The 72,089-nt window shown below is 45.7% G+C and overlaps 2 protein-coding genes, 1 long non-coding RNA gene and 1 pseudogene across 11 annotated transcripts; 3 read left to right on the top strand and 1 right to left on the bottom strand.

Moving 5' to 3' along the window:
* Window positions 1-8,999: 8,999 nt before the first annotated feature.
* LOC136461612 (uncharacterized) lies at window positions 9,000-17,304 on the bottom strand. Of its 2 annotated transcripts, XM_066460894.1 has the most exons (13): window positions 16,819-17,302; window positions 15,089-15,263; window positions 14,790-14,873; window positions 13,633-13,874; window positions 13,304-13,547; window positions 13,046-13,125; window positions 12,854-12,938; window positions 11,176-11,307; window positions 10,968-11,081; window positions 10,501-10,545; window positions 9,979-10,060; window positions 9,725-9,775; window positions 9,000-9,633 (listed from the first exon to the last, which is right to left on the bottom strand). In XM_066460894.1, the coding sequence occupies exons 1-13, from the start codon at window positions 17,034-17,036 to the stop codon at window positions 9,545-9,547; spliced, it is 1,641 nt and encodes a 546-aa protein (XP_066316991.1). In that variant the 5' UTR covers window positions 17,037-17,302; the 3' UTR covers window positions 9,000-9,544. The 2 variants fall into 2 exon arrangements, with proteins under 2 accessions (XP_066316991.1, XP_066316992.1); XM_066460895.1 differs by lacking the exon at window positions 14,790-14,873 and having other exon boundaries at window positions 16,819-17,304.
* A 3,608-nt stretch (window positions 17,305-20,912) lies between these two features.
* Window positions 20,913-58,447, top strand: LOC136460174 (putative disease resistance protein RGA4; annotated as a pseudogene).
* Window positions 58,448-62,499: 4,052 nt separating this feature from the next.
* Window positions 62,500-62,901, top strand: LOC136460173 (uncharacterized mitochondrial protein AtMg00810-like). Its single transcript, XM_066459984.1, has one exon. The coding sequence runs from the start codon at window positions 62,500-62,502 to the stop codon at window positions 62,899-62,901; it is 402 nt and encodes a 133-aa protein (XP_066316081.1).
* A 943-nt stretch (window positions 62,902-63,844) lies between these two features.
* Window positions 63,845-70,783, top strand: LOC136461611 (uncharacterized). 8 transcript variants are annotated; one of them, XR_010760401.1, is made up of 6 exons: window positions 63,845-64,749; window positions 65,553-66,976; window positions 67,094-67,233; window positions 67,454-67,655; window positions 67,753-67,953; window positions 70,306-70,783. It is a non-coding gene; the product is annotated as an uncharacterized lncRNA (long non-coding RNA). The 8 variants fall into 8 exon arrangements; XR_010760398.1 differs by having other exon boundaries at window positions 63,847-65,747; window positions 66,265-66,976; XR_010760400.1 differs by having other exon boundaries at window positions 63,849-66,976; window positions 67,099-67,233.
* Window positions 70,784-72,089: the final 1,306 nt, after the last annotated feature.

The following is a 72,089-nucleotide window of genomic DNA, read 5'->3' as shown; positions in this document are numbered from 1 at the left end:
CAAAAAAAATAAATGAAGCTACTGCGCTCTCTTTCTCGTCAGTTCATGCTTAACAAAATATACCCATGAGTTTATATATATGTATCGTTCTATTTATTAATGGATTTTATTTTATTTATAAAAGTTGATTTTCATGTTTAATCTAACCAAACAAACCGTTAGCTAGAATCGTCGTCGGACATTCCTAAATATTTCTACGCACTGAGTAATTTAACTTGGGCGTTTATTCGAGTGCACAAAACTGGGTCACCGGATTCGCTTATCGCCTCAAGTACATTTTAAACTAAAAACACGAGAAACTCGTTTTAGAAATTTTTCTTAGACCTAAATCGTGGTGCTAAATGAACTCGTAACACCAGGGGTGTTATAGTACATATGCTGTCGAGCCTTGTTGCCCACGCCTACCGAGCCTTGTTGCCCACACCGGTGGGTACAAGATAGTGGTAGGCGCCTACAACACTGCTGCTGTCGCTGTAGAATGTCAGATGCACACGGGAGGTCATGCTGCCTTTTTCTAGGATGGTGGACGTCGGTACCTGCAAATACTATTTGATACCTAGAGGCATGTGAGGAGTCTCGCTATGTTCACCCGGTATGGTAAATCCTGGTGCCCATACTGCTATCGATGCCCAGAGACATGTGGGGGGCCTTACCGTATGGGAGTTTTAGCGGCCCCTACAATACTGTAGAGGGAGATGTCGGCACCTACAATACTGTTTGTGTCAGGGTGGCTGCAGAGTACTATTCTATGCAGGGTATGGTCTCTGGTACAGTGGTTTTGACTTGTGAGCCTTGCCTTGCCTTTCTCTGCACGTCTTCTAGTTCCTACCGAATGGGCGTCCTCGGTCAGATGGCTCCAGTCGGCTCTGAGTGCGCCAGTCGGAGAAGAGCGGTGAGCAGGGTTCCTACGAGCCCCGGTCGGAGGGATGCGGGGTCGAAGTCGGAAGTAGCGCTTTGGGCCAGGCCTTCTGATCGGAGAGGGCGTCCGGAGGTGGCTGGAGGCTGAAGCGAGTGCCCCGATCGGAGTGTTGGGCCCAAGGGGTCGACGAGTGGGCGCCGCTCCTTTCAGTCTAGACCTTTCGGTCGACGACTGGGCCATCCTTCCAGCCTTGGTGCGGAAGCTGATCCCTAAGGGACCCCGGGTTTATGAACCTGATAATTTCTATCTCTAAACAAATTTATTAAAAACTAGATTCAAATATCTATCCCATGATACTAATTATGTATCATAAATATTAATATTTTTTAATATATATTTAGTTAAAGTTATTTCTCGAAAAATGAAAACGACAGACACGTAGGGACGAAGGAAGTATATATATACTGTAGCTAGCTCCAAGTACTAAAAGCGAGGGGAAACCACTTGATTAACGGATGCGAAAGGTGTTAGACATTTAGGCATTTTAATTATCAGTTTAATCCACAAAATTAACATCAGTAGGTTCGTGACGTCATATATGTGCATATGTAAATCTCTAATGAACGTTACAGCATGCAGAGATGATATACAGGTGATTATACTAAAAGCGCAGATAACAGTAATCAGATAGGTTAGACTATACCCAGCAGAGGGTCTCATGCCAAGGGCATCAGAGGCTCCATTCGCACTAGTCGACATAGTGCGTTACTCAAAGTCGCGGACCACAATTGATGTAGGACGATGTTCGCAGTGTAGTCCCACGAACGGATCACCAGGAAGAAGATGCCTTGATGTTCCACAAGCAATCACCAGGAAGAGGACGGGATCCAAGAGCGATCACCACCAGGAAGAAGGCGTACATAGATGAGCAGTCGCAGATCGCTCCCCAAAAACCTAATCGCTGCACACCCCGTGCAAGGCTCTCAAGCGGGCGAGGGTTTCGGAGGCACCTGCTCTCCCGCTGCTCCATGCACGCAGAGGTACGGGACGGGGAAGTCAGAAGGTTGCTGAGATGTGGTTTTTCTCAGGAGCGGTTGCGGAAGATGAAGATCTAGACTGACGGAGGACTCGGATATATGGGTGCGACGGGAAGGGAGAGAAGCAGCGGAGAATCCCAAGAGACAAAGAATCGAAAGCGGAAAGGATGATAACTGACGCAATCAGTTCGCCTCCACCATAAAAAGTAATAACTTTTGTGATTATGTGGATTAAGTGGCAAAAGACTGGCCACGCTCACCTGCCTGCCTCGCCACGCCACGACCTCGGCCCGCACCCACGCCCACGGCCACGTCCTGGCCTGGCCGGTGGCGGCGGCGGTGCACGTGCGTGTGGCACGCCTTTATCCTTTTCTCAGCTTCTCAATTTAGATGAATAATTTCCAACCATATAAGCTGAGTCAACGTTCAGTCAAAATCCCATATGGTATTAAACCATACAACGCTTAATGTTACATACCATAGAGTTTTATTTGATTTATTAAATATTATATGGGCCAAGCCCATATTATATCCAACAATCCCCACCAAACTCTAAGGTTTATAATAAAAATAGTCTCAGGACCACATTTCTCTTATATACCAGTGTTTTGACGGAGACTGTTAAGTTGAATATCCATCTAGAGCAATAGTTTCACTCAGTCACAACTGAACAATGGACTAAGCCTTGAATTGCCAGTTTTGTGTGAGGTGAATGTCACTAAAGTCCTTAGCTGATACTTGGCTATAAAAGGCGTCCCCTCTATTTGAAGCATGTAAGTTATACTCCAGTGCCTTTCATGAGTATTTAAAGATCACCCAAATCTCATAGACTATGACCAGCAACCTTACTCATATAGGTGTGCTCCTCAAAAGATGTCCTGTAGGACAACATCTTTGCTTTAGCAAGCCGCTTGAAATACATTAAGATAAAAACCAACCTGCCTTACAGATAGAAAAGATGTGCATCAGAAATGAGTCTTGCTAAGGATCTTTCCTCATAATTTACTAATAGCTTGTTTCACCATTCTACTTCACGGGATCTCCGATCACATAGAACAGGTTACCACTATAGTAAATTTCAAGTGGGTCTCAAACTCATCTCTCTCGATGCACTTTCTATCACATTGCGTGACAGACCCTTAGTGAATTAATCTGCCAGATTGTTAGACGTGTGAACATAGTCCAATGCTATTACTCTAGAGTTTCTTAATTTTCTGATAGATTTCAGTCGTCTCTTAACATGCCTTGTGGACTTTATGTTATCCTTAGAACTGTTAACCTTCGTAATCACAGTGTGGTTATCATAGTTCATAGAAATAGTTGTATGGGTTTTTCAACAACTGATAAATCCATAAGGAGATCACGAAGCCATTCGGCCTCAGAGCAAGTAGTGTCTAATGCTGTGAGTTCTGCTTCTATTATAGACTTTGTTAAGATAGTCTGCTTGTAAGACTTCTAGGAAACAGCGCCACCTCCAAGCAAAAACACATATCCACTTGTGGCATAAAGCTCATCAGCATCAGAGATCCAGTTGGCATCACAATAGCCTTCCAACACTTTTGGATGTCCGATATAACGAATACCATATCTCATGGTGCCTTTTAGATAGCGCATTACTCTCTCAAGAGCATGCTAGTGATCATATCCCGGGTTTGACACAAACCAACTTAGCTTGCACACAGCAAATGAGATGTTAGGCCTTATTGCACTAGCAAGATACATGAGTGAACCAATGATCTAGGAATATTTTAACTGATCCCTTGCTATTCTCTAATTTTTCCTCAATAGCACACTAGGGTCATAAGGTGTAGAAGCAGGTGCACAGTCACTAAACCCAAAGCGACTCAGCACCTTTTCCACATAGTGGGATTGTAACAGAGTTACCCCACCATCACCTTCTCTTAGAAGCTTGATATTAAGAATAACATCAGCCTCTCCCAAATCTTTTATCTCAAAATTATTAGTTAAAAATTTCTTCACCTCCTCGATCACTTTGAGGATGGACCCAAAGATCAGTATGTCATCAACATATAAGCACAAAATGACTCCTTCACCCCCACCATACCGATAGTACATACATTTGTCAGCTTCATTCACAACAAAGCCAGCAGATGTCAAAGTTCTATCGAACTTCTCATGCCACTGCTTAGGAGTTTGTTTCAGGCCATATAATGATTTTAATAACTTACACACCTTGCATTCTTGACCATTTGCTACAAACCCATCCGGCTGATCCATATAGATCTCCTCCTCTAACTCTTTATTTAGGAAAGCTGTCTTAACGTCCATTTGATGAACGATAAGACCATAAGAGGCTGTCAGGGAAAGCAAAACTCGAATTGTGGTCAATCAGGCAACCGGTGAATAAGTATCAAAGAAATCCTCACCTTCCTTTTGAGCATAGCCCTTGGCCACAAGCCTTGCCTTATACCTCGCGATAGTACCATCAGGCCTAAGCTTTTTCTTGAACACCCATTTGCACCCTATAGGCTTGCACCCATAGGGACGATCAATAATTTTCCAAGTTCCATTAGACATAACAGAATACATCTCACTCCGTACTACTTCCGTCCATAAGTTAGCTTCAGGAGAGGAATATGCCTCCTCAATGGTCGTTGGTGTGTCATCCACAAGGTACATAATATAGTCATCATCAAAAGACTTTGTAGTCCTCTGTCTCTTACTTTTTCTTGTGACTATAGTGTCATCCTCCTCAGGATTTTGTATATAGGGTTCTTCAGTTTGTTCTATCAGAATAAAATTTTTATGCTCATGGGAAATTATAAATTCATGACTAGTCGTGCTAGGGGCATTTTTCATGGGAAACTCATTCTCAAAAAATGTAGCGTCTCTAGATTCCATGATTGTATCAACAGCCATCTCAGGAACACTAGAGTTTATGATTAAAAATCTATAACACACGCTGTGAATAGCATAACCAAGAAAGACACAATCAACAGTCTTTGGTCCAAGCTTTCGCTTTTTGTTTATTGGCACATTTACCTTTGCCAAACAACCCTAAGTTCGTAGGTAAGAGAGATTTAATCTCTTCTTCTCCCATTCCTCGAATGGTGTAATTTCTTTGTTCTTTGTGGGCACTCTATTCAGGATATGACATGCTGTCAATATAGTCTCACCCCACCATTCATTAGATAGTTCCGCAGTCTCTAATATGGCATTTACCAAATCAGTTAGAGTGCGGTTCTTTCTCTCTGCAATCCCATTGGACTATAGTGAGTATGATGGCGTCCTCTCATGAATAATTCCATGCACCGCGCAAAACTCAGAAAATTCATTTGAGAAATATTATCCTCCGTGATCAGACTGCAAACGCTTGATTTTCTTCTCAAGTTGATTTTCTACCTCAGCTTTATAGACTTTAAAATAATACAACGCTTCATCTTTAGTTTTTAATAAATACACATAGCAAAATCTAGTACAATCATCTATAAATGTCATGAAGTATCGTCTACCATCTTTAGTCAATTCGCCATTCATTTCACATAAATCAGAATGAACGAGTTCTAATGGTGCCAAGTTTCTTGCCTCAGCAGCCTTGTGAGGCTTGCGCGGTTGCTTCAATTGCACACACACCTGACACTTAGAATCTTTAACTAAGTTAAATTTCAGGATTCAATTCAGATTTGCATGCCACGCGAGACAGCCAAAATTAATGTGACAAAGTCGTGAATGCCATATATTCGACTCATCCGAAATATTAATATTGTTCACCACTTTATTACACACATCATCAAGCAAAGATAAGCGGAACAAGCATCCGCAATCATAACCTTTTCCAATAAATGTTTATGTCTCGACACAACACATTTATTGGACTCAAGCATAATTTTAAAGCCATCGCAACACATCTGAGAAGCGCTAACAAGATTCTTCTTGATGGAGAGAACATGTTGCACGTTCTTTAATAGCACCGTCTTTCCCAAAGTAAACTTTAGAACAACCGTACCAGCACCAAGAACACGCACATGTGAACCATTTCCCATCAGCAAGGCTCCAGTCCTGCCGGCCTAATAGAAAGTAAACAAAAAAACATCAACACACGCATGAATATTAGCACCGCTGTCCATCCACCACTTAGGTGAAAGACAAACCGAGAGAACAAAAGGTCTGGGCTAATTACCATATCCAGATGTTCCTCCTCTAGTCTCGCTAATTACCATGTTTGTTGGTTTCTTTTCTTGCTTATATTTGCGGTCTAGGCACGCACTTGCCCAATGCTCATCACTCCCGCAAACAAAGCAACCTCCACCTTTTTTGTTGTTTTTCTTCTTAAACTTTGTAGTTTGCTTAGACTTTGCATTGTTGTTCTCTGGCATGTTCTTCTTTTTATTACAAGATGCAAATGAGTTTTTCTTCTGCACCATATTGGCAGCGGAAGACTCAACTCCTTTTCCACGGTTGTCTTTTGCTCTCGCCCTCTCCTCAACATCAAGAGATCCAATAAGCTCAGCCACGCTAAACTCTTGTCTCTTGTATTTTAGAGAAGTAGCAAAATCCCTCCAAGAAGGTGGCAACTTAGCGATTATACCGCCGGCCACAAACTTATCGGGCAACAAACATGAAAAATATTCTAGTTCCTTTGCTAGCGCCTGTATCTCATGAGCATGTTCGACCACAGAACGGTTTTCAACCATTTTGTAGGCATACAGCTGCTTCATAAGGTATAGCTCACTGCCAGCATCAGAAACTCCAAACTTTGCCTTACGGGTATCCTATAACTCTTTGCCTGATGTGCAAGATATGTAGTTTTTCTCATACTTAGGATGAAGTGCACTGATCACGACGCCTCGAAACATGTTATCGACAGCCAAGAACTTTTTCTCCTCCTCAGGAGTAAACTGTTCAGGCTTCCCCTATGCAGCGTGATAGCAGTTCATCGCAGTCAACCACAATACCATCTTGGCACGCCATATCATGAAGTTCTTGTCATCAAAATTATTTGGCTTCAAAGCAGCAGCAAAACCACTGACAAAAAATTTTCTAAGATTAGGTTTTTGGATTGTTAGATATTTAGACATTTTTATTATCAGTTTAATCCAGAAAATTAACATCAGCATGTTCGTGACGGCATATATGTGTATGTGTAAATCTCTAACGAACGCTACAGCATGCAGAGATGACATACAGGTGATTACAGTAAAAGCGTAGATAACAGTAATCAGATAGGTTAGACTGTACCCAGCAAAGGGTCCCATGCCGAGGGTATCGGAGGCTCCATTCGCACTAGTCGACATAGTGCGTTGCTCAAAGTCACGGACCACAGTCGATGCAGGACGATGTTCGCAGTGCAGTCCCCACGAATGGATCACTAGGAAGAAGACGCCTTGATGTTCCACAGGCAATCACCAGGAAGCGGATGGGATCCAAGAGCGATCACCACCAGAAAGAAGGCGTACGTAGATGAGCAGTCACGGATCGCTTCTCAAAAACCTAATCGCCGCACACCCCGTGCAAGGTTCTCAAGCGGGCGAGGGTTCTAGAGGCACCTGCTCTCCCGCTGCTCCGTGCGCGCAGAGGTACTGAACGGGAAAGCCAGAAAGCTGCTGAGATGTGGTTTTTCTCAGGAGCGGTTGCAGAAGACGGAGATTTGGACTAACGGAGGACTCGGATATATGGGTGCGACAGGAAGGGAGAGAGGCAGCGGCGAATCCCAGAAGACGGAGAATCGGAAGCGGAAAGGACGATAACTGACGCAATCAGTTCGTCTCCACCATCAAAAGGAGTAACTTTCGTGATTATATGGATTAAGTGGCAAAAGACTGGCCACGCCCGCCCGCTCGCTCGCGGCCCGGCCGGCGGCGGTGGCGGCGCGCGACCATATAAGCTGAGTCAACGTTCAGTCAAAATTTCGTATGGTATTAAATCATACAACGCTTAATATTACATACCATAGAATTTTATTTGATTTATTAAATATTATATGGGTCTAAGCCCATATTATATGCAACCAAAGGAGTAAAAATATCATCGGCCAGAGTGCAAGGACGACTAGCTAATTAGCTATAGTCCAGGCAGCGATAGATGCTTGCATGGCTCTGCCTTGACATCCCTTTTGTCTAAGAGCGCACAATGCACGTGGCTGACGTCTATCAGAACCAGACTATCACCTTCTCCAAACAAATCGACTAACCAAGAATCAGTGCTCGGTTACAAGCTCAAATTTCCAATTTGCTACAGTGTCACACTCAGTCTCAAACCACGGCCGGAAGCAAGAGCAGGGCTTGCTTTGACGGCGTGCGCGGTGGGCTCAGAACCGATAAGCTGGCCATCCTGTCATGTCGATGGTTGGCGGCTGACACCCTGTTTCGTTTAGTCGTATCAGCCGTGCTTATCCGTTATGATATAGATTTTTTTCTCATAATAAAATAGCATCAGCCGGTTTATAAGCCACGTAAACGAGCGAACAGGGTGTGGCGCGTGAGAGGTCGTGTGCCTCCATGGAACGAAGAGCAGGGTAGACATGCACACAGCACGACAACCACTTCAGAGCTGTCCGCCAGTCTGCTGCAGACGTACGCCGACGCCGACCATTTCATCGTCACCGATCAGTTTAGTAACCCATCCCCGTCGTACGTGCTCGGTGCTCCTAATTTGATTTTGGAGGCTAAAAGTAGGGGCCTGTTAAAGTTGCTTTGATAACCTTAAAACACCTTTTGAGTTTTATTAGTTGTCGAAGATATGTGGTGGAATCTATCTGCCGATGAAACCAGTCAGAAAAAAAAAATCTATCCATCCAATTTTAGATGAATTGGCTAGCACATATATTTATATTGCATATAGATTATATATTGAAAAAGAAAAGGAACAGGTAACGGTGAAAAGAAGAACGAGCTGCTGGTCTTCAACTAAAGATTATGGCCCAGCAAAAAGCAATGCGCAGCAGGTGGATGTCCCGCCGCGCCCATCTCTAAACCGGCGTTGATGCTTGACCATGGTATTGGACACGTCGCCGCCAAATTTCGCGGCGGATGCACAGAGGCGCAGCGCAGCCCACTGCCTGCCTCCCTCTTTCCCTCGTCGCCGATCTGAATATATCGGATGAATCATATTTGATGTAATCTGGATCAGATATGCAGCATAGAAGTTCGATCGAACTTCGATCTCCAAAATATGTCGTTTTCCATACATCAATGAGAAATAGCAACTCTGTAAAAGTATGTTCCTTGTAAATAGCTACAACTCTGCTAACAGAAACGCTACTTCAAATGGGAAAAATTCCTGATACATATCAAACACCACCAACAACACTAACACCCATGAGAATTCCTGCCACAATAACATCATCTTATTTCCCTCCCATGATCAAATGTTAGCGGACCGGGAACTGCCACAAGAGAAGGCCGCAATTTGCTCCGCCAACCTGGGCAGCCAGCCGCAAGGTGCAATTTCTCCAAAAAAACCTGCCCCCATGTCTGAAGAGCCCTTAGTACATGGGACCTTTGTTAAAGTCTGGCATTACTATTTTACAACTAGAAACTTTGGTGGATCTCTACAAACCCCTTGCCCACGATTTAGAAAGCAGAAACCTGGCTAAAAATGAGCAGGTTGTCCAGCTGGAGCCACGTCATTCAGGCATTTGCATGCTGATTTAGTTCGGAAAGTTGCTGAGGACAAACAGCACTGCAGGTTAGGGAATCATTGGATCACCAGATGAAACTGTGTGCATATGTGTGTCCCTCCCGTTAGGTTCCATGGGAGAATCCATGCCTGGTGGACCTGAGATTGATAATTTATCAAATATAAGATAAGAGCAGATGCAGGATGTGATCAAAATAGAGGTTACATGCCACTGGCAGAAGTATGTTACCGAATATCGAACCAATGGAAGGCCTTGTTAGAGATGAATTCCTTTGCAGATCTGCATGCATTTATAGTTTCAGTCTTTCAGTTCAGAAGTAACATTAGAGCATAATGTCCATTTAGATGCCACTGACAACTAGCCATGTAAATACTGGTAATTCAATGGAACATTACTAAGGTTCCTGAAACAATGACTGCTTGCAGAATTCAACACACAACTTCTTGATGAGTACCGATGTCATAAGGATTAAGGAGACAAACCTGAAATTTTTATTGCTTTCACTGCATCAAAGTTTTTGTATGTATACCCCACAAAGCTCAGATCTTTGGAGTTTAGCATCATCTGTAGATTTGTTACATAATAGACACATAAGGTTGAGAATACAAAGGGAAAAAAAAATAGATGTAGATATCTAAGACAAAATTAACATAAATTCTACTAAGACAGGCAGGTGATTTTAAATTTGAGGTAACTGGAGCAAAAAACATTTCTAAATAGCAGCTTATATAACCATTGTTAGGCAACGGATTAATCCTATACCTTACAGCAGTAATACTAGTATGAATATGGATAGTCCAGTGTAAACACTATCCACCTAATTTTCTCATGACAGCTTGTATCAACATGAATAGAGGGTGTGAGACAATCATAATCTGATGAAAAATAAACTCAGGAAAACAGTTACATGGCACACTAGCAAGCTGGAATGAAAAAAAAATGATGAACTTTAGAGCTTCAGTGTTTTTTTACGCTAGTTTCTGAATCTGAATGTACATGCATACCTTTCTTGAAGGCCCAGAGCCAGTTTTGGCTGGAGGATTTTCCAACTGCCACAGAGAATAATGAAGTAAGTTGGAGAAACACGATTCATGAGCTAGCAACAAAAATATACAAGAAAGTAAAAAATAGTGCCAAGCTCAGAAAGCAGAAACTTAGGCATCCATATAGTCAAGCAAATATGAACAAAAACATAGTTACAAACATAGCCTCATTCATGTAAATATTTAAATGTTCCTTGAAGGTGGAATAAAATGCAAGAAAATCAATCAAAGAATACCAGCGGCCTCTTTCAATTAATTACATGCCATATTCTGAAGGCAATAGTTTGTTGATTGACAAAGTTTACAGTTTGAAGAATCCAAAGCAGGAACAAGAGTAAACCTATCACTGTAGATTCAGATGGACTTAAGTGTACAATTTAAAGAATTGTAGAGCAGTAAAAAAATAAAGTGCAAAGTGATTCACTTACTTCCTCAAATTTCATGAAATTTTGTGTATCCAGTTCATCATTTACTTGAGGCTTAAATGCTGCTTCCATTTCATAAAGTTTATCCCATGCAACTCCTCGGAACCAAGGATGTGCCTAATTGTAAAGGAGAACATATAGTAAACATAGCAAGAAACACAGTAAACAAGACAAGAACTATAGGGGTTTTTTTTTCTGTGACAGGCGCTACCTTTATTTGATCTGCTCCTGCACTGCCAATCCTGTGGTCAACATCACATAATAACCGGCAAATGAGATCTCTTGCTTCATTTGACAACTTTGCATCCTCAGGAAATTTCAAATGGTTTCTCCAGTGCACAATCTATAAAAATGGGGAAATAGATATCAGTGTAACACTCTAAGAAAAGGCAGGATAAGCTTGCAATTATTCATGAGGCTGATGTGCAAGAATGGTAAACATGTTGTATATATCCCTAAAATGGAAGACAACAAAGAAAAACACCACTCAGATTTCTTTATCTTTTTATGAATCATATCTGATTATGAGATCAAAAGAACCATGTCTCTTCTATCATTGGCTATTGGATCTATGCATAAATTTTCAGTTTAGTAGAATGATACAGTGCTGTTTAGTAGTATGCATCAAAATCGATCTTGCATTCATTACATGTTTCCGAGAAACTACAGAAAACATCATTTATGGCTAAGATTTGCATCTTTGATGAGTTGTCGTGATATTAATGGGACTTAATTTCCCTAACGACCCAGCTTGAAGCTGACCTATTGGACAACAACAACAACAACAACAACAACAACAACAACAAAGCCTTTAAGTCCCAAACAAGTTGGGGTAGGCTAGAGTTGAAACCCAACAGAAGCAATCAAGCTTCAGGCACGTGAATAGCTGTCTTCCAAGCACTCCTATCTAAGGCTAAGTCTTTAGGTATATTCCATCATTTCAAATCTCCTTTTATTGCCTCTACCCAAGTCAACTTCGGTCTTCCTCTGCCTCTCTTCACGTTACTATCCTGACTTAGGATTCCACTACGCACCGGTGCATCTGGAGGTCTTCGTTGCACATGTCCAAACCATCTCAACCGGTGTTGGACAAGCTTTTCTTCAATTGGCGCTACCCCTAATCTCTCACGTATATCATCGTTCCGAACTCGATCCCTTCTTGTATGATCGCAAATCCAACGCAACATACGCATTTCCGCGACACTTAGCTGTTGAATATGTCGTCTTTTCGTAGGCCAACATTCTGCACCATACAACATAGCAGGTCTAATCGCCGTCCTATAAAACTTGCCTTTTAGCTTCTGTGGTACCCTTTTGTCACATAGGACACCAGACGCTTGCCGCCACTTCATCCACCCTGCTTTGATTCTATGGCTAACATCTTCATCAATATCCCCGTCCCTCTGTAGCATTGATCCTAAATATCGAAAGGTATCCTTCCTAGGCACTACTTGACCTTCCAAACTAACATCTTCCTCCTCCCGAGTAGTAGTGCCGAAGTCACATCTCATATACTCAGTTTTAGTTCTACTAAGTCTAAAACCTTTGGACTCCAAAGTCTCCCGCCATAACTCCAGTTTCTGATTCACTCCTGTCCGGCTTTCATCAACTAGCACTACATCGTCCGCGAAGCTGACCTATTGGACACTATCCATAAACTGATTGGGTAGACTAAGCCGTATAAGATGCAGGTATGCAGTGGCTGTAATTAGGTATCACCTCACAGCATGAGCTAAAAATACTAAGGAATAAAGCAGTTTTCTGTGCTAACTTAGCCTTATTTTGATGATAAGCCTATAAGCTACGCTAAGCCAAATAACAGTCAGCAAACTATATTAAGAAGATACAATTATAGAACTGAGCCAAAGAAACACCAATGAAAAACAAACCTTTCGGCATGTAGTTATTGGATCATCGGCGTAAAATGGTGGATACCCAACTAGCATCTCATACATGATCGCGCCCAGAGACCACCTGGGAATAAAAAAGAGGACAATAAATACCAGTTATTAAAATTGAAGACACATATAAGCACCTTGACATTAACTTGATTATGTAAACATTATTCCAACAAAGTATACCAATCGCATTCCATTCCATATCCCTTCTTTAGCAGAACCTCTGGAGCAATATAATCCGGTGTCCCAACAGTTGAGAATGCCTGCATAAACATAAATTCAAAAGTAAGAAAAACTAATAAGAAGCAATCATGTTGTACATTGTACACAAAGAGTATCAATTCTCTTCCTGGTAAGGATCGCTACAAGATATTATCCAAGCAAAATAAAAATCACAAAGATTGATGCAATCCCCAATAGGTAAACTGTACATATGTATACCAGTTTTCTCCTGTTCATCTGCCAGTGCTGAAGCTGTTCGTGTTGACTTCTCCATCTTCTACCATTTGCTGTATCGGACAAGGAACTATCAATATCCATTGATTCCCTCAAGTTGTCATCACCCATGGGTTCATCTTCATTCAAAGTTGAGAGCTTCGAACAATCAATTGGCTTGCACAGCCCAAAATCAGACAGCTTCATGTGACCATTCTTATCTAGAAGCAAATTATCAGGCTTAATATCTCTGCAACAATAACAAACCAAATATATAGATCAGTAAAATGGTAGAACCACAATACATTAGGTGCCTTTAAACAAAGATATGTAACCTGTGGATGTAGTTATGTTTATGGATGGATTCGATAGCAAGAATTGTCTCAGCAATGTAGAATCGCGCCACATGTTCAGTCAAGGTATCCTCTCTCATGAGAAGGGTCATGATATCACCACCAGGGAGGTACTCCATAATAAGGTAAAGGTACTCGGTGTCTTGGAAAGAATAGTAAAGCTTCACAATGCAGTGACTAGCAACTTCGGCCAACAAGTTTCTTTCAGCTCTAACATGTTCCACCTAATAGAGAAAATAATAAAGAGCTCAATTAACTCAACTATCCAATAATGGATGGCAATTATTTTTTTATGGTCATTTGAAAAACATCAGAATAATTTTGATTTCATCGCAAACAATACAGCAGGGCCTTGATTAATCATTTTTTAAATGGTCTCTTGAAAAACATCAAGTGATCCCGATAAAAAGAGATTTCATCGCAAACAAAACAGCAGGGCCTTTAATAGCAAACATCATGTCATGAATGGTTAGATCTCAAGCTAGTAAATTTTCTTTAGCAGAGTGATCTGAAGTATTGTCAAGGCAAATTTCTAAGGATTTTGACAACTATGATGCAGCACTTGATATATGATTTTATTAAACATACTAGAATCGAACAACAATGGCAGGTTCATCTGAGAAACATTTGGTTCATCCAAATAAAATCAAGTGTTCACCTGATCTCAAACAAAGTTCATGGTCACTGAACTAAGATAATGAAAAACATGTAACTAAATGGATAATTCAGAAAAAAAAAATCCTCTGTATGGTAAAATATAGCGACTAAGATCAAGCTCAGCAAAATTGACCACTGCAGAACTAGTGCTTTCAATTTCATGGTTCTCTCACACATCATTTTATAGTTATATCAACAAAAAGAAGTTCAAACAGTTATGAATTAATGCTTTTGATGAGAGAAATTGTGGGATGTGGGTTTTGCTTTCGCAGGAAACTAACCTAAAATGGACGCATCTGTCTGTTGGTTGTCAGAGATAGGATAGAAGTATACTAAATGAAAAGGAACTCGAAGAATAGAAAAGGCACTTTCACATAATTAATATTTTCAATCAGGTATTAGATGAAACATAAACCAGTCAATAGAGCCACTATAACTCCAAAACAGAAATTGAAAATAGCCAGAAATGCAAGCTATCTTACTTGGCCCCTGACAACCATATCAGACTTCTTGAGTTTTTTCATTGCATAAATGTTGCCAGAGGTCTTCTCTCGACACAATTGAACCTGTCATATACATTATGAACAGCACAAAATCTCAGTAATAAGTTATTATAAAGGTAAAAGCAACAGTTGTCACATCTCAAAGAGAACATGTCTTGCCTTCCCTAGAGTTTAAGCATTTATGGACATAGAAAATTAGTGCAACTAACTAAATTCACTGCCATAAATAGGACATAGGTACATGTGGAAAAGTATATGACCAAATTCAGTTTTCTGACCTCTCCAAAAGCACCTCTCCCAATAATAGTGAGCAGCTCAAAGTCATCCACACAAATTTTATGCCTTTTAAGTCGCATGTATTCAGTTTCCTTCCTCTCAAGATCTTTCATTAAATTGATTTGCTGCTCCTTGGGAACTTGAGAAGAAGCTAGCTGTCTCTCCAATCTAAAGCGCCTGCAATGCATTACATTTTGTAAGTGATAAGATGTGAACAAAAGATGCACCTTCTTCAAATAAAGGTCATAAACTCATGATCTCAGGGTATAAAAGGCAAACTGATTACAATAAATTGGAATGCCAAAGGATAAGGCCAACAAATAACAATATCATGATCAAGCACCATAGGTAGTAGGTCATAACTCAATGGCATGCTTAGTATAATAAAAGATCAATGCATGAAAAGTGTGTGCCCATGATACATACTCCCTCCATTTCAGGAAACTTGATGTTTTAGTTTTAGCTCTTGGAAAAAAGATTTGGCACATATCAGCTTGGGTTGCAGTCTGCACATGCCTTCATGCATTTCTCTAATGAGGGGCTTATTCATTCATTAGCATGGCTTGGGTAATTTCCGTTGAGCACTAATCTGTCCTAAAATGCTAAAAGATCAAATTTTTGGGGGCGGAGGTAGTATATATATAGAAAATAATTCTGCTTCGTTACATATCCATTTAATGTTCAGGAATGTATTTATACAGCTGGCATCTGATGCATTGTTTCCTTGTCAACAAAAAGGGAAACAGGGATCAACTATTCCCCTAGGTACAAAAAGGAAAGGTAAGCCAAAGCTGGAAATGTTGTGATGTACATTAATTAATGAATGATTGCCAAAAGATAATTTCTAGCATGATTAATAGAACAAGTGTGTTTTAAATAGTATGCATCATCATCCACTGCCTATTAATGGAAAGACCATGAGAATGCCCAATAGTCCACTCTCAGTTCACAAGCAGCAGGAAACATGTTCTAGTTACACCAAAACTATCAGTCTGATAGTGATTTGAAAACCAACACAAACAATTCCGACTACACACTATCAAACAAAAAAACGAGGAAAACAAAAGGGGCACGTCTGACAAACTTTTGTGCCACTTTAGCTCCTCTAGGTCAAAGGCAATCGCAGTACTGCCACATTGTCTCGACAACAACGCTCCAGGCATCGTTACGCAGTTAGTCAAACAGCAGGGAGCACTAGAAGCTCAGCGTAACAGCTCTTAGCGCCAAAGCAAACTACTACATGCAAGCAATTTGAGCTAATTTTGCCTGATGCATTTAGCAGACACTAAGCATTCAAAAACAACTAGTGCAACAGGATCTCCGGTCCTCCCCAAATTAGCTCAAATTGTAGGACCTCAAATTGCAGGAAGAGGTGTCAATTCCCGAATCTATAACGTTGCACTACACCACAGGCTACTCTAGAACTTGTGAAGTCATGGCCACCAGGCTACTAGCACTAGCACACGGTGCCCTGCATTCCACAAGCAAGCAGCGCAAAGCTGGCCAAATCAGCAGCCCAGACAGGTAAGCTCCGGCGGCGCGAGCTAGGAGACTCCCTCCCACGGGCAACCCCAGCTCAGACCCCCTCGATCGAGCTCGCAGCGCGCGAGATCTAGCCCAGCCGCCCGCCCGCGCGCGAGCAAGCAGCAGCTCCAATCGGCGGCCGTGGCCGGCCGGCCGCGGGCGCGTGCGGGGGGAGATCGGATCAGCAGGGCCGGTACGGTACGGTTACCTCTCCTTGCGGTCCTGGATGTTCTTCGTCTGCGAGCGGTAGTGGTTCTCGATGAACTTCTTCGCGGCGGCGACGCGCTCCATGGTGAGGGTGGACCCCACCGCCTCGGCTGGCGCGTCCGCCCCCGCCTCCCCTTCCCCTTCCTCCGCCACCGCCGCGAGCGGCTCGGCGGCGGGGATCGCCGCGGCAGCCGGCGCGTCCGCCATCTCGCTCTCCATCCCCCGCACACCCCACACCACCCCCTGCACCGCTGGCAGTCCCTCTCTCTCTCTCTAGCTGTCTCCCTGTCTCTCTCTCTCTTCCCTCAGCGCAGGCGCAGCGGCTGTGTATTCTCTCTCTCTCCTTTTTGCCCCTCGGTGTATGGGGGCGATGATGCTTGTCGCAAGCGCGCGCGCGGGCCGCTTATATACAGCGCAGGATCGCGTTAAACTAATCGGGTTTTTCGTGGGAGGTTAGAGGGAAAATATGAAATGGGGGAGAGCTAAGCCTGAGCGTAAGCGAGCTCGGTCCACGAACAGAAGAAGGCTGGAGACAGGTGCGCAAATGGGTAGTACAGTTTCCAGCTGGAGTTAATTTTTTTTGTTTTTTTTTGTTTTTCTCTTTGCTTGCGCTGAGCGATCTCTTCTGTCATGTCTGACGGTGTGGAGGACGAGCTGTGTTTAGGTATTTTGCACGTAAAAATTCTAAAAAATGCCTGTCGATCTCAGGAGCCGAGTTTTCGATCCGATGAATGAATTGCGAATGGACACACGTCATGTGCTATGGTTTTCAAAACTATAAATTTTATGCATCTAAACACTTTATTTATATCACTCCAATACTAAAATACTTCATAAAATCGTGATATATATTTTTTAAAACTCTAAAAACACTTTGATGAATCAAACGAGACTTTTAGACTTGGACTTGGAGATTAACAGGATATGGGTTCTGGACGTGAAGCAGCATGGGCCGGGTCAAAGTTTTTCACGGTGTTGGTCGGGCACGTCCGCACGTGGTCCGTGGCCGGTGGCCTTCCCCGGTTCGCCTCTGAGAGCGTCATCATGTGTCCCGTCCGGCCGTGTCCAACACTGCACATGGGAAGCCCAGGCATTGGCTGATATCATACAACTGCGTTGTTTGGAATGTGTGCGGGTTGAATGGCCATGTCCGTCGCAATATCGTTAGGGACCGAGCAAACACCAAGTTCTTTCACCACATGGCTGAGGGAGATGTTGTGCTCGTCAATGAGGAGGATGTCATGGAATGGCGGATGCGCAAAAGAAAGCTCATTGTCAAACCGGTGAGAAAGGGGTTCCATTCGCTCTTCTTCCTAGTTGGCTGGAGACTGTGGAAGGAGAGGAACTCGTGCACTTTTGATAGAGTTTCTACTGACGCGGCTGGTCTGGCTTGCTCGATCTTGGGCGAGGCCGAGGAGTGGTGTTTGGCAGGAAGCAGCTCCTGTCCTTGCTAACACTAACGTAGTCTCCATGGGTCATTCCCATCGTAAGCATAGTAGTATGTAAATCAAATTTGCTTGCTGTCCGTGGACCGTTGTGCTTTGGTAATAGATGGATTACCAGGGCATCTATTTGTAATTTCGAGTAAACTATCTTCTCCTGTTTAATGAAAACCGTGCCCGAGGCATGTTCGAGAAAAAAAAATAATGGCGGTGTTCTTTTGTTTTCCTTTTTCAATGAGTGCGGTGAGAGTGAGTATGTAACTGACGCCCGGATATGTAGTTGCCATGATTATCGTATGATCGAAACCCTCGATTGTTTGCAGCAAGCAAGCAAAAAATGGCGGGATCGATCTCTGATCCTCTTTGCAGAAACGGAAAGTGATAATTGTTACAAGCATGCTTCAGTAATCATGTCTTGCTCTATATATCTATCTATATCCACTTATTATCCTCTTTGCCTGGCCGGCCATGCTGAATCTGGCACGAGCTTGAGAGCACCAGCATCGGTCCGCGATGATGGAGCTCGTCGACGGGGCGCGTACGGGCCAGGTACGGCGCGGCAGATCGATGGCGTGCTGTCGTGTCGGTCGAGGCCACGTCGTTGTCGAACGGGGCCGGCAGCCTGCCTTTTTCATGGCTTCACTTCACGCGCTGCTTCACCTGCAGTCCTGCACGAATTGCTCGGAGCCGGATCCAGTCGGTCGATCGGTCACCGCTTGCGCTCGGCCATGATCGTACGACGTGGCACGTACTAGTGGCATCGAGGCAACCCAGGCAGCAACCGCCCGGCCGGGTTGACTTGCAGGTTCTGATGCTGACCACAACACGTCTGGATCTGCTGCCACCGAGATCGAGAGAAGTCAAGTGCCGGCCAGGAATCGCAGGGGAATTTCCCAGGTGTTCTTGTTTTCGTTGCGTTGCGTTTTCGACGAGCGACAGGGAGCAACAATTACAAGGAACCTATCGATAATGACATCGCCGCTCGCTAGCCGATCCAAACAGTGCAGCACTCGCCACATATAAACTGTACTAGTAGAGTTTCCTCGATGGATCCGTATGACGCTGACACTGCGCATGGCGTCGATCGGCTCGGCCACGACACACCACACGCGTTCCGCACCAATCGGAGTCGGCGGTCCGGCCTCCGCCTCTCTTGTTCTCCCGGACAAGGACCGCGCCCCTTGGACGGATCCGGCACCGGTGTCGCAGGCCGGGCGGCGGCGATGGATATCGATCCATCAGGCAGCCTAGTTCGTCCTTGTCCGATAAGTTTAAGCGAACAGGGCCGCTGTAAGCGTGACGTGCCGGTGAGGGGTGACGAAGCGGTGACGATAATCTTCCATGGCGCAACGCTCGCTCACTTGATCAAATGACGGGCTCTCGTCGTACAAAGGCCAATCAACGCTGGGGCTGGGGCTATTTGTCTGTGAAATTCTATACTGTTTTTTAAGAATAATAATTTTGTTTTGATAAAATATAGTATTTCTATTGTTCACGAGAGGAAGACAAACTCGAATGGACAAACGTGATGCTTGGCGCAGCGAGGCTGAGAAGGCCCAATGTTTTCTTCATGGGACTCCAACGTCAAAAGAGGGCCCTTCGCTACCACAAAAACACATAAAAGTATGGGCTGAATGCTCAAATTTAGGTCTAAGGTTGTCTACATAAGTTAGGCTCATTTATACTCTCCTATTCAAATGATAAGTCACTTTGATTCTTTGGTATATTAAATTTACTTTGTATTTAGAAATATGTATGTCCAAATACATAGCAAATTCAACCTGGTGATTTCAATTGTAGCGATGAGATCTGTCAGTATCGTGCTCATTCTGTGAATCTTCCGAGATCTGGCAACCAAGCTGATTTCATGTGGCCTTGTTATTTTGGTCTGTATCCCAGATTTATGCATGCGAGCATGTCCGCTAGAGGTCACCATGAATTGAGCAATATATGGCCAGTTCAAACGAAACACAAATTGCTCAGTACTAATGCACTTATTAACCTACACCAGCTTGGGGTCAGTATGGTTGTGCATTTGGAGGACTGCAACAAGAAGAGCATGCATAGTTTTGAGCTTTATTATACCATGCTGATGCGGCAAGACCATATTCAGTTACCTCTTGGTGAAGGAGAATGTGATGTAGGAGATTAAATAATATTAGCGTTCTCTGGTTAGTCTCCCACAACCTTATCCTGGTCATTTAGAGAATTGCTAATTCAGTGTGGGGAGTTATATGGTGGCATTAGTGAAGGGTATGCTGCTAGCACTTGCAATTATTGCACAATTGATGTTATGACCATGTCCGCTTGTTTTATAATCCGTATTTTTCAGCTTGTTTTTTCAGCCGAGACAGTATTTTTCTCTCACAACGAATCAGTCGGAACAGTGTTTCAGCTGGGTTTTTTTTTCAACGAAACGAACGGGGCCTATCACTTACGAATTGCAATATTAGCAGCAATGGAAGTATCTCTACGGTGTGAGTATGTATCGGTATCCACACCCACTCTACGGGTAGAGATTTTTTCTCTCTTAATATACCCGTGGAAAAAACGGGAGGGTGTCAGTCAGTCAGACTCTGGAACTTGCGGATCAGGTTCGTCTCCTCCTTTGCGTATATATGCGGTGGGCTATACGCCTATACATGCTGCCGGGCGAGCGTTGACCCTAAGAAGCCTAAATCGTCAGCTGTGTCCTGCGAATCGATCTTTCAAGTAAGCATCCCTTCGTCTTCTGATCTTTGCTTCCCCTTTACACCGGTTAAGACCGAACAAAAGGCCAGTCTGCGCGATCGACCCTGTGCTGAACTCTCTCATCCTCAGCGGCAAATCTCCTATAAGCCATGAGCATTGCCTTGATAGATCCAAGCAGCTGCTTATGTGTTAGGTGCTGCAATCACAAGAAATACAGAAGTTGATCTTAAACACCTGCAGATTTCGTTTAAATTGGTTACTAAATCTTTTTTAAAGGGATTCCTAAAACGAGTTAGAGCATTTCCACCAGATTAAACAAATATAATCTCATTTTTTTCCCACGGGTAGATTTAAAACTAGCAGCAAAGTAGATTTAAAACAAAAAAAAAACAGAGCTTCATCACATCCCGAACCTTTTTTTTCTCAAAAAAAAAAATCTTACTCTCAAAAGTCAAAACCTTCCCTCAATCCCTTACCAGGATTTTTTTCCTCTCACACTGATATTCCGGACCCACAATGCCGAGCTAGGCCGCGCTCTACGCCGGGCGGTCCGCCCCTGCCGCGCCGCCGCCACTGCGCCATCGCGTGGTCGCACCCCACGTCCCACGCCGGTCGCCACCGCGTCGGGCTGAGAAGCGGGCGCCGGGCCTCTCGGCCGCGCACCGGACAGGGGAGCGGGCCTGGCGGGTGGGGCGCCGCCGGGTGTGGTTGTGCGAACCGCGTCGGGCGGGAGAGCTCAACAATTGTTGCATTTTGCTGCCCTTTATCCTGCAGAGCAACAAACAACTATTAACATGGACTTAGCTGTGTTATTTTGTACTTTCGTTTGATAACTGACTTTAAGATAATCCTCCAGCGCACATTTTCTACCTGCAGGCAGGATTAAAAAGAGGTGTTAGCTGAGTTATTCCTGTAACCATGAGCTTCTCAAAGGCTGTTGGAGTCATTAGCAACATCAACGAGTGTGTTAATTTTTTTCAATGGGTTAAATCTGCCATTTCATCTCTGCGCTCACATGTTAGACACGAGAGAAAGCTTCAAGATGATGTATTGGAATTGGAAAGTGGCCTTCAACGCCTCAGGGAAATTCTTCCTGCAATGTACGACCTCATTGATCGAGCAGAGTGAGAAGCCATGAAGTCCATGTAGCCAAGCTTCTTCCAGCTGTGAAGGATGCAGTGTATGATGCTGAAGACATTCTTGATGAGTTCCGATGGTACGAGCTAAAGATGGAAGTGGAGGGCAATGTGATTCAAGCACCTTCCCTGGACTTCTTTAACAGTGTCGTTGAGGGCAGCTTCAACAAGGTGGATGCAATTCAGAAAAGGCTAGGTAATCTCTACAATCAATTGCACAACATGGGTTTGCGTCAAGTAGCACAACGATTTGACAAATGTATCAGGCCAATTACAAGTTCTTTCCCCACCGAGAAATTAATATATTTGGTCGTGATAAAGAACTGAAGGAAGTAATTGCATTACTTGGTGAATCAATGAATAGTAGCAGGGCTTGTTCTAAACGAAAGAGAACGAGTACTGAAGCTGCTGCATCAACAATAGCCAAGTCGATGTTGCTGCCCTCTCTTGATCGAGCCAGCCAGCCCAACAGCTCCACCACCGTCACTGGCCACCGCACCTAGTAGCCCAGCAGCACCGCCTCCATCCCTTCTTCAACCCCCAGCCCACCTATCATCACTTACCGCCGCACCCGCGTTCGCGCGCGCTCAGCCTTGACTGCTGCTCCCATGCGACACAGCTCACGCCTGGCTGCTAAAGCTCCGGCCAACTTCGTTGACTTGACCACCCAGGCGGTCCAACGCAAGGCCCTGCTCAACTCCCTGTCTGGATGCTCAGGCAGCCTCAAAAAACATGTTGCCAAAAAGAACATCCTCTCACGCAACAAGCTGCCGATTGGGGTTGCCGATCTGCGCAAGCTGGTGTCCGCCGTCGGCCTGGGCTGCAAGAACGTCGACGTCGTCGGCGTGGTGACTAACGTCGCTGAATGATCGGGGAGGACACGCACGTGCTCGGCGGTTTGCGCTCTCACGTCTCACCCCAACGGCCGCTGGGGCTTTGAAAATGGCAGCGCACCTATCTTTAGTTCTTTGTTCTTTAGGTTGTTTCTTGTTCTTTCTTGTACTCTTGTGTTAGAGTTCTGCAAACTTTTGCGGTTTGGTTTGCTGTTCAAGCGCGTCCGGTGTTGTACTGCTGATCCATGAATTCGAACAATCGGTCTTTCTATATTGTGTCGTGGAATGTACGCGGTCTAGGCGACTCGGACAAGTGCTCAATTGTGCGCAACGCATTCTGTGGTGCTAAACCATCGATCGTGTGCATTCAGGAAACCAAACTTGCAACCATCGACATTTTCAAAGCGAAATCCTTTCTACCTGATAACCTGTCATCCTCTTATGTCTTCGCCCCGGCGGATGGCACTAGGGGCGGAATTTTAACTGCTTGGGATCCGGCACTTTTCTCTCGAGAAATTCTTTTCCTAAAACCACATACTCTGACTACCTCTCTTTCTTGCAATGCCACAAATCTGGATTTCACTATCACAAATACCTACGGCCCCTCTGATACCCAGGGCTCCTTACCCTACCTACGGAACCTCAAAGAGCTGATCCCATTTGATCCATGGGCCGTGGATTCTCCTCGGCGATTTCAACCTGGTCAGATGCGCAGCTAACAAGTGTTAGGTTGATCTCCTCCGACTCGGTCCAACGACCGAGTCAGATCTTGATCTCGCGTCCTAATCGGGGACGTCCAACCAAATCAATGGTTCGTGGGCCTCCGTCGCGCAGCGCCATAAAAAGGAGGTGGGAGCCGGGGCATTAGGTACGAGGTTCACTGCCACCGCCACAATCCCCACCTACAAACCCTAAGCTGATCTAGAGGGAGCGTTGTGAGCGACGGGAAGCGTCACCGCTGCCCTACATCGACACCATGGCCAGCTCCTCCGCCAAACCTGCTGATGGTCAGTAACGCCTCCCCACTCTCATCATCTCTCTATTTCTCTCAGTTTTAGTTCATGTTCTAGGGTTTACTATATCCTAAATGTAAGTTTATATCTGCTAGATCTACTACTAGTCGGTCTTAAGTTCTATCAATGGTATTGGAGCCAACCTAGTGTGTAGATCCAGACCGGGGTAGAAAACTGAAAAAAATAAGGAGATAAAAGATTTCAAATTTCTCAAACCTAACCCTAACCCTAGTAGAAAGGTCGGCGAGGGGAGGGACCTACTCGGGTTTCCCTCACCGCCGGCGCTACCGCCGTCATGCGGGAATACTGTCGTGCTGGAAGAGAGCCGTCGGCTCGCCGGCGTTCTGCGGCGCCGCGTACACATGCGCAGGGCGCAAAGGGCACCACCGCAGTGCCGCTCGACGGTGCCGCGTGCGGCTCTGACCGCACGCGTGCGTCGGCGAAGGGTGCCACGGCGGCGCCGCCACCTCCTACGTCGCGTCCGCCCTTGAGACCTCAGGTGCGGCGGCCATGGTGTGCAAGAAGAGAGAGAAAGGGGAGGGACGAAATGGACCTAGGGTTTGGGAGAGCGGTTTTGATCTCGCGAAATCAACGCTCGGCCGTCGGATGGTGATGAACGGCTGAGATCGTTGGGGCTCGCTTCGGCCCAGGTGGGATTGGCAAATCCTGACCCAGGACCAGGTTGTGGCCTGGGCATAGGGGAGGCACCACGCGCGCGTGCGCAGGCGCCGCTGGGCCGCGCGCAAAGCTGCTAGGCCGCGAAGTGTAGAGGCGCGCGCAAGCGTCTGGTGGGCCGGGCTGAATGCATAGTAAATCCACTGTTTAAGTTTTATTATTTTTTAGAAGCAGTTTTGATGAATTTTGTCAAGTTTTGATGTTAAATCTGTGTCAAAATTTGAACCAAGGGGATAATTTTTTTTAGAGAGTAGATGAGTACAGTAAAATGCTTCTGAAAAGTAGATAAATTATCTTTTTATGTTTTCGCTGCAAAGTAGATGTTTATTATCATCTAATTAAATTTGAACCAATGGGAGGATTTAATTAGAAGAGCAGTTAATTTTATTCAGTAAATTATGATATTGTTATTTTTCTGACCAACGTTGATAATAACAATATTATAATTTTGTATTCATGAGTTTTTCCATGCATTAATTCTATTTCTGCCCAACGGTGATATAGAATTAATGTAGAATAATGTTGTATATCTTAATTTTGACGAATATTAAATTAAGGCATGCAATTATTATATCATATTTTCTCACTATCTCTGGCGCTGTTTTAGGACTCAACCCTATGGCATTCATCTCGCACATTCCGTCTCTTGAAGGGGGCAACTATCGTGTATGGCGAGAGAAGTATGAATTAGCACTTAGGCTATCTAAAAATGACCTAGCGCTTACCTCTCCGTGTCCTACTGAGCCAGTGGACCCGATGAGGGAATAAAATGAAACTGATGCTAATTTCACTGCTCAGCAGCGAGATCATGTAGAAGTGAGAATGAAATACGATCACGATCGTAAAAAATGGGACATTTCGAACTGCAAGTGCTTGATGGTGGCTAAGTCCACTATTTCAGGTGCAATAAGGGGGTCAATCCCAGATTGTGACACCGCCACTGAGTATCTCAAGAAAGTGGAGAGTCAGTTTACTGGCTCTTCAAAGGCTTATGCCAGTACCCTGATAAAGAAGTTATTCAATGAGAAATACTCTAATGGAGGAATAAGAGAACACATATTGAAGATGAGCAACATGACTTCCAAGCTCAAGCCAATGGATTTGGGACTCAAGGATGAGTTCCTGATTCATTTGGTTTTTGCTTCATTGCCTAATGAGTATGAAACTTTTGTTATTAATTACAACATGTAGCCCGACAAATGAGATATTGAAAAGCTCATTGCAATATGTGTGCAAGAAGAGGAGAGGCTTAAAAGGTCACATGGTGACTCTGCTAACCATGTGAAGGACAATAAAAAGAAAATTTTTAACAAGAATGTCAAACCTCAAGGGAAAGCCCCTCAGAATGACCACCATCAGAAGAACAACAATGCCCAAGTTGACAAGGATCAATGTAAATGGTGCAAGAAGTATGGCCATTACCATAGGGATTGTCTAGATTTCTTGAAGAGCCTTTTGAAGAGAGGGATTCCATACGAGGAGGACCCTACAAAGAGGACAAAGAAGAATTAAAGTGGCAAATGGAGTTGAAGCGGAGTTGAAGCCATTGGAGATCTCTCTCTAGAATTAGATGATGGTTTTGTACTTCAGCTTTCATATGTCCTTTATGTACTCTCTTTGCGTAGAAATTTGATAAGTGTTTCATGTCTAGACGATGATGGATATGATTGCTATTTTGGTAATGGCAAATGTTAGATTGTGTTTAATAATAAGTGTGTTGGTCCTGCCTTCCGATAAGACAAGCTTTATTTGTTATCATTTTATGAGAATGTGAATATTGTGAGCACTAAAAATGAGAATGCCTCCTTATCTATGAATACAAGAAATAAGTGGAAGAGAGTTCATGATGTATCATCGAAATTACGGCACTGTCGTTTAGGCCATATTTCGAGGGGAGAATAGAGCGATTTATTAAGAAATCAATTCTTCCGCCATTAGAATTTTTAGATTTAGAACAATGCATTGATTGCATAAAAGGAAAGTATGTTAAGAAAGTTAATAAAGATGACAAACGAAGCGTAGGAATTTTAGAAATAATTCACACAGACATATGTGATCCTTTTCCTATGAAGAGTGTGGATGGTTATGATTTATTTATAACATTCACAGATGATTATTCTCGTTATGGCTATATTTATTCAATTAAGGAAAGATCAGAAGTATTGGATAAATTTAAGATATTTAAGGCTGAAGTAGAAAATCAACACAATTTAAAGATTAAGATAGTAAGATCCGACCATGGGGGGGAGTACTACGGTCGACACACCCCATATGGCCAAGTTCCTAGACCTTTTATAAGGTTCTTACAGGAAAATGGTATAGTTGCCTAGTACTCTACACCGGGTGAGCCTCAGCAGAATGGAGTAGCTAAAAGACATAACTGTACCTTAATGGATATGGAGAGAAGTATGATAAATTACTCTACTCTACCGATAAGTTTACGGATGGAGGCGTTAAAAACCGCCATTCATATTCTTAATCGAGTGCCAAGCAAGTCGGTGCCCAAAACACCATATGAGTTGTGGACAGAAAAGAAACCCTCACTTAACTATTTACGTGTGTGGGGTTGTCCAGCCGAGGCTAAAGTCTTTAACCCAAACATAGGGAAGCTAGACTCCAAGATAGCCAGTTACCATTTTATTGGCTATCTAGAAAAGTCAAAAGGTTATCGTTTCTATTGTCCTGACAGACATACAAAATTTATAGAAACAAGACATGTTGTGTTCTTGAGGATGATATGGTCAGGGGGAGCATGATAGCGCGAGAAATTAATTTTGAAGAGAAGCGGGTATACATGCCTACTCCAATGGTTCAGAAGCCATTCTTCACGCTACCTGTTTTTGCTGTTCCAACAGTGCAATACACTGTAGTCATAGCACCTATTGTTAGTTCTCCAGTGGCAATAATGAATGAACATGGGGGACCTATTATTCAGAATCCTATAGAACCCATTGTCACACATGAGGAAGAGCAATAATAGCCTCATATAGAGCAAGCATCAACTAACGAGGCCCTAGAAGGTCTCAAAGAGTCAGGAAACCAGCCATTCCTGATGACTACGAAGTCTATGAATGTGAAAATTTTCAAATGGAGGGTGATCCCACCTTATTTGAAGAAGCCATGAGAAGCGCTCACTCATCAAAGTGGCTTGAAGCTATGTAGGATGAAATAAGATCAATGAATACCAATGAAGTTTGGAACTTATAAACAATTCCTAAAGGATCCAAGACAGTAGGCTGCAAATGGGTCTACAAAACTAAATATGACTCCAAAGGGAGTGTAGAAAGATTTAACGCGCGACTTGTGGCGAAAGGCTTCACGCAAAGAGAAGACATAGATTATAATGAGATATTTTCTCCAGTCTCATGTAAGAATTATTTTAGAATCATAATGGCGCTTGTAGCACATTATGATTTAGAATTGCATCATATGGATGTAAAGACGACGTTCCTAAACGGGGATTTAGAGAAAAATGTTTATATGGCACAACCAAAAGGTTTTATTGTGGAAGAAAAAGAACATATGGGATGCCGCCTGAAGAAATCCATTTATAGATTAAAATAAGCATCAAGATAATGTATTTAAAGTTTGATAGTACAATAAGGAAGTTTGGGTTTCAAGAAAATATAGAGGACAATTGTGTTTATGCAAAGTTCAAGAATGGGAAATACATTTTCCTAATCTTGTATGTGGATGACATCTTACTCGCTAGTAGTGATGTTAATCTACTACTAGAAACAAAGAAGTTCTTGTCCTCGAACTTTGATATGAAGGATCTCGATGAAGCTTCGTTCATTCTAGGAATAGAGATTCACCGAGATAGAAGAAAGGGGGATTTTAGGATTATCACAAAAGGCATACTTAGAAAAGGTTCTAAAGAAATACAGTATGCAAAATTGTAAGCCTTCACCTGCTCCCATAGTCAAGGGCGATAGATTTGGAGAATTCCAATATCCCAGGAACCAATATAAGATCGATCAAATGAAAATGGTTACATATGCTTTAGCTATCGGAAGTTTACATTATGCTCAAGTGTGTACACGCCCTGACATAGCATTTGTTACCGGGTTACTTGATAGATATCAGAGTAATCCAGAAATAGAACACTAGAGGCTGGTAAAGAAAGTTTTACGTTACCTGCAAGGCACAAAAGGTCTCATGCTAACGTATAGAAGATCTGATTCCCTACACATAGAGGGGTATTCAGATTTAGATTATGTGGGAGATGATAGAAAGTCCACGTCAGGATACATATTTACTCTCGTAGGAGGAGCTATATCGTGGAAAAGCTCCAAACAAACCGTCACTACATTGTCTATGATGTATGCTGAGTTTGTAGCGTGTTATGAGGCCACATGGTAGGTGAATTGGTTGAATAAGTTTATGCCTGGATGAAAGGTCCTAATGGCTAGAGGGGGGTGAATAGTCTATTAAAATTTTCTACAATAACACTTAACAAACCGGTTAGACAATTATGAGGTGAAGCGAGTGTTGCGTTAGCCTACTAAAAATGCAAGCTACCTACCACAATTCTAGTTTATGTAGTTTCTATCCACACAATAACTATGTCACTACACTAAGTTAGTGTGCTCTCAAAGGCTAACTAAAGAGCCACACTAACCAAACTAACAAGCTCTCAACCCTAGCTACACTAAAGAGCTTGACAACTAGTTTGCGGTAATGTAGAGAGAGTGAGCAAGATGGTTATACCGTCGTGTCGAGGAATGAGCTAATCAATCACAAGAATGGATACCAATGAAGACCAATCACCTCGAAATCAAATGATGACATAATGATTTTTTACCGAGGTTCACTTGCTTGCCGGCAAGCTAGTCCTTGTTGTGGTGATTCACTCACTTAGAGGTTCATGCGCTAATTGGTATCACACGCCAAACCCTCAATAGGGTGCCACACAACCAACACAAGATTAGGATCACACAAGCATGAGCAATTCACTAGAGTACCTTTTGGCTCTCCACCGGGGAAAGGTCAAGAACCCCTCACAATCACCACGATCGGAGCCAGAGACAATCACCAACCTCCGCTCGACGATCCTCGTTGCTCCAAGCCATCTAGGTGGCGGCAACCATCAAGAGTAACAAGCGAATCCCACAACAAAAAATGAATACTATGTGCCTCTAGATGCAAACACTCAAGTAATACACTTGGATTCACTTCCAATCTTATAAAGATATTGACTCTATGATGGAGATGAGTGGGAGGGCTTTGGTTAAGCTCACAAGGTTACTATGTCAATACAAATGGCCAAGAGAGTGAGCTTTGAGCTAATCATGGGGCTTAAATAGAAGCCCCCACGAAATAGAGCCGTTGTACCCTTTTACTAGGCACTGCTCGGGGTGACCGGACGCTCCAGTCATATCGACCGGACGCACCCTGCTAGTGTTCGGTCAACGGATAGCTGCCATGTCATCACTCTCTTCAAATACTGAGCGCCCAATCCCAACGGTCAAGTGATGACTGGACGCGCTGCTTGAAGTGATCGGACGCACCAACACCAGCATCTGGTCGTTTCTAGTAAGGTTCCATTCGTGACCGGATGCGTCCGGTCACGCCCTATCGACTCACCCAGCATCCGGTCACTCATCATTTCCTCTGTGCGCTGCCATGTTAGCAGGACCAGACGCAACCAGCTAGCATCCGGTCGAAGACCAATGCCAGCGTCTTCACTGCTTCCACTGACTGGACGTGCCGGTCCAGTCGAGGCCAGCGTCCGGTCCACTCTGTGAAATCCTGTCTTTTCTGTACAGGGCGCCGGTGGCACCGTCAGACTATCTGCACTCTATGGGCGGACACTCCGCCGGTGAAGTTTCTTACCCTTGCTCAAATGTGCCAACCACCAAGTATATCACCTTGTGCACATGTGTTAGCATATTTTTCACAAATGTTTTCAAGGGTGTTAGCACTCCACTAAATCCTAAATGCATATGCAAAGAGTTACAGCATATAGTGGCACTTTGATAACCATATTTTGATACGAGTTTCACCCTCTCTTAATAGTATCGCTATCAAACCTAAATATGATCACACTCGCTAAGTGTCTTAATCACCAAAACAAAATGGCTCATACCACTTATACCTTTGCCTTGAGCCTTTTGTTTTTCTCTATCTTTTTTTTTCAAGTCCAAGCACTTGATCATCACCATGGCATCACCATCATCATGTCATGATCTTCATTTGCTTCACCACTTGGAATGTGCTACCTATCTCACAATCACTTGATAAACTAGGTTAGCACTTAGGGTTTCATCAATTCACCAAAACCAAACTAGAGCTTTCACCGGGTTGAAAGTGGTAGACGACATACATAAGCCACTCAAGTTATACTATGATAATAAACCAGCAGTATGTTATGCTCACAACAATAAGTCAAGTGGTGCTCCCAAACACATTGGCATAAAGTATTATGTTGTGAAAGACAAAGTCCAGGATCATATAATTAGTCTTGAGCACATAAGTACAGAAAAGTTGCTCGCGGATCCGCTCACAAAAGGCTTACCACCCAATGTGTTCAGAGAACACTTAGCCGGCATGGGTTTAAGGAAAAACATATGATTCCTTGACAATAAGGTCCTAGATGAGAATCTATTTCAAAACAGAGAGGTGCATTGTAGTTGTTAATCTAATGGCAACTGACTGTGATGATGAGGCACGCTCTATGCACTGATCTATGATGGAATGAGAATAAGATAAAGTAAGTTAAGTTTAAGTTATAAGTTGAGATCAAGGGAGAGAATTTTAGGTTGATCTCCTCTGATTCGGTCCAACGACCGAGTCGGGCCTTGATCCCACGCCCTGATCGGGGGCGCCCAACCAAATCAATGGTTGGTGGGCCCTCGTCATTCAGCGCCATAAAAAGGAGGTGGGGGCCGGGGCACTAGGTACGAGGTTCACTATCGCCGCCATAATCTCCACCTACAAACCCTAAGCTGTGAGCGACGGGAAGCACGACCGCTTCTGCCGCTAGACTCCACTGCTACCCTACATCGACACCATGGCCAGCTCCTCCGCCAAGTCAGCCGATGGTCGGTAACACCTCCCCACTCTCATCCTCTCTCTCTTTTAGATTTAGTTCATGTTCTAGGGTTTACAATATCCTAAATACAAATTTATATCCGTTAGATCTACTGCTAGTCGGTCTTAAGTTCTATCATAAAGAACAATGGTCAGATTAACTCTACCCTTACCACAGCCTTCAATGACATGCTTTAGGATTTGAACGTGTCAGAGGTAGAGCTCTCTGATCGCCTTTACACTTGGTCTAACAAGCAGCCGAACCTGATCCTTGCAAGGCTCGACCGTGTCTTCACCAATAATGCGCTCAACCTTGCCTTCCTTATGACCAACCTTTCCTCACTGCCGAGGCCTACGTCCGATCACACGCCAATTCCACTCTCCCCGTCCACCGAATTTTTTACATTTTAGCCATTTTTTTGAAAGTTTCTCACAAATAGACCCCTAGAGGAAAGATTTCAGAATATGGACCCTTAGATCGATGCCATTGATGCTGGCGCCGAGCTAACACATCTCGGCGCCAATGTCCCTAGCGCTGAGCTCCTAGGCTCGACGCGAACGTGGAAGGTGACATGGTAGGGAGCTCGGCGCTAGTCACTCTGGCGCCGAGCTCGACGTCGTAGATCTTGGCGCCGAGCTCAGCGCCGAGCCTTTATTACCTATGGGCCCTGCCCCTCTCTTCCTCTCCCTCTCTCGCCCTAGCAGAGCAGAGCCGAGCGTCGTCGCTGCCACCACCACCCGTGCCTATGCCTCCACCGACCGCCCGCGCTCGCGGCTCGCCCGCGCTCGCGGCCGCGCCATCGCTGCTCCACCACGCCTGCTCCCGTGCCCACGCAGCACCACCGCATCCACGCCTGTGCCCCGAGCCCACCGAGTGCCACCGTGGCCGCCCCGAGGCCACCCCATGCTGCGCCACCATAGACGGCTCGTGCCTCGGCATGCAGGAGCGCCATGCCCTATGGCCACGCCGCCCTCTCGCGCCGCGTCGTTGCCCGCGGCTAGCCTCCCACGCCCCGGTCCCCTTGCCTTGGCCTTGCCCCGCCTTGCCGCCCTCCACTGTCGGCCTCGGCTGTGGCCATTGTGCTTCTTGCGCCCTTCGAGCTAGACTCACCATGTGGAGCCCTGGGCATTCCGCTCCCGTCGCACGCCACCGCTGTCGCCGGCCACGCCACCGCCGACCCCGCCACCTGCAACGACCGGCCTAGATCGTCGGCCTGACCCACGCCCATCATCCGCTGTGACTCCGTCGACGTCCGCGGATCAGTCATTGGAAAGGTAAAAATTATGAATATGCAATGTACCTACTTAGTTGGCATTTGTTATTTACTAGTTAATGTGATGACTCAGGTAGTTGATTTAGTTAGTGATCTAGTGAGATATATATGTAGATAGATATAAACATAGATACATAGGTACATAGATATAGTTAGATAGCTACTTAGATATGTAGTTACATATTTAGTTAACGAAATATGATCTAGCTATTTAGTGAGTACACTGTATATATATACGTAGTTATTATCTTATTTACTTAGTTTGTAGTTAGAAAGTACTTGTTAGATACTATCTATCGTCTAATTTGGACTAAAGGACATGTGTTTTGTTACGTATTTGAACTAGGTGGACAACCTAGTGACCATATATTATGGAGGCACCATTGAAAACGATCGCTATGGATATGTTAAGTTTGTTGACATGCAAAGTGTGCCTGTGCTATTCAATGATAGGCCTCATTTAATGAGATGGTTGCAAGGGCTCGAGAAGAGCTACATTGCCTTGGAGATGATGGCATTGTAGTTGATGGTGTACTGCACCTGGGTTCTCCTCCCAACATCTTCAGGCGAATGATCTCAATTGGTTATGCAGATCAGTGGGAGAACTATGTGAGATCGGCTATGAAGAGCCAGCTACAATATTTGGACATTATTGTGCGTCGGGTGTTAGTTAATCCCATCCCTCATGGGTTTTTCCCAGCAATGGATCAGCAGGCACACATCGACCCTCCCATTCCGGAACCTTATATGCATGTGGAGATTGCACCTATGGTTCCCGATGCTCAATAAGCCCCCAATGTTGTAGTTGGAGATGGTTGTCAGACTCATGTTTCCATGGCAGATCCTCCTTATAAGATCCCTTTGACACAGAATCATCCTACGTGGACAAGAGGCACGAGGAGCTTGGCCCCTCTCAGCTCCATGACGCTTCCTCAACTCATCCTACACCGCCTCTAGGCATTAGGCGACGCCGTCCACGTGACCCTTACACTCTAGGTACGAGCGCTCTCGGTCACAAGGGTAAGGGCAAGAGTAGGAGGCAGTGAGGGATGTGGTAGTTGTTAGTATGCACTATTATGGATTTTGTATTTACTTTTCTGTAACTATTTGAGACTGTATGGACATTGTGGACTATTTGAACTGTGCAGGACATATTATGTTGGTTGTGATGTTCGTTGTAGTTGCATTTTGCTCCTTGGATGATCAAATGTTTGAAATATATAATGTTGCTCGTTCAAGACCTGCATCTATGCTCTTGTCTCCTCCCTTCCCTCACCTCCTCTAACGTCATCCGTCTCTCTAATCTCCATTTGTTAAGCCCAACATTGATCGGGTTACAAATACAGCGTTGTCTAGCAAACTCATGCATCTTTTCTTTGTGATATTTAACGAATAGGTTGACGTAGTTAGGTCCATATCCCCTCTTTCGTGCAATTACTTGTCTCTTCTTCAGTTCATCCAAGAACTTAGCTTGACCATCATAACATTCCCACTAGCATTTCCTAGTGCTCTGTTTAAACAAAAAATTATATCATATATGTCTTAGCAAAAGAAACAAAATACGATTTCATGTTTATCACAAAAATAACCAACCTCATCATACTCAATCATATGGCCGCAATAATAGCCTATTCCAAGCTCCGAAGGGACTAGGCCATAGTTGGATTTAACACCACATTAGCACATGACAGGAGATGCTTTGTAAATTACCCTTTCTTTCTTCTTTTCCTTAACTTTTCGTGGTTCTTCCGACCATTGGTTCTTAGGACCATACAACCACTCCTTCAAATGACACTTAGCCATTGAAAACACCTAAATAAGTAGACATTAGTATATGAACAAATATAGCTCAACATTTCAACACATACACTTTGCACTTACTTCATGCTTGTTTGGACACAGAAACTCCAACATATTCTCAGGGTTTATCAAAGCTCGATCTCCACAATCGCACAGAGGAGGTTTCTCGAGTCGTCTAACTGCGGCTAGGTGCTTCTCCTTAGCTGTCATTGGCGGAGGGTTAGGGAGGGTGGAACCCACCGCTTGAAGTGCTCACGTGGATGTCTCCCTCTAAACCAATCGTCGAAAATGAGGTACCTAGGATCAAACTTTGTTGATGCAAAAGTAGATCTGCAAACACAAAGGGATAATACCCGAATCGATATCCAAAGCGTGCCAGTCGATTTGACCTGTTAATCGACAAGGATGAAGATACGAGCACTTTGGTCCTGACAACAGCGATACGCCCAGAAGTCACGGCCAAGAGGTACTCATGCGGAACTCGAGAATCGCCGAAGGTTGCACTGCGATGCAACTCGCCGAATCAATGAGAACTCGTAAAAAGAAAAATGTGCAAATTGACGAAGTCGCCAAAAAGTAAGTAGACGCAAATAGGAGTAAAAATTGGTTTTGATATTGATTGATATATATTTTACATTGCCCTTCAATCCATATTTATACCCTAATCTAAAGAGACATAACCAAACATAACTAGGACACCAAATCCATACCTAAGGAAATACATGACTCTTACATGAATCATATTCTAATAAATACAGAAAAGGAAATCAACTCCTATCTATTTCCCTGTCCGCCTCAATTACGATGGAAATCTCACCGACCTCCTCTCCATCGGCATACTTCCTGTTTCATCGGCAGTAGTCTTCAAACCTTCCTTCATCGACATCGACAATAACACCTCCAACCTCATCAGCAACGCCCGAGTCTAAATCAACCTTTCCATCGATCACCACCAATCATCGGCAACCATCTTTACAAGCTAACTTTCATCGGCTATCATCATATACAGTAACTTTTCTCCTGCCGATTAGTCCACTCCGATCATTTTGACATGTGCAAAAAAAGGTGTCAACACATGCCCCCCAATTTCGGAGTATAAAACCATTAATGCTCCGAAATTTACTCCAGATAACGTTGGCCTTTGCCCATTTACTGCAACTCATCCTCCAAGCCAAAACTTGATTTGTTATCAAATTTAATCAAATCTAATCCTGATTCACGCACCTCAGCAAATATCGCACAATTCCCAACCATTCTTGCCCTGATTATGGTTAAGACACCGAAACAATAATTCATCGGCAAGATCCTAACATAATAATGCCACCATTTTTAGAATTAAAATATCATGTATCAAGATCTCTTCCAAGTCATGATTACTTGCCATCAAATCATCTGTACAATCCCTTAATTACCGTGTGAACAGTTACCATATCCACCTGAACCACCTTGACCTACATGCTCGCGGCATAGAGATAAGTCCAAAATACCCCTACTCCGAGCGGCTTATAAATAGATTTCTCTAGAACGCTCGTCTTCTATCCTTATATTCCAATCTCTGGCATTCTTTCTTTTCGGCGGCGACTCCGACGAACAACTACGCGACCTCAACCAACAAGACTTCTTCTCCAGCGTCAACTTCGATTCTCCGGCCGGTGCCCCCATCTACCTCAAGATAATGGCAATCAACTTCGACGTCCCTGCGTTCGTTCCTCTTCCGTTACCTTTTACCTCGATTCCTCTGGTCTTTGCTAGTTCATACATTCGGTAATTTTTATTTTCTTTTGTTCTTCGGATCCTCTAAACTTAGGAACTGTGCAACAAATTAGTTATTCCAATCGATCAGCCACATATCCAATGCCTAGGACCAATGGGCAACCCAGATCCAACTGATTTGATTAATGCAGAGGTCAATAGAATCCCCTTTAGAGCCCAAAATTTCTCTCTGAATTTATGGAAAGATACATTCCGATCTTGGCCCAAAACCACAAAAGGGTGGAAAGACTGGTACTTAAGGGTCAATAGGTCGATGCAAGTACACTGGGCAGAACGAAAACTAGACCAATGCATTAGGCTATCTATTGCCGATATGCAGAAGAATGAGTCAATGATGATTGTAGCTGCTTACTTCTGGTCAGACACAACAAACACTTTTATGTTTGGACATGGCCCAGCTACTCCCACACTTGCCGATGTATACATGCTCACTGGTTTGGATATTTTAACTACCGATGAAGGCTCTATCTATGGCAGAAAATCTGAATATAGGGTGAATACCTGCAACATCGGCGGTTGGACAGGATACATCCAAGAATGCCAGAAGACTGGGACAGTTAATCAGAGGGAACATGTCACATTCTTGAATATGTGGTTAGAAAAATTTATCTTCTGTGGTCGATCAGTAGGACCAACCAACGCTTTCCTCCCCGCTGCTGAACTCCTGGCCAATGGTGTAAGATTCCCTCTTGGCCGATACCTTCTGAGCTCCACTTATCATCTTCTTCATCAAGTGTCTTAGAAACTTCTGCTTGGCGAACCCATCGGCAACTTAGGAGGCCCGTGATGGTTCATCAACATATGGCTGAATACCCATATGCACAAACGGTTGCAATGGGACTTCTTTGCCCAACAATTTCCATGAGAAATTGCTGAAGACCATGTGCTTGGGGATGAGGAATCAGCAACACGCTCACCTCTGAATTTTGGTGAAGCCATAATTGTCCTCCCTGAAACAGAAGCCAATGAAGACCAGATCGGCAGATTCTTTCAAAGCTTCTACAATGGTCTTTCTCGTGATCATAGGGCCTGGGTGCCTTATATTGATGAAGAAAACAGATTCATCCTTCTTTTCAACTTTGCCAATGACACTCTGAATCAAGATAATGAGCTCATGATGGCTATCATTACTCCCAAGGCAATTCCAGTAAACACATTCGGTAGCGGGAAAAACACTAATATCACATATGAGTTTTACAACCTATCAGCAGTATCCCATCAATTGGCTTTTGGGCAACTGCCAATCAAACTTTGTTTTGCCGATGTGATCAAACCCAGAGAAACAATCACCTGCGGAACAGATTGGAACAGGGTAGTGCAACTCTCCCCCGATGCCGATACTACAAATGTCGATATATCCGTCTAGACGCCAGTATCTTTCATCACTAAATCATATAAGCAATGGTGGCGAGAGTGGAGGGAACAACTGTTTGCAACATCTGCTCACACATATCGGCACATGATCGACCCTGAATACGCCATTCCCGATGATGCAGTAAGTTCCTTTTAGCTCCCTTCCGCTTTTTCTTTCATATATCGGTAACTAACTTTCTCGTGACAGGTTAACAACCCAGCACCAACTATGAGCAAAAGTGGGAAACCCTTCGATCTTCAGCCTATTTCCTCGATATCACCGATCGGCTACAACGCCCCCACCTTAGCTGCTTTGACTCACCAGAAGATCCGTACCAAGACCATCACCTCCAAGTCCAAATTGGCTACAGCTAGGGCCACTCCATCGGCTGCTGCTACAACCTTGGTCAAGGCATTCAAGGTAACAACCTTGTTTATTCCTACTTATGCCGATCACAAACTGTATTAACATTAATCATCAGGGGGTAAGAGCCGCTGCTGGATCATCATCGGCAATTCCTCCGATATCAAGCACCACTTCTTCTGACAAACCTTCAGAGGTATCCCTTTGATTTCACATTTTATCTGTTAAATATCATACCTTACACTTGTTTTGCAGCAACAAATGGGTACATCGGCAAGCGCACCAGATGTCCAAGCTTCACAACCAACAAGTGTCGATGCCCCCCAGCCAACCGTTGCCGATGCCCAAGCAAAGCGCAAAGCCTTAACAAATGTTGAGGCACAGCCAAAACGACAGAAGTCCATGCCGATCCCCACATCTACCCCAATGTCATCGGTCATCATACCCCAAGAGCCAACCACCGATGAGGTCACAGAGGATATCCCATTGGCAAGCTCAGCCGATCCCCCACACGGCATACTCCAGGCTGCTTCCTCCAGTCAAGCATAGGAAATTGCCTTGAAACAGGTAAACCGATTGACCTAGTTGATTTACAATACTCATACTTATCCTTAACTGACCTCCTTTTCTTTTCCTCGGGAACAAGACTCCCCAAACAGCCTATTCTCCTTTGCCATTGACGTCTCTGACGATGATGGAGAGAAAACAAGTTCTTCCCTTGCACTGGGAACAATATCGGCAGAAACTAAGTCCAAGTTGGAAGCTCTCCTGAGCTTGTTACAGCAGGATACCGCCCAACTAGTAGATGACTCGGACCCCACAAAGGCAATTTTCAAAACAATTCGTGGCCAGGTCCCTGCCGACGTTGAAGAAGTACTCTTCCCAGCAGCCCATTTAGAAAGCCGCCAACTACAATATCAACGGGCTGCTCAACGTATTGCCGATAGAGCAGCTCAGGCTCAACTCAAAGAAGAGATGTTACAACTAAAACAAATTGCCGATGAGAAGCACAAGGGCATCGGCAACTTGCAGACTTCGAGCGCTGAACTTAAGCAGAAAATCTTAGATTTATCGGCAAAGAAGATGGCTCTATTGGCTGAATTGAAAGAAGTCGAGGCAGCCTTAACTCATGCTCAACAAGAAGAAAGCCAGCTACCCAATACCATCAAGGCCCTTCAGCAAGAAAGAGACACCCAGGCTCGCAAAGCCTTGGCCATGAAGAAAAAACTCAAGCCTGTGGAAGGTGTTGCCGATGAAGACATCAAAGAAATGAAGGAAGCTGACCAAATTCGTCTGCGTGCGATATTAGCTATCCAATCCTTGTTAAATTTGTAAATTTTGTCTATTGCATCGGCACTTTATGAGATATTGACATCCTTATATAATTCTAGCCGATAGGACTGTTATCGGCACTTATACTTTTATGCATCCATTCAGATACTAGGGTAATATTTCTTTAAATATTTTCTATTTAACGCTCTGGGAAACACGACCCCTTCGAGGGTTTCTAGAATATATGCGTTACCAGGAACAGAACGATTTATCCGATATGGACCTTCCCAATTAGGAGACCACTTTCCAAACTTTGAACTTTTAGTCCCAATCGGTAAAATCAATTTCCAGACCAGATCTCCATCGGCAAACTCTTTTACCTTCACCTTCTTGTCATACCATCTGGCTACTCTTTTCTTATTTTCTTCAATGCTAACTAAAGCCCTTAACCGATGACCCGCCACATCTTCCAACTCATCCTTCATTAGAGTATCATAATCATCGGCTGTCAGCTGATTTTGAAAATGTATTCGTCTAGAGCCAATTTTAATTTCCCAGGGCAATACTGCGTCATGTCCATATACTAACTGATAAGGCGTTACTTTGGTTGCACCATGACATGACATCCGATACGACCACAAGGCTTCATTTAATACTATATGCCACCTCCTAGGATTTTCTTCAATTTTCCGCTTAATGAGTTTGATGATCCCTTTGTTAGAAGCCTCAGCCTGACCATTAGCTTGAGCATAATATGGAGAAGAATTTAAAACTTTAATTCCCATACCCACAGCAAACTCATCAAATTCTCCTGATGTAAACATAGTACCCTGATCGGTAGTGATAGTTTGAGGAATACCAAATCGGTAAACAATATACTCTTTCACAAAATCGATCATGTTAGCCGATGTCACCTTTTTTAAAGGAATTGCCTCAACCCATTTTGTGAAATAATCGGTAGCAACCATAATAAATTTATGTTCTTTGCTTGATGGCGGATAAATCTGACCAATGAGATCAATAGCCCACCCCCGAAACGGCCAAGGTTTAATTATAGGGTTCATAGCCGATGTAGGCGCTCTTTGAATATTACCAAACTTTTGACACCCCTGATATCCTTTAAAATATTTAAAACAATCTTCAAGAATAGTCGGCCAATAGTATCCATTCCTTCTGATCATCCACTTCATCTTGAAAGCCGATTGATGCGCTCCACACACTCCTTCATGAATTTCACCCATCAAACTTTTCGATTCATCACTGCTAACACATCTGAGGAAAACTCCATCTATAGTTCGATAATATAATTCATCATCGAGGAGCACATACTTGGTAGCTTGGAACCTTATACGCCTTTCAACCTTTTTACATGGATCCTTTAAATAATCGACAATCTCCTTTCTCTAGTCATCGGTATCGACTGCCGATGTTAGCACTTCCTGAATAGGCTGATACCCTAAAGCATGCTAAGCTAGTCGATTAGCCTCTTCATTATGCAGTCGAGAAATATGTTCAAGACGAAAATCTCTAAACCCTTTCAATAATTGCAAACATCTTTCATAATACAAAATTAAAACTTCACTCCGGCATTCATAAATCCCAGCCAATTGATTTATAACTAGCATAGAATCACCAAAGATTTCAACAGCATCGGCACGTATCTCCTTCAGCAATTCTAAACCTTTTATCAAGGCTTGGTATTCAGCCTGATTATTTGTCGATGTAGCAGCAATCGGCAATGAAAACTCATACTTCCTTCCTTGAGGTGAAATCAACACAATGCCGATACCTGCTCCTTCTCCACATGTAGACCCATCGAAGAAAAGTGTCCAAGGAGCAACCTCCAGAGAGTCTACTGTATTACAATGCTGAGTGACAAAATCAGCCATAACTTGCCCCTTAACTGCCTTAGTCGATTCGTAACGTAGTTCAAATTCTGACAATGCCAACATCCACTTGCCGATTCTACCACTTAATATCGGCATCGACAGCATATACTTGACTACATCGTCTTTGCATATGACCGTACATTCGGCAGATAACAGATAATGTCTTAATTTGACACAAGAAAAGTATAAACACAGACATAATTTTTCGATGGCCGAATACCTCATCTCAGCATCCACTAGTCTTCTGCTCAAATAATAAATAACACGTTCTTTCCCTTCAAATTCCTGAATAAGAGCTGAACCGATAACGGTATCATCAATTGACAAATACAACCTGAAAGGTTTCCCGTGTTGAGGTAGAACTAGCACTGGAGGATTTGTTAAATATCTCTTAATTTCATCTAGGGCTAACTGCTGCTCAGCTCCCCATATAAATTCCTGATCGGCTTTCAATTTAAGTAATGGACTGAAAGCCTTGATCTTACCTGACAGATTAGATATGAATCTTCTAATGAAATTAATCTTACCGATCAAAGATTGCAATTCAGTTTTGTTGGCAGGAGCAACCACCTTGTTAATTGCATCAATAGACCTCCTACTGATTTCGATGCCCCGCTGATGCACCATAAAACCCAAGAATTGACCTACCGATACACCAAATGCACATTTATTAGGATTCATCTTCAATCCATGATTCCTTGTGCACTCCAGTATCTTTCGTAGATCGGCTAGATGTTTTGTGATATCTCCAGACTTAATCACTACATCATCAATGTAGATCTCCACTAATGTACCGATGTATTCATAAAAAATAAAATTCATAGCTCTTTGATAAGTAGCACCGGCATTTTTCAAACCAAACGTCATGACTATCCACTCAAACAACCCTACATGACCTGGACATCTGAAAGCAGTCTTGGAAATATCTTCTTCAGTCATGAATATTTGATTGTAACCTGCATTACCATCCATGAAGCTGATAATTTGATGTCCGGCTGCAGCATCAATCAACAAATCAGCAATCGGCATAGGATAGCCATCCATTGGTGTGGCTTTGTTAAGATTCCTGAAATCAATACAAATACGAAGTTTTCCATTTTCTTATAAACAGGAACCACATTAGAGATCCACTCTGCATATCGACACTACCGAATAAACTTCGCCTCAATTAATTTAGTTATTTCGGCCTTAATGTCAGAAAGTATATTAGGGTTACATCAGCGCGCTGGCTGCTGATGTGGCCGAAATCCAGATTTGATAGGTAACCGATGTTCAACTATCGATCGGTCTAATCCAAGCATCTCAGTATAATCCCAAGCAAAACAATCTTTATACTCTTTTAACAAATCAGTCATTTGCTGCTTACACTTGGAATCTAACTTAGCACTAATAAAAGTAGGCCTTGGCCTATCGCCATCACCAATATCTACTTCTACTAAATTATCTGCCGATGTGAACCCTTGACCTAATTTTCCATCATCGGCAAACCTATCCATTAAAACTCTTCTTCAGAACCGACTACTTGGATCGGTGGAATTTCATAATCAGCAACTCTAAAGAACTCTTTTTCCCAAACTTCTCCTGATATGCACTTAGTTCGCTCATAAGTATCTGTTTCTGCCGATGCAATGATATAAGAAGAATCACCAGGGACAAACTCAATCTTATCCCCAATCCACTATACGAGGCATTGATGCATTGTAGAAGGAACACAACAATTAGCATGAATCCAATCCCTCCCTAGAAGCAGATTATATGCACCCTTGCCATTAATGACAAAGAACGTTGTTGGCAAGGTTTTGCTGTCGATAGTCAATTCGACGCATACTGCCCCCTTAGCCGGTGACACATTGCCTTCAAAATCCTTCAGCATCATATCAGTTTTGGCCAAATCTTGATCTCCCTTACCAAGTTTCCGATACATCACATAAGGCATAATATTAATTGCAGCCCCTCCGTCGATAAGTATCTTAGATACAGGCTGCCCATCAACTCTGCCTTTCACAAACAAAGCCTTAAGATGCTGTCTCTCGTCATCAGTAGGTTTCTCAAAAACAGCCATCATTGGATCTAGTGTCAACTGAGCTACTTGATCAGAGAGAACAACTTCTTCCTCATTATCAGATAGTGCCAAAAACTCCATTGGCAATATGAATACCATATTAACGTCTGCCGATGGACCCTTATTTTTGTGTTTTACCTGCACTACTGATGACCGGACCTCTCATTGGAAGAATTTTCCTCTCGGTATAAATCCTTCTGATGCTCACGTTGCATCCTCCTTCTCTGTGTCTTTGTCAGACCCTCCGGGCACCATCGAGGAAACTTGGTTTTCTAAACCGGCTGATAACAGGTTTTAGTTAATTCTACACGGCGTATATTAGGGTCCCTGTAGAATATTTCTTCATCGGGAACTCTTGCGTTTGCCATCTCTTCAAGCTCCTCTTGATTCCTTGGAAAATATCCAGCGCGTTTACCAAGCCTCTCATGTACACTTAGTCTACCCCCTAGCCGATCATGCACTGATGCTCTGCCTCTGATCGGCTTATTAATAAATAAACCCTGATTGCCAGGTTGAAATCTCCTTTCTGACCGATTGACCCCATAATAACCATTGCACTCAGGGCAATTTTCAACAGTTGGCAATTTAATACCTTCTTCCCAGCAATGAATGAAAAATGGGCACCTCCAATGATCTTTATGCCGATGCCATTCTTCCCGACGTCTCTCTTCTTGCTGTTGTCGATATCGGTCATTTCGCTGGCGCCAACTCTCCTGCTGCCTTCGATGAGTAATCACAATGCCAGGTCGAGGAGGATTTTTAGAATTACTGCTTTCTCCCAGTAAACCCTTACTTTTTGCATCATCGGTAGTTATCCGATGTTGGGGATCCACTGATGCATTTTTCTCAGCAGCCTCTGACGTCAATACCTTGGTCTTCCCTTTGGCCTCCAACATATTTGCTGGAAACGGGTGTTGATCAATTTTCATCGGCTTCTGGGCCTTGGAAATACCAAACTTAATTCTCCCAGATTCAATAGCCGATTGTAACTGTTGCCTGAACACCTTACACTCATTTGTACTGTGTGAAGTTGCATTGTGCCATTTGCAGTACAAGATCTTCTTCAACTCTTCTGCCGATGGGATAACATGATTAGGTGACAGCTTAATTTGGCCCTCTTGAAGCAGAAGATCAAATATTTTGTCAGCCTTGGTGATATCAAAGGTAAACTTTTCTGGCTCTTTCTGACCAAAGGGACAAAATATCGACTTTTTATTCTTAACCCACTCAGCTAAGCCAATAACTGGTTCTTCATCAGAATCAGAATCTCCTACTTCTTCAACAAATGATACTTTTTTACTCCAATTCTTTTTAGGTTCAAAGACCCTAGTATCTTGATTAGAGATTCTTTGCACAAGATGACTGAGGCTTTCAAACTCCTAAGAAGCATATCTGTCTTTAAGATGTGGCAATAATCCTTAGAAAGCCAGATCGGCAAGCTGCCGATCATCCAGCACCAGGCTGTAGCACTTATTTTTTACATCTCGTAGCCTTTGCACAAAGCTTTCTACCGATTCATCATTACGCTGTCTCAATTTTACTAAATCGGTAAGCTTCTTTTCATGAATTCCAGCAAAGAAATACTTATGAAATTGTTTTTCTAGATCAGCCCAGGTAATAATAGAATTTGGTGGAAACGAAATGAACCATATAAATGCCGATCCAGACAAAGATGATGAAAATAATCAAACTCTTAATTCATCTTTGCTACCAGCCTCTCCACATTGAATAATGAAGCGATTGACGTGTTCCATTATTGATGTATCATCTTGCCCAAAGAATTTAGTGAAATCTAGTACCTTGTACCGATTTGGGAGAGGAATTAAATCATATGCAGGGGGTAAGGAGTCCGATAAGAATAAGTATTGACCTTGGGCTTTATCCTAAATTGATCCTTCATAATTTCTGCTATCTTATCGGCCCAAAAAGCACCAGCCTCCTGCTGACGAACTGGCTGAATTTCTACAGGAGGTACCTGCTGATATCCCTCCACATATCTTTGTGGCCCACGATCTCCAGCAATCGGCATATTTGCCGTTACTTGTGGTCCATTAACCTGCTGGAAAAAATTCATCGGCTGAGCTGCCGATGCTTGATTCTAGAAACCAGCTTGCATATGACCTTGTTGAGCCCCTGCAACCTGCTGATTTTGCTGAACTATATGTTGAACAGGTAACTATCCTGGCCAACCATTATTAGAACTCATCGGTACAAAACTTACCGATGGCTGGTAATTTGCTGACATTGTTGGATAATTATAACCAGCTTGAGGCATGAACTGAACCCCAGTTTAACTCATAGCAGGGGCTTTCTGCTGCATCGGCAGTAAGCTTGCCGATGGACTTGAATTGGGTGTTTGAACCAAAGGCATCTAGAAACCTTCTAGAGTTAGTTGCACAGTAGTTGCTGTGGCATATTGAGGCACTTGAGCCATCGGCGAAACAGCCGATGGTATAGGAGCTTTTCCTATTGCGTCAAATACTTGAGGTAACCTAGGATTGAAAGCAGAGGACTCCGGAGGCATACCATATCCTCACCAATTAGCAGAAATCTAGCTATTCTGAGACACAGGGCCTGACATAGCTGATGCCGATAGATCTGTATTAAGCTGAACTCGTCCTCCTGGTAGTACTGGATCTGATCGTATCGGTGTAGATTGAATATTAGGTAAGCCTACCGATACTGGAGGAGAAGTAACTTCTATACCCACAACGACCGAGGGAGCCGATGGAGTATTAACAGATACCGGCTCTGGTTGATGATAGGCAGGCCCAACATAATGCGGTGCCGTTTATCCTTCTTTGAGAGTTCGAACCACAGCATTATGAACAGTATTGGACAACACATTGGAATGATTAATTAAAGCATGATTTACTATAGAATTAACCATCTCTTGAAGTTTACCAGGATTGAAGTCAAAGGTAACCTGCCGAGGCAACGGCAAATCTTGCTTCTGGATGACTTGTCCACTCTTGTTCAGGCTAAACGATTTCAGACAAAGCTGCCTGTATTCTTCTACAGCTTTTTCCATAGCCTGCCTCTGCTCTTCCTTAAGATCTTCTTCTGATACTGCGATAATGTTCTCTGAATTGATCTCGAAATTGAACATATTGATCGGATTGATTGGTCCCACCGAGCGTGCCAAAAGATGTGTTGATGCAAAAGTAGATCTGCAAACACAAAGGGCTAATACCCGAATCGATATCCAAAGCGTGCCAGTCGATTTGACCTGTTAATCGACAAGGATGAAGATACGAGCACTTTGGTCCTGACAACAGCGATACGCCTGGAAGTCACGGCCAAGAGGTACTCATGCGAAACTCGAGAATCATCGAAGGTTGCACTGCGATGCAACTCGCCGAATCAATGAGAACTCATAAAAAGAAAAATGTGCAAATTAACGAAGTCGCCGAAAAGTAAGTAGATGCAAATAGGAGTAAAAATTGGTTTTGATATTGATTGATATATATTTTACATTGCCCTTCAATCCATATTTATACCCTGATCTAAAGAGACATAACCAAACATAACTAGGACACCAAATCCATACCTAAGAAAATACGTGACTCTTACATGAATCATATTCTAATAAATACAGAAAAGGAAATCAACTCCTATCTATTTCCATGTCCGCCTCAGTTACGATGGAAATCTCACCGACCTCCTCTCCATCGGCATACTTCCTGTTTCATCGGCAGTAGTCTTCAAACCTTCCTTCATCGGCATCGACAATAACACCTCCAACCTCATCGGCAACGCCCGAGTCTAAATCAACCTTTCCATCGATCACCACCAATCATCGGCAACCATCTTTACAAGCTGACTTTCCTCGGCTGTCATCGTATACAGTAACTTTCCTCCTGCCGATTGGTCCACTCCGATTATTTTGACATGTGCAAAAAACGGTGTCAACAAACTTGTCTGCAATGTCGATCCACTGAAAGAAAAAGCACCTCTCATGGTCCTACATAATGAGATTCCAACAAAATATTAGTACCATACTTACACAAATAAAGAAAAAAGATAGTGAAAATAATTTCTTACATTAAAACGACTGTATGTGTAGAAGCAACATGTCGCTGTGTCTGAATGTTTTGATTGAAAAACATGGGCCGGGAAACCACAGTCACAGTTAGGGATAGGAAAGTCAAGAGGGACGGGGGCATCTTTGCTAGACGCGTCAGGGTATAATTCTCGAGGACGACCCCGTTTCCGCCAAAGCTCCTCACGAAACATTTCTTGCATCTAACAAAACGGATGTAATTTAACAAACATAAATTAAAATATCACAAATAAATGTCAATGAGAATCATAACTACAATACAACCAATTTCTTTCTAAGAACCGAAAGCAGTTAACAATAAACCCTAAACCTAGGGCTTTTTATTTGATGCACAACAATGAACCCATAACATAACTACATGCGCCTAGGTTTGCTAGCTTTCCATGCCTTAGCATCATCCTACGTTTGTATAATATATATATTAAGGGATAGAATGAAACTCTAAGTGATGACGATTATTACGTTCAAAAATCCGACTAATATATACCGAATCGATGCGAAAAAAAACTAGGAGGAGAGCGAGGATACCTTGCTCTCGAAGATCTACGGATCAAATCAAAGTTTTCAAGGTCCAATACCCCGATTCGTGAGGTAGGGTGAAGTGGGAAGAGAAAAAACCCGAGAGAGGGGAGAAAGAAGAGGAAGAACGCTCGAGCACGAAGCTTGGACCGGGTTAAATGGCAGAGAGCTCGGCGCCAAGATCTACGGCGCCAGACTCCCTGCCATGTCACCTTCCACATTCGCGTCGAGCCCAGGAGCTCGGCGCCAGGGACGTGTTAGCTCGGCGTCAGTATAAATGACGCCGAGCTAAAGGTCTATATTCTAAAATCTTTTCTCCAGAGGTCTATTTGTGAGAAACTTTAAAAAAAACTAAAATGTAAAAAATTCGGACCTGTCCACCAACCTCCCCAGAGCCGGCTTCTTCCGTTTTGAAAATCACTGGGTACATAACCAAAACTTCCTTCCCTCGGTCATCACGGCTTGGCAGCAGGCTCCGGTTCGTGCGGATGCGGTTGGGCAGCTAGCCGCTTGCATCAAATCGACAAGAGCAGCAGCGAAGGTTTGGTCTCGGTGTTTCAGGGCACCCATACACCTAATTCATAACTGTCTATTCATAATTCAGTTGTTCGATTACTTCGAAGAGATGAGACTACTGTCCCACGAGGAATTTCAGGTGCGGAGAAAGGCCCAGCAAGCTCTTGAACAGGCTATCAAGGCCAAGGCGACATACTGGAAGCAACGAAGCAAGCATAGAGCCATCCGTGATAGTGACTCCAACACCGCCTTCCACCATGCACAGGCAACTCAACGCCTGCGTCAAAACTTCATCAGAATGGTGCGCGTGGACGGAGCAGAGATCGTGAACCATGACGGAAAGACAAATGCCCTGACATCATACTTCAGATCAATTGTTGGGGTGGCTGGAACCTCTGTGCCTGCTGACTTGGAAAGCTTGTATGAGGGAAGAGCACAACCTAGCAGCAACCTTACTGCAGCCTTCACGGAGACTGAAACGAAGCTTGCGCTGCTGTCAATGAACCGGAACAGCGCGCCTGGCCCGGATGGTTTCGGCCCGGCGTTCTACAAGGCAGCATGGCCAACAGTGAAGGAGCAGATCATGGAGTTCATGGCAGCTTTCCATCGCGGCGATGCCCAGCTTGAGCGTATCAACCGCTCTCACATGGTGCTGATCCCAAAAAAAACCTGGAGCGGTGGACGTTGATGCTTTCAGGCCAATTTGCCTGCAAAACTGCAGCCTCAAGATCCTGTCGAAGGTCCTAACCAGAAGGCTGCAAGAAGACATACCAAACCTCATTCACATCAACCAAACGGGCTTCATCAAGGGTCGGTCAATTGCTGACACTTTTGTCTATGCTGCTGAGCTGATCCAGGTATGTCACAAGAGGAAGAAACCGGCAGTGGTACTCAAACTTGACTTCGCCAAGGCGTTTGACACGGTGTACTGGGAAGGTATGTTCAGAGTTATGCGAGCAAGGAATTTTAGTGAGGTTTGGATCAGGTGGATGCAAGACATCCTAAACACTTCCAAGTCAGCAGTGCTTGTCAATGGCTGCCCAAGGCCATGGATCACTTGCAAAAGGGGCCTGCGTCAGGAGGATCCAATATCCCCATACCTCTTCCTTCTTGTTGCAGAAACATTACAGTGCATGATCAGAGCCTGCGAGAACATCCACCACCCGACTGAGAATGGGCTTCCTTGTGCAGTGCTGCAGTACGCTGACGATACCCTCATCGTGCTTAAAGGTGATGTTACAGGTGTAAGTACTCTCAAAAACATTTTAGACCAGTTCGGCTCGCTGTTGCTAGTAAACCTTGTGCACACTTTAGTTGGTAGATGCATGCATGTTTATCTGTTCAGTTAGTTCTGCATGCGCACGAGCACTGATCTGTGGTCGCCGTGCACATAGGAGGTAGTGGCAGCGAGAATAGCTCGCGCATGTACCTAGGCGATTGGTTCTAGATGAACATCGCGGACGTGGGGATGGACACGTCATGAGGGTGGTGTGCGGCCAGCCACCAAGAGCTTTGCTCTTTGTATTGCACAATAAAAGGAGAAACGAAGATCAGAAAACGCTGCGGTTTTTGGGCAGCACCAAACCTCTGAGTTCCAAGTGTTCTTGAGTTTGAGTGTTGTTGTGTTCCTGCAATTGTCATCGCGAGCTCGCCGGGCATCAGGAACGCCGGTTCAGAGCTAACAATTGGCATCAGAGATGTGAGAGAGGGCATAGTGCGCCGCCATGACGTCGCCGAAGGGCCGAGGCCGCTCGCCGCCGCCGGCGGGCGGGAAGGAGAAGGGCAGCGGCTCCGGCAGCAAGACTCCACCGCGCACGCCGTCTCCAAGCCGCTCGCCGTCGCACCGTTCGTGGACCACGACGCCCGCTGTCCGTGAAGGCGGCGCCCACGGGAGGTCGTGGTCGAGCGCGTGATCCGGGAGACGGCAGCCTCAGGCAACTGGCCACAGCTGACCAAGACGAACTATGATTTGTGGTCACTGCTGATGAAGTTGAAGATGCAGGCTCGTCACCTCTGGGAAGCAGTAGAGGACGACGACGTCGACTTCCACGACGACCGTTCCGCGTTGAATGCGATCTGCTCCGACGTGCCCCCGGAGATGGTACCCACCCTGGCGACCAAGTCGTTAGCCAAGGAGGCGTGGGAGGCGATCTGTTCGATGCGCATCGGTGACGAGCGCGTGAGGAAGTCGATAGCGCAGAGTCTCCGTGCTGAGTACGAGCAGATCACGTTCCGCGACGGGGGGAGTTCGTCGAGGACTTTGCCTTGTGCCTCTCCAACATCGTGCAGAGGCTGGTGATCCTCGGTGACCCAGAGCCAGAGCCGAAGGTGGTGGCCAAGTACCTCCGCGTCGCTCGACCAAGGTACAAGCAACTCGTAATTTCCATCGAGACCCTCCTCGACATCAACACACTCTCCGTCGAAGAGGTCACTGGGCAGCTCAAGGCAGTGACCGACGACGAACCGTCGCCAGCAAACTACTGCTCATGGAGGAGTAGTGGCTGGAGCGCTACAAGAAGCGGGACAAGGACTCCGGCCGCGGCGGATCGAGCTCCGGAGGCCGCGGCAGACGTCGGGGAAGAGGCCGCGGTCACGGCACTGGCAGCAGCAGTGACTCACGGGCCAGCTCGAACTCGGGCCAAACCATCGCCAACGACGCGTGCAAGGCCTGTAGGAAGAAAGGCCATTGGGCCAAGGATTGTCGAAGCAAGAAGAAGGTAGAGCAGGCCCATGTGACCCAGGATGACGAGCCCACTCTACTCATTGCGGTTGGCTATGAGCAGGTGGATGGGATTTATCCCCAAATCGAGCCGCCGACGCCGGAGGTGAGTGCGGCGACCCTACCGCCGATCTGCCATGACAGCTAGCTCCACTTCACTGAGAGCTAGGTGTTTGCCGCCTTTGACGAATCCAGCGATCGGGACCCGAAGGATGGGTCCTGGACACGGGCGCGTCGAACCACATGTCCGTGGCGCGGGCGGCTTTCTCCAGCCTCGACGTCGGCGTCACCGGCTCCGTTTGGTTCGAGGACGGTTCCATTGCCCGTATCGAGGGGATTGGCACCGTCCTGCTGTCCTGCATGAACGGCGAGCACCGCACCATCGCCAACGCCTATTACATGCCCTGCCTCACCGCCAACATCATCTCCATCGGCCAGCTCGATGAGATCGGGTACCAAGTGCTGGTAGAAGATGGCGTGATGCGGGTGCGTGACGAGGAGCGGCGTCTCCTTGCCAAGATTCACCGCAACCCAGGCCAGCTCTACGTGCTCGACGTCAACATCGCACGGCTGGTCTGCCTGGCAGCGCAGGGCGACGAGGAAGCCTAGGTGTGGCACGCCTGCTTCGGCCACCTCCACTTCGCCGCGCTGTGCAAGATGGGCAGGGATGGCCTTGTCCTTGGCCAGCCCCTGCTCACCCAGGTGGAGCAGGTGTGCGAAGCCTGCCTAGCCAACAAGCACCGGCAGTCCCCGTTCCCACAGTGCGCCCTTGGGCGCTCATCGGAGGTGCTGCAGTTGCTCCACGGTGACCTCTGCGGGCCCATTACGCCACCGACACCGAGTGGAAATCGGTACTTTCTCCTTCTCGTCGATGACTACTCATGGTACATGTGGCTGGCTCTGCTTCCTAGCAAGGATGCGGCGATCAAGCGCATCCAGGCAGCCGTAGAATGCAAGTCAGGCAAGCTGGTTCGTGCACTCCACATGGACAGAGGAGGAGAATTCCTGGCGAAAGACTTCGAGCAGTACTGCGCCGAGCTGGGACTTCGTCGCGAGTTGACGGCGCTGTACTCCCCTCAACAAAACGGCGTCGTTGAGTGCCGCAACCAGTCCATGGTCGGGACCGCCCGGAGCATGTTGAAGGCAAAGGGGCTCCCGAGCGAATTCTGGGGCAAGGCGGTCACCACGACCGTCTATCTGCTCAACCGATCCTCGTCCAAGAGCGTGGGTGGCAAGACCCCCTATGAGCTCTGGACCGGCAGCGTCCCTGGCGTTCAACACCTGCGCACGTTCGGCTGCATCGCACACATGAAGGTAACAACACCAAACTTGAAGAAGCTCGACGATAGGAGCAGGCGCACCATCTTCATTGGTTATGAACCTGGTTCCAAGGCGTATCGGGTGTATGACCCGGTGACCCGGCGTGTGCACGTCAGCCGCGACTTGGTGTTCGAGGAGGCGGTGCAGTGGCTCTGGACCCAGGGCCAGGGCAGTGAGGTGGACAACTTTGTTGTTGAACACCTGCCACTGCCTGGATCGACCACCACGACAACAACATGGAGCACGACTTCATCGGTCGGAGCTGCTGCTACACCTTTGGCCTCGCCGACGTCATCAGTCCACGCTTCACCAGCTCATGGCACAGGGAGCATGATGCCTGGAGCATCGTCAACCCACGCCTCACCAGTGTAAGGCACTGGGAGCACGACGTTGGGAACACCCCCACTGTAGGACGCAGACTCGGTGGAGTTCGTGTCGCCACCAAGTGCTGGCGCGTCGTAGCTGCTGGATGCGGACCACCACCACGACGCCCCACTTCGGTACCACAACATCGACAATATGCTCGGGCCAGCCAAGCCGCCGGATTTCGCCGCACGACAGATGGAGGAGCAGCTGCTATTGGCAAGCGAGGCCGAGCCGGCATCGTTCAAGGAGGCACTGGAACATGAGAACTGGCGCCACGCCATGCTCGATGAGTTCACCTCTATTGAGGCGAATGACACTTGGAGGCTCATTGACCCACCACCAGGGGTGCATCCAATCGGCCTCAAGTGGGTCTACAAGATGAAGCGTGATGAAGCTGGGCTCATCACCAAGTCCAAAGCCAGGCTCGTCGCAAAGGGGTACGTGCAACGCCAAGGGATCAATTTCGACGAGGTCTTCACACCGGTGGCGTGGCTAGAATCTATGCGCTTGCTGCTGGCCTACGCCACGAGCGAGGGCTAGTCAGTGGACCACATGGATGTCAAGTCGACGTTTCTCAATGGCGAGCTGCTGGAGGATGTCTACGTCGAGCAGCCCCCCAGGTTCGTGCTCAAGGGGCATTAACACAAGGTGCTCCACCTGACCAAGGCGCTCTACGGTCTTCGCCAAGCCCCACGTGCCTGGTACTCCAAGCTGGACGCCTCGCTGCTCAAGCTTGGGTTCTCTAGGAGCACCTCCGAGCATGCTGTGTACCTACGCGGCCAGGGAGCACGACGTCTCGTGGTTGGAGTCTATGTCGACGATCTTGTGATTGCCGGTGGCAACCACTCCGACATTGACAAGTTCAAGTTGGAGATGAAGAGCACATTCCAGATGAGTGATCTAGGGCTGCTGAAGTACTACCTCGGCTTGGAGGTGGTAAAATCTGAGATGGGGATCACTGTAAGCCAGAGAGCATATGCAGCAAAGATCTTAGAAGGTGTTGGTCTGTCAGGCTACAATCCAAGCAACACACCAATGGAGCCCAGGTTGAAGCTGAGTAAATCAAGCTCTGCCCCTACTGTTGATGCTACTCAGTACAGGTCCATTGTTGGTTCTCTGCGCTATTTGGTGAACTCAAGGCCAGATTTGGCATATTCAGTGGGTTACATAAGCAGATTCATGGAGAATCCTACCACTGAACATATGGTGGCAGTGAAGAGAGTACTGAGGTACATTGCAGGGACTCTTCATTTTGGTTACCATTATCAGAGGAAGAAGGAGGCGCAGCTGGAAGGTTATAGTGACAGTGACCTTGCCAGAGACATTGATACAAGGAAGAGTGCTTCTGGCGTCCTATTCTTCCTCGGCAGAAACGTAATCACCTGGCAGTCTCAAAAGCAGAAGGTGGTGGCACTATCTTCATGTGAGGCTGAGTACATTGCAGCAACTACTGCAGCCTGTCAGGGAATTTGGTTGGCGCGGCTTCTGGCAGAGCTCCAAGACAAGAAGCCCGACATCATCAACCTAAAGATTGATAGTCAGTCGGCCATCCAACTGAGTAAGAACCTAGTTTTTCATGATCGCAGCAAGCACGTTGATGTTAGATACCATTTCATCCGTGAATGCATCGAGGAGAACAGGGTTACAGTTGAGTCCATTGGGACTAAAGATCAGTTGGCTGACATTTTTGACAAAGGCCCTGGGACGTGAGCAGTTCTGTGAACTTCGTTCTAGGCTTGGGGTCATTGATGTACAGAGTGTGAGCAAGGCTTAGGAGAAGATTTGTTAGTAAACCTTGTGCACACTTTAGTTGGTAGATGCATGCATGTTTATCTGTTCAGTTAATTCTGCATGCGCACGAGCACTGATCTGTGGTCGCCGTGCACATAGGAGGTAGTGGCAGCGAGAATAGCTCGCGCACGTACCTGGGCGATTGGTTCTGGATGAACATCGCGGACATGGGGATGGACACGTCGTGAGCGTGGTGTGCGGCCAGCCACCAAGAGCTTTGCTCTTTGTATTGCACGATAAAAGGAGAAACGAAGATCAGAAAACACTGCGGTATCTGGACAGCACCAAACCTCTGAGTTCCAAGCGTTCTTGAGTTTGAGTGTTGTTGTGTTCCTGCAATTGTCATCACGAGCAACGCCGATTCAGAGCTAACAGCTGTCCGGTTTACATATCAATTATGCAAAAAGCACACTGGTCCCGATACATATGGATGAGCAGGTAGTCACCGATTGTGTTCAAGCCATTGGGTGCAGAAGACAGGGTTTCCCACAGCCATACTTAGGACTGCCTTTGTCGTTTCACAAGTTACCTCTGTCGGCTTTCACAACTTACATTCAGAAGACAGACAGATACCTCAGCTCCTGGCAGGCTCAATTGCTGAACCCGATGGGCAGGGCGGTGCTGGTAAATTATGTTCTTGATAGCCAGCTGGTCTACTTCATGAGCTCTCTACAATTGCCTCCCTCAATAATCCACCAGATGGACAGAAAGAGAAGGGCTTTCCTGTGGTCTGGAGAGAAGACGGGCAAGTCCTCGCCGGCCAGCTGCCTTGTGGCTTGGACAACGGTTTGTGCCCCAAAAGACCTTGGTGGTCTTGGCATCAAAGACATGGGGACGCAGAACATATGTTTGCTACTGAAACTCCTCCACAAGCTTCACTGCCTGCAATCTTCAGCATGGGCCGAATGGGTGCACGGCCGGGCTTCAATCTCCTCCCTCAAGGGGGACATCCACAGTGAGCACTGGGAGGTGCTGCGGTCACTGCTGCCACTCTATCAAGCGATTACGTCGGTACAGCTTGGAGACGGGAAATCGTGCTCCTTTTGGATGGATGTGTGGCATGGGGATGAGGCTCTGGCAGACATCTTCCCGGCCTTGTTCAGTCACTGCACCAACAGAGAGGCCACAGTCAGTGAAGTGGTAACTTCTGGGCTGCAACAGGCCCTGGTGCCGAGACTATCTCGAAGAGCAACGCAGGAACTACAGCAGGTTCAAGATGTGCTAGCTGACACCCAACTGCTTGAGACACCAGATCAGCGCGCATCGTCTCTCTGCAAAGGCGCTAATGGGCTGGACAGTGGTGCCATCTATCGTCTGCTTAAAGCTCGCGGCCAACCAAACGATGTCAGATCAGCTTTCGTCTGGCAGAACTCGGCTCCACCGAGAGTTCAGATGTTTATGTGGCTATTGGTTCAGCGAAGAATTCAATGCCGCACGGTGCTGCAGAGGAAACACTTGCTTCAGAGGAAACACGTGCTTCAGGAATGCATCTGTAGATATGTCACGAAGAAGATGAGACCCCGGAACACATAATCAGTGGCTGTGTACTCGGAAAACAGTTCTGGCAAAAACTCAACATGAACTCGATGCTAGGGCAAGATACAGGAAACTTACACACCCTGACACCGCAGGGAGGAGTGCCAACACAAGAATTTTCAGCTTTCATTGTCTTGTCATGCTGGCAACTCTGGAAAGCAAGAAATGCAGCAGTATTCAGAAACGAAACACTATGGATAACACAGGTGTTTGGGGCATGCAAAGCAGCTGCTGAGCAATGGCGGTTCAGATTCAAGAAGAAGAAAAAGCACATTGCTGATCCATGGTGTCAAATATTTGAAATGGCAAGACAGAGCTAGCGCTAGTGCCGGCACTTCATGCTTTATTCCTTTTATCCAACTCAGTTTAACATCACCATCTGTGTGATGATGTAAACAACGTCAAAATGTACATTATCCAAGGGGCCGTTTTGCCCCCCCCCCCCCCCCCCCCCCCCCCCCCCCCCCGCGTTGACCTTAAAAAAAAAGTAGCCAAGTTAGTGTGCTAGACAATTTTAAGCCAAGGATAGCAAGTGTTCCAGTTTTGCCAATAGTTGGAATTGGGGGGTGTAGGAAAAACTACTTTGGACCAGCATATCTGCAAGCATCCACAGGTCGCATCTCGCTTTGACAAGATCATTTGGATTTGTGTCTCAGACGACTTTGATGTCAAGAGATTAACTAAAGAGGCCATACATTGTTTAACCGACAAAGAGGTAACAACTGATAATTTGGATGCTCTTCAGCAATCTCTTGCTTCTGAACTGAACCAAAGAACATTTTTAATGGTCCTTGATGACATGTGGGAAGATGCCTTAAAGGAAAATGGGCACTGCTGGCAAAGATTTTGTGCACCTCTAACAAATGTACTTCAAGGAAGTATTTTGTTGGTGACAACCAGATCAGCCATGGTCGCAGAGAGTGCACACACTGGAGCCATTTCAGTTGGAGTGTTTGAAGGACGATGTTTCTTCGGATTTTTTCAAATATTGCATTTTCGGGCATGAGGTTTCTCATTATGATCCTAATCTAGAACAGATTGGTAGAAGCATACTTCCCAAGTTGAAGGGATCTCCTTTAGCTGCCAAAACGCTTGGACGCCTCTTAGCAATGAGCTACGATAGCACACATTGGAATAATATACTAAACAGTGAACTGTGGGAGCTTAGACAAGACGATACAGATATTTTACCAGCTCTTCGGTTGAGCTACATTTATTTGCCATTTCATTTGAAGAAATGCTTCTCATTCTGTGCTGTCTACCCCAAAGATTACAAATTCATAATGGAAAGTCTATCAGAAATTTGGGTAGCTGAAGGCTTTGTTGCACCTCAAGGTAACATTCCACTTCAAAGTATTGGTTGTCAGTTCTTTGAGGACCTCATAAACCGGTCCTTCTTTCAGAATCTTCATGATGGTACATATGTAATACATGACTTGATGCATGACATGGCACAACTAGTCTCAATGGATGAATGCTTCTGCGTACACAACACAAGTGACATTAAAAAAATTCCAGAAAATATTCGCCATTTGTCAATACGAAATGACGTAGATGTTGACTGCCCTAACATACTGAGAATATGCAAACACAAAAGGCTACGGACCTTACTTTGCTACAAGAGTTTGATGAATAGGGATGATATCATTAACCATTGGTGTAGTGAACTTTGTTTCATGCGAGTGCTTTTTTGTGCGTCTGTCGGCTCTGTGTGGGAACTACCAGAGACTATTGGCAACATGAAGCATCTTCGGTATCTTGCTATCTCTGGATATTTTACTCTGGAAGAACAAATTCCATCTGGAATATCTGGAGATAATATTATTGTTAAGAGGCTTCCTATTATTGTTAAGCTTCCTTCTGCATTATGTTGCCTGTATAATTTGCAGATATTATATGCAGGGGGTGCAAGTTTGAATGCTTGCCCAGTGATATTAGCAAATTGATTAATCTACAGAAATGTGAATCATTGGCACTAAAATATCATCGAGGACATACAACGCATGTTGATGCAGCTGCAGCTGCAGCTAAGTTGATAAAGAACTTCAACTATTTTCTTGAAGATTTGGTCATTTGCAATATTGGAGAGATAAACAAGCAGGATAATGCAGCAGAATCTGAACTGAAGAATAAGGAACATCTTAACCGTCTCAGCTTGCAATGGTCTCACTTATCTCCAGAGCACTGTTGAGTAATCTGTAGCTACCTTGTGTGAACACACGGTAGGGGAAGGCGACGCCGAAAAGGCTCCCTGCTGTGGTACTGTAGCCACAGCAAGGGCAGGCGTCGAACGGCTCTCCTGCCGCACTGTAGCCACAGCAGGGGCAAGCGCCAAAGTCAGCCCTGCTGTCACATCTAGTCACTGTAGCAGCATGACAGTTGTACTAGATTAGATGGATAGAGTTGTATATATAGTTTATCACCATAACTCTGTAAAGAGCGAGTTCAGTTTTGCCATCTCCTTTGCAGAGCTCCGGCCAACGTTGGTGCTTGTGCTGTGTGTGCTCTGTTCTCCCTCCCTTCTTCTATCTCTAGCCACAGTGTGTGGTCGGCAACGACAGTGCGTGGTCGACAACGGTGGTGAGTGGTCGACTCACCCGTGCTGGAGATCCAGTGGGCCAATAAGTGGTATTAGAGCCGTATAAGCGCCATCGCCGGACTAACCACTGGCGATGACGCACGGTTTGGAGATGGATGACAGTAGCGGTGCTGCAGTGGCTGCCTAGCCACGACAGGAGGTCCTTGTGCGCACGGTGCAGGAGATCAGCAACATCAGTTGGCCGACGTTGACTCGCACCAACTATGGCGAGTGGTCGGTGACCATGAAGGTCAAGCTCAGAGCCCGATGGCTCTGGAATGCTGTTGACAAGGACACCGACAACAAAGAAGATGACAAGTCAGCGTTGGAGGCTATCCTCGCTGCTGTGCCAGCGGAGTACAGGGAGCCATTGGGGGTGAAGAGCTCTGTTAAGGAGGCATGGGAGGCCATTGCAGCGATGCGCGTCGGGTCCGACCGTGCAAAGAAGGCGACGGCCCAGCTTCTGAAGCAGGAGTACGCCAACCTCAAGTTCAAGGATGGTGAATCGATGGAGGACTTCTCCCTCCGCCTGCAGACGCTCATCAACAAGCTGAAGAGCCACATCGTCACCATCGACGAAGAAGAGGCGGTCTCCAAGTACCTCCACTCTGTGTCGATAAAGTACATCGAGATCGCTCTTTCTATGGAGAATATGCTGGACTTGTCCACCCTCACCATTGAGGATGTGACAGGATGTCTGCGGGAGGTGGACGAGCGCATGGAGTAGGCCACAGCAACGAAGGACAGTAGGAAACTACTACTGACAGAGGAGTGGGATGCCCAGAGGAACTCTGGGGAAGCCTCCTCTAGCCACGGTGGAGATGACAAGCACCGTGACATTAGAGAAGAAGAAGAAGGTCGACCCCAACTCCTGCTGGCGCTGTGGGAAGATGGGCCATTGGGCAAAGGAGTGCCCAAATCACATGCAGGAGAAGAAGGTTGCAGCTCATCTGGCGTAGGCTGATGATGATGATGAGGCCACTCTCCTAATGGCGATGTTCAGTGCACTGCACGACATTGAGGCCAAGGAGAAGGGGGAGGTGATGACGGTGAAAGAGCCCAGGAAGGCTCTAAAAGCTGTCCACCTCGACGAACCGCACATCCAAGTCCACCTCGAACGTGTGGGCGGTGAGTAGGAGAAGTGGTGGTACCTGGACTCCAGCGATAGAAACCACATGACGGGCTCCAAGGTAGCCTTCTCTGAGCTCGACGATGATGTGTCTGGCACGGTGAAGTTCGGTGATGGCTCAAGGGTGGCGATCCGAAGGCGCGGCACCATTATCTTTAGGTGCCAGAACGGTGAGCACCACGCGCTAACAGATGTATATTACATCCCGCAGCTATGTTCAAGCATCATCAGCATTGGCCAACTGGATGAGCACGGCAGGGAAGTACTGATCAAGGACGGCATCCTCGGGATCAGGGACCGGGAGTAGCGCCTTCTTGCCAAGGTGAAGAGGTCCCAAAAATGGTTGTACCTGCTCGACTTGAAGGTGGAGCAGCCGGTGTGCCTGGCAGCACGGCACACCGAGGAGCCATGGTTGTGGTATGCTCGGTTCGGCCATCTCAGCTTTGACGCGCTCGGTCGGCTGGAGAAGATGGTCCGAGGGCTGTCCCACATCAAGCTTAAAGGCAAGCTATGTGATAGCTGCCTGACCGGGAAGCAGAGGAGGCTATAGTTCCCAAAAGCGGCCAAGTATCGCGTGGCGGACACTCTCAAGCTTGTCCACGATGATCTCTATGGGCCAATGACGCTAGCCACAAATGGTGGTCGGCGGTACTTCCTCCTGCTCGTGGATGATTGCAGTCGCTATATGTGGCTGCAACTCCTGATGAGCAAGGACGAGGCGGCGGCGGCGATCAAGAAGTTTAAGGCGCGCATGAAGGCAGAAAGCGGCAAGACGCTGCGCGTGCTGCGGACTGATCGGGGCGGTGAATTCACTTTGGTGGAGTTCGCTGCGTACTGCGTGGATCAGGGTGTGGTGCGACACCACACCGTGCCATACTCGCCATAGCAGAATAGAGTGGTGGAGTGGCGGAACTAGACGGTGATCGGCATGGCTTGATCCATGATAAAGGCTAAGGGCATGTTGGCAAGGTTCTAGGGTAAGACGGTGACCACGGCGGTGTTCATCCTCAAACGCGTGCCCACCAAGGCTCTGAAGGGCAAGACGTCGTTCGAAGCTTGGTATGGGCGGAAGCCGAGCATGTCCTTCCTCTAGACATTTGGCTATATCGGCCACGTTAGGAAGACAAAGCCAATCCTCACCAAGCTAGAGGACACGAGCACATTGATGGTGCTCTTGGGCTACGCGGAAGGTACCAAGGCGTACCGGCTTTACAACCCACGTAGAGACAAGGTGCTTGTCTCGCGCGATGTCGTGTTTGACGAGAAGATGGCCTGGGACTGGAACAGTCTAGGCATGGGGGAAGCTGGCGGCTTCACCAGCACCTTCGTCGTCGAGCACTTAGTCACCCACGGTGGTGGAGATGTAGGAGAGGAGGTGCCGACCACTCCAGCAACAGAGCCGAGCACTCCTGGGGTGGTGCCGAGTACTTCAGGAGTGCCGAGCACTCTAGGAGTGGTGCCAAGCAGTCCTATAGTGGTGCTGACCACTCTAGGACGGGTGCCGAACACTCCCGTAGCAGAGCCGAGAAGTCTTACAGTGGTGTCAACCACTCCAAGACTGGGGCTGAGCACTCCTGTAGTGGTGCCGAACGCTCCAGGAGTGGTGACGAGCAGTCCAAGAGTAGTGCCAAGCACTACAGTCGAGGTGCCGAGCACTCCAAGTGTCGTGCAGACCACTTCGGCGGAATAGGAAACTCCATCGACGCTGATCGAGTTTGCCTCACCTCTAAGCGACATCACTGAGTTCGTGGATGCCTTCCCCAACGATGAGGAGGTGCGGTTCCGTAGGCTGGACGACATTGTCGGCGGCACAGGGCCCTCAGGCCTAGCGGGTCAGCTACTCAATGACCCAGAGCTGCTTCTCGTCAGTGTAGAGGAACCACCCACATTCGCGCTGGTCGAGCGTGATGCAAATTAGCGACAGGCGATGCTGGAGGAGATGAAGGCGATTGAGGAAAACAAGACTTGAGAGCTCGTCGATCCACCTCTAGGATGTCGTCTGATCGGCCTAAAGTGGGTGTATAAGGTCAAGCGGGATGAGCACGACGCCATTGTCAAGCACAAGGCATGTCTCATTGCCCAAGGCTTTGTCTAGCGCGAGGACATCGATTTCAAGAAAGTCTTTGCGCCGATAGCGCATGGAGTCTATCCGATTGCTTCTGGCTTTGGCAGCAGCAAAGGACTAGCGCATCCATCACCTGGATGTAAAATCAGCCTTCCTCAACGGCGAGCTGGCGAAGACGGTCTTCGTCAGACAACCTCCGGGTTTCACCATCAAGGGAGCGGAGCACAGGGTGCTCCGACTGTGTAAGGCGCTCTACGGGCTACGATAGGGCCCACGAGCATGGAAAGCCAAGCTTGACGCCACGCTAGGCGACTTGGGTTCACGAGGTGCGCAACCGAGCACGCACTCTACACGCGGCGACAGAGGAAGGAGGAGCTCGTCGTCAGCGTGTATGTGGACGACTTGATCGTCATCGGCGCGTGTGCGGAGGACATCGATAGCTTCAAACGCGAGATGGCGGCTCTTTTTTGAATGAGCGATCTCGGTGTGCTCTCCTACTACCTCGGCATCGAGGTGAGACAGGGGAAGGAGGCGCTCAAGCTCAGTCAGAGCGCATATGCCTCAAAGATGTTGGAGCGGAGCGGCATGTCTGAGTGCAAGCCGTGCGTGACTTCGATGGAGGAGCGGCTGAAGCTGACGAAGGCCAGTACTGCGACGAATGTAGATGCAATACTCTACCGTAGCATCATCGGCAGTCTGCTCTACCTAGTCCACACGAGGCCGGACATTGTGTTCGTCGTGGGCTACGTCAGCCGCTTCATGAAGGATCCTAGAGAGGATCACTGGGCTGTGGTGAAGCGGCTGCTGCGCTACGCCAAGGGGGCGGTGGATCAAGGGATCTACTTTCCCAAGACCGGCGAAAGTAGGCTATAGCTCACTGTGTTCAGCGATGCAGACATGGCGGGGGACATCGACGGACGACGGAGCACCTCTGGCGTGCTCGTCTTCCTTGAGGCAGCTCCAATCTTATGGCTGTCGCTGAAACAGAAGGTTGTGGCTCTATCCACGTGCGAGGCAGAGTACGTGGCGGCGGCCACAGCAACGTGCCAAGCTGTGTGGCTGCGCCGGCTGCTGGACGAGCTAACCGGTGTGGAAGCTCACCCACCGGCACTGATGGTGGACAACTAGCCCGCCATCGCCCTCGCGAAGAATTTGATTCTCCATGACCGGAGCAAGCACATCGATGTCAAGTTCCACTTCCTCAGGGATTGTGGCGATGGAGAGCAGATCGTCATCGAGTTCGTCGAAACTGGTCGGCAACTCGCGGACGTCCTCACCAAGCCGCTCGGTCGTCTTCGACTCACAGAGCTGAAGAAGATGATCGGTATGGAGGGGGTTCTAGGGTTAACAGCAGGATTAGGAGAAGATTTGTTGTGTAATCTGTTGCTCCCTTGTGTGAACATACAGCATGGGAAGACGACGCCAAAAAGGCTCTCCGCTGTGGTACTGTAGCCACAACAGGGGTAGACGTCGAATGGCTCTCCTGTCGCACTGTAGCCACAACAGGCGCAGACGCCAAAGTCAGCCCTACTAGGATTAGATGGGTAGAGTTGTATATATAGTTTGCCACTGCAACTCAGTAAAGAGCGATTTTAGTTTTGCCATCTCCTTTGCAGAGCTCCGACCAACGCTGATGCTTGTGCTGTGTGTGTGCTCTGTTTTCTCTTCCTTCTTCTATCTCTAGTCATAGTGTGTGGTCGGCAACAGTAATGAGTGGTCGACTCACCCGTGTCGGCGATCGAGTGGGCCAACAAGCACAATGCGGTAGAAGTGCTTCAAGCTCTATATCCTCCAACAAATCTGAAAGATCTGGGCCTTGAGGGTTATCCATGTGAATATCTTCCTAGCTGGTTTCATCCACTCAAAATGCCAAAGTTGGCATCACTCCAGTTTGGTATTTGCAATGGTTTCGAGAGTATTTCATTTCCCAACAACAATGGCAGGCTGGTGGCATTATTTTCTCATCCCTAGAACACATAACCATTATTCTGCCGGGAAGCCGCTCGTCGAGCTCACCGTTCACGGCCCGCGCCGTCACGCCGTCGAGCTCGCCGTTCACGGCCCGCGCCGTCGTCCACGCTCCGCGCTCGCCCATCCCCGATCCGCGGCCGACGGATCCACCGTCGTTCGCGCCCCGCCTTGCCGAGGAGGTTAGGCGAGGAGGCTAGCTGGCTACCCCTCCCGCTCCCAACTCCCGCCCCTCGCCTCAGCCGCTCAGCACTTGGCACCTGCGTGCTTGCCTGCGCGGCTGGCGGCTCCGGTAGCCGCGGCGTGCCTGCAGGATGCAGCCTGCCCGGCTGCCCCTTAGGGCTCAGGCCTACACCTCAGCCCCTGTGCGGTTGAGCCCCTGTTCTGTGGACTGTGGTTGTGGCAGTTTTTGGTGATGGATGGGGAGGACATGATGCCGTGGGGGAGGAGAGTCCGGGGTGATCCCAAGAGCTGCTAGATACTGAGCGCATGCAGCGTGTTCGATCAATTATCTCTTTACATTTTTCATTCAGCGTTGAGGCCATCGTGTTTTCTCCACTTTCAGTTTTCAAGGCTGCTGTGAGAGGATTGATCGGCTTGCCTGTGGATTGGCTCTATGACAGGAGCGTTTCTGAATGAATTTGGGCATTCATTCTTGGTGCAATAAATGCAGATTCAGAAAGGTTCTTTATTTGATTGAATTGTGCATTTACAGGTACTTGATTTTTGTTGGTCATCATATCTCTCGTCACGGTAAGTCTCATTTTCGTTGATTTGCTCGTACAAATATGAACACTTGAAACTTAGTACAATGAGATTAGCAGTGGAGAAGCGGTATTCTGTGTCTTGTCTTGATACTCATGTATTCAGATCTTTTATGTTATTGTTGATAAGTTTTGCTAAAGTGCAAGATATAGTATCGTTTCTATTGAATACTCTTGCTGAGCATAATATTTTATTTTATTTTATTTGAGTTAGCCGCATAAATATTTACACTCACAAATTTTTTTTTTGTTGTTTCCTTCTCTTTCTATCTTTCTATCAAATTTCATGGCTGCTGATGTGGACATACACAAACTTAGGAATGCACTGGAAATATGCTGTGAGACTGAAAAGCAAATAAAGACAAAAAAACAAGTTTACATGGCTTACTGCTGCACTGTTACAGTTAATATATGAGAGAACCCTATTGTCTAGATGATACTGCAGTTTCAAACAAGTTTACTAAAAGTCCGAATCATTATTCTCTGCAACATGGTAGCCTTATTTTGTTTACTTGTCTGTGTTTTACTCTGTTGTTGTTAGTTTGATTCCCTGAAAGATAGTCCTTGTTGACTAATGTTAATTTGATTCCCATACTGATTCTCTATACAACTTCACAGTTTTATTAGTATGATCACTGATTTTCCTATCTCGTTGACTAATGTTAATTTGATTCCCATACCAATTCTCTATGCAATTTCACAATTTTATTAGTATAAAATCACTGATTTCCTGTACCATTTTTCTTATTGCTAGACTCTGTGAACTAATGGTACTGACCTATGCCATGGCAGTGATGAGATGAAGGTTTAGGTTGGCGAGATGTGATGAAGGATTTCTGTGGGCTATAAATGATTGAGATTGTGTATCACCATTTGATCTTTGGTGGGTTTTTCTTTGAGGTTGGATGCTAAGGCAAGATGGAAAAAATAGCACACAAGTAACAGATCTTTCAGGTTCTTTATGTATTGACAGTTTGGTACATACAGGTATACGACTTGAGTGTCCTCTCAACTTCGGCTAATTATCTTGTTGCTACACTTTTTTATCACATAGTTAGTGCTTAATCCCCATAGGTACATATAACTACAAGTGGTGCCTACTGGATTTAAGGGGCTTTCAAGTTTGAAAAAAATATGCTAATGAATTATAGCTCAGTAAATGCCCAGTGCCTATTTTGTCAGTGTCCAGGTCAAGTAATGTTGATTTTACCATTCCTCTGAAACTGGTTTCATGGATGTAGACTGCAGAGTGATGTAAAGATTGGTAGATTTGTGTAGAGAAGTTCCGTTTTCGTGGTACAGATACAGAGATCTTATTATCTCTACGTGAATCAAGAATAGTGTTTAGATTTCTGCTAGATAAGAGCAAAATAAATAATATAAATTGAACATTTTACTAGAACTTGGAGATAAGACGATGCTATCAGGTTACCTTTGAAACGTCTTTTTATGTATTATCACTTCTTTAATGTTGAGTTATATCTCCTTATAAATTGTGCAATAGAATAATAGCTTCTAGGAAAATAGAACAAAGCGTGGACACTTTTTGGTGCGACATTGCAACGTGGACCCATCGTCTTGCTGCAACACCAAACCCGCTCGCTGCCAAGCCCGCCCGACGTCAATCACGCTCCTTCCAAATCAGTAACCAGGCAACAAAAATCTCTTGCCCGCTCGTAGCGGTAGCGCTCCCTCCCTCGACCAAACTTCGGCTCGTTGGTCTATCTTCGTGCGATTCCCGCGCGGCATCCCATCCCCACGCACACCCCCAGCTGTTCCCGCTGGCCGCCGCCTCCCAGATCCGCCAGTCCGAGCCTCGCCGCGGCTCCCTTTTGAGGACGGCCACGCCATGGAGCCCCGCACCACTGCTGCCGGCCGCGAGTGTCGCAGCCGATGCGTGTACACGGATGTAGCACCGAGGCCGTCGTGATCTCCGGCGGCAGCGAGAGGAGTACGTCGCCTGCGCCGCCGCACTGGCCTTGAACATGCAAAACCCTAGGTTTTGGGGCACGCGTGGTTCATGGAAGTCGGAGGGATTTTTTTTGCTATGATGGCGGAGGGTGGCGGCGATCTGCATGGATGACGAGGCGGCCTGCGCCGCCGCGGAATGCTCGAGGATCAAGAAGCTAGATCCCGCTGCCTAGGAATGACAGCCATGGTGGCGGGCCTCCGCCTCCTGCATCTTCTGCTGGGGCTGGAGCTGTGCCTGCGGTCCGGTGCGCTTACCCTCCTCTCCTCCTTGCAGTACATCTCTACCCTGACTCCATGACGCCGACCCCAACTCCTACTGATTTCTCTGCCCCCAAATTCACAAACTTTTGCTTCTTTTGCAGGGCAGATGGGATGGCTCGTTGCTGGCCCCAACTCCTACTGATTCCTTGCAGTACATCTCTACCCTTGTGACCTGCCGGCAAGGTGCTTTCGAAGAGGGGAATGCAGGTGAGGTGACAGTAGATCATAAGATCAAAATCAGGCAAGTATTGGTATGATACTTGAATTATCAGTTTCTGAAATGTCAGTGATTACTTAGTCATAGGATAATTGGAGGAGTAGAGGATGTCGGTCTAAAAATATGGAATATTGACATAGCTGTATGCCAACAGCAAACCTGGTGTCACAACTGAATCTCGAAGAAGTGGTAAGGCAAACGAAGAGATGTATTTTCTCTATTGATAACTGTAGTATCATTTCAGGATTGTCCAACACTCTGGATTTTCTCCTGATTTTGACCAAGCGAGCACCGATCTGGCCACAGGAAGACCAACTGTTGAGAATTTAACTGTTCTTTTTGGGTATCGGTGGGGATCTGGTGTTGTGCATTCAAAGGTCTAGATATCAGATAAAAAGGATGTGTACATAGGGTCAGCAAACAATGATTCGAAATCCCTTACTCAGGTATACCCGACAAAAAAATGTTCGGTTTCATTTGAAGTATAGTGCTGAGAAAGCAAGTTGGTTAACCTGTGTGGCACTACTTTTTCGTGCATTGCAGATCAAGGAGCTTGGGATCTATTTTGCTGATTGCCCACAAATAGCAAAAACTGTTGACGTATATTTTCAAAATCTATTGACGCTTTCAACCATCAACTCAACTTCTTACACCAAACAATCCTGGGATAAGCAGTGGCAAGTTTCTAGAAAGGTTCCATGCTGGTCTCATTTCCTACAGCCAAAAGAAAGATGCAGGTTTCAGGTTTGCATCTCCCTCTGTAGTTTGCACCTTTACAACTTAGCGCACAAATTTGAAGAAAAAAATGGTTACATAAATGGGAATAGATTATGTACAATCTGTCTGTTAGGCTATCTTGTCTGCATTTGTCTTAATTTTGATCCAGCTTTGATTCTGAAAATGCTCGGTACATACTGTCCTTTATACCTTTTTCAGTTGACATCCCATTTGTAGATGTAAATCCCAAAATGATGGGAAAATTGGATCCATACCATTAAAAGATCCTGACTTTGAAAAAATACCATCAAAAGATTAAGCTTTAGAGAAATAGCAGTGAAATGTTGCTCCGTTGTTGATTTCTACCATTCTGTTAACTTGCCGTTCAGTCCGGCCTGGGCTGAGTCAACGACGATGACCATCGACATGAGCGCCACCGTGCTCACCATGGCGCTTAGTGGAGCTTCGCCTACCATTCCTAAATCTGAAATCCAGTTCTAGGCTACCATTCCTGAATCTGAAATCCAGTTCTAGGCTACCGTTCCTAAATCCGAGGGTACAGGGAGAGATAGAAGGATGAGGGGTTTCAATTTTGGGGGTTCACAGCGTGTGGGGGGGAAGCAGGGGAGTATCGACTATCGAGCGCTATTGGCGGCCATGGTTGCGGCTCTGAAGATCGAGAGCAGTTTGGTACAGACAAGGAGAGAAAGGGGCATGACTTCAAAAAGGTGGAGGAGAGTCTATGGATGCTCACTGTCAAAGGAATCGGACCACGCGGTGGTCAGGCGTCGCGGATCGACGGGTGCGAACTCCTTCTATGCTCGACAACAGAGGAGGAAGAAATTGGAGATGATGGACGGCAAGCAGCAGCTCGAGATGGCATGACGAGCTTAGTGTGGTGAAGGAGAGGGGAGAGGGAGCAGCTCCATAGGCTGTGGGCCGTGGCCATGAACTGCAGCGCAGGCCGGACTGAACGTGAGCAGTGGCGTTGCCGACTGCTGATGGCTGTGGATTTGGTCATGGCAGCCTTCCTACGAGTCCTGCGTTCTTTTTTCTTACGAGCAAGTTGAGCAAATCAACGGCAAGTTAACAGAAAATGGTTGAAATCAACAGCGGAGCAACCTTTCAATGCTATTTCTCTAAAGCTGAATCTTTTGATGGTATTTCTCCAAAGTCAGGATCTTTTAATGGTATGCATCCAATTTTCCCCAAAATGATTGATGATTCATTTGAAACCCCTGGGTACAAGAAATCTACTCAAGAATACTACTTGAGCTACCTTTCCTTTGCACCAACGAAATAAATATTTCGTGAAGGTGGTTAAAAAAACTGCCATGAAAATATATTTTTGGGACATTATATTCCATAAATAAACCTTCATAAAATTTATTAATTTTCGTGTATAGGTGTTGATGGTAAAAAAATGATATCGTAGAGATATTTGGGCTTAACAATTTTGTTTGGCTAAATACATGGAGTTGCAGCGGCTATAGAGCTTTTTTTTTTGAGTTATTGTGAAGTATAACGGGGGCCGAGGGGCTGCGCGGGCGCTTGCCCGACGAGCAGGGCAGTGGCAGCTCTTTGCATGCACACACAGGGAGATGGCGAGGCGGTTGTGGGGCCTGGGACGACACAGGTGCGTGCGCGGTGCCGAAGGTGGGGCGGGGAGCAGGTGGGAGGGGCAGGACTGCGGCACCGGGGTCGCTGTGTGGGGGCCCGCCCACGCACGAGGGCGGCGGCGCCTGCGTCTCCCATAGGAGGAAGAAGGGGAAGGGACGGAGTTGTGGCTGACGGGCAGGTCCTATGTGAAAGCGAGAGGGAGGGAAAGAGTTTTTTTTTTGGAGGAGGGAGCTGGGCTGCGAATAAGAGAAAGAAAAAGATGGATGGTGGAGGAGGCTGGATTTTCGGCCCAACCAAAGTTTACAGAGTTCTGAACATTTTTCAAATTGATTATAGGTCACTTCCAGTGTTGGTAAATTCAATTCACATTTTGATTACGGTAAAGAACTGAAGGTGAGGTCCTCATTTTCCCTTGAACAACGCCCTACAATTTGTTGCTATGAAATATTATGGCCATGAGTAGAACCAATGACTGTTGTGTAGACAGATTACCACCAAAACATATCTGTAAATATTATTCCTACAGGATCAAAATTTCATTTGCTAAAATTTGAATGTTTCTGAAGAATTTTATGTCCTATGTATACATGCTAAACGATTGCTGAGTCCTGTGGAAACAAAACTTGATAACAATACCGATGTCCAACATATGATCCCCTTTGTAAGTTTGCTCAATAAAAACATCTAAATCTTGCATCACTTGCGCCTCAAACCGTATTCGTGTATTTGTTGATCCTGCTTCCCATGACATTATTTCAGTGCTTGCCAATTCAACTGTAGAGATCATGACACAGTTCAATGAATTTGAGGTGCCTGCGGCTCTTTATACAACCTAAGTTGCCACTATTGCAGCGGAGCATTCCATGGCTTTGATGAAACAAATGTCTTCAGCACCACCGCCATGGCCGCATCTCTCGCGTAATTACGAATTTATGATAGCAGAAGGTGCTTCTGTGGTCACCTAGATCTAGGGAAATTGGTTGAGGAATCAATTAATCTTGTCATGGTGATATGAACTTTTATGTGCGTATGCACAAATGCACAACACTATAAATGCATACCTTATGATTGTAAACCGTCAACGAGAATTTTAGCCATGCACAAAATTCAATTTGTAATATTGATATTCGAACATTACGCTCGTGTTATCATTTTTTTTACAATACAACACGTTCATGCTCGAATTATCAGGGCATTATTTGTTCCTGTTGCAATACACGGAAAGACCTATACAGTAGACTTGGTGAGCCTGCGACTCCGCGCTTTCTGTGATTATGATAATTTTACGAACTTTGCTTTTTGATTAAATGTTACTTTCATGTTGGTATTTAATTTTGTAGTATTGTTATCTTATCGTGTGATTCGTGTGTTTTTAGTACAAATTGTTAGCTATCTCATAGCAACGCACGGGTATTTACCTAGTAACATGTATACATATTCATACGTTTAACTGATAAAAGTGTATCAGAGGCAACGGCAAGTCTGCAACCAGCGTAAATTCAAGTGATAAGGAATATAAAAGTGCATCAGCAGCAACACTTTTACAACAGTTACAGTCGATAGTTCCCTTGAAGAATTTACGATCCATATCACTGATCATCTAACAAACAAAAATCAATGTATTGAAACTTTGAAAGGGGTCTTCTACTTTTGTATCTTATAGTAATCTCTAGTTAAGTCTGCACTTCATCAAGGGACTGAATGAACAGTACCGAAATAGCCAAGTAGGCCTTGCCTACTATACAGATGAGTTGTGCTCTTCTAAATAGTACAGTTCTTGTTGAAGGATTTACAATGAATTGAGTATCCAAATATGCTTCAAACTGTTGAAATATACTTATACGATAAGCCAGGTGGCAGTAGATACACACATGCACAAGACATCTGGAGTACCTTTTGGAGTTGGTACCGGATCCCAAGAAAACGGAGGTTCACCTTCCCCAACTCTAAATGGTGGTGGAGAGATCTACAAGTAAAAATAAACTATTTGGCAAATCAAGATATCCTCTAGATAATAATAAGTAACAAGAAACCATCTCGTGAAACTGAACCAGCTAGCTCTGAACAAACACCATAAAAGATTTAGTAACTAAACCCACCATTATATCTGAGTAATTCTATTGAGATTATTGAAAACTTGATACAAGGACACTACTGCATACCGGAACAGTTCTTATAACAGTCAAAACAATAATAATAAAACCTGATGGTGAAAGCATGTAAAGAAACAACTACTCCGCTGCTACTGTAACCGGCCACTGAACTACTGCTACTGTTAGCACACAAGTAAAAGCACTGACAACATCCACTGAACTCAGCAAGCAAACAACAGAGCAACAAAGAATTTAGCAAAGCGCACTGCAGGTCAAACAAGAAATAAGATATTTAACTAAATCACTTTGCATAGGCTAAACTATTATCACTACCAGGTCTGTCAAATATTTGCTTTCATCACTACTTGAAGAGTAAAATGTGCAAGAGTCAAATGACATCACCATTTGAGGTTAAAAAAACACCCAGTAAATTAGATGCATCAAATTTCT

The sequence above is a fragment of the Miscanthus floridulus genome, chromosome 6, assembly GCF_019320115.1.
Source record: "Miscanthus floridulus cultivar M001 chromosome 6, ASM1932011v1, whole genome shotgun sequence".
Classification (NCBI taxonomy): Eukaryota; Viridiplantae; Streptophyta; class Magnoliopsida; order Poales; family Poaceae; genus Miscanthus; species Miscanthus floridulus.
This window is presented reverse-complemented; position numbering and strand designations above follow the sequence as displayed.

Excerpts from the sequence above, each read along its gene's own strand:
- LOC136461612 (XM_066460894.1), bottom strand. The coding sequence starts at position 17,036 with ATGGAGAGCGAGATGGCGGACGCGCCGGCTGCCGCGGCGATCCCCGCC. Across the intron at positions 12,939-13,045 it reads TATGGAATGGAATGCGATTG|GTGGTCTCTGGGCGCGATCA; the intron begins GTATACTTTGTT and ends TTTTATTCCCAG. Across the intron at positions 9,634-9,724 it reads TTCCATTGGTTCGATATTCG|GTCCACCAGGCATGGATTCT; the intron begins GTAACATACTTC and ends TATCAATCTCAG.
- LOC136460173 (XM_066459984.1), top strand. The coding sequence starts at position 62,500 with ATGAGCGATCTCGGTGTGCTCTCCTACTACCTCGGCATCGAGGTGAGA.